Source organism: Quercus robur, chromosome 5 (assembly GCF_932294415.1).
Source record: "Quercus robur chromosome 5, dhQueRobu3.1, whole genome shotgun sequence".
Taxonomy (NCBI): Eukaryota; Viridiplantae; Streptophyta; class Magnoliopsida; order Fagales; family Fagaceae; genus Quercus; species Quercus robur.
This window is the reverse complement of record NC_065538.1, coordinates 47,860,243-47,932,331: the sequence shown is the minus strand read 5'-3', so window position 1 is coordinate 47,932,331 and position 72,089 is coordinate 47,860,243. Positions and strand designations below refer to the sequence as shown.

Here is a 72,089-nt window from a genome sequence, read left to right as displayed (position 1 = left end):
AACTTTATTTTAGTTCATAGCCTTTATGAATGTGCCTAAAAAAAAAAATCAACACGTGTGTGATGAGACTAGTCATCTAATATTAGTATACATAAATAGTAATAAATATGATCATAACTTTTCTTACAAAATACATTGCTTAAGCAATTGATATGGATCTTCAAGTAGGTGTTTTTGAAGAAGACTTTTCATTGCTTGATAAACTGGCTATCTAGTTAGTAATTAATATGGATCTTCAAGTTGGTGTTTTTGAAGAGACACCACTGCTTGATAAACAAACTGTCTAGTTAGGTGTAATTGATATGGATCATCAAGTAGTTATTTATGAAGAAGACTCCAATGCTTGATAAACGGGTTAGCAATTGATTTGAAATTATCGTTCTAGCAATATTTGAATTCTTTTCTTCATCTCACTTTGAAATAACTAGAAAAGAAAAAGTTTATCAATTCAAAAATACATGGTGTATATGCAATTTGTAATTATTAAAAAAAAAAAAATCATGGTTGATATGTAAAAACTATTGACTAAGATGGGAATTATCTGTAGTGGATGAACTCTATTTTAGTTCATAGCCTCTAAGAATGTGCCTAAAAAAAAAAAAATTCAATATGTGTGTGATGAGACTAGTCATCTAATATTTGTATTCATAAATAGTAAGAAATATGCTCATAACTTTTCTTACAAAATACATTGCTTAAGCAATTGATATGGATCTTCAAATAGGTGTTTTTGAAGAAGACTCCATTGCTTGATAAACTGGTTGTCTAGTTAGTAATTAATATGGATCTTCAAGTAGGTGTTTTTGAAGAAGACACCACTGCTTGATAGACGAACTGTCTAGATGGGTGTAATTGATCTGGAGCATAAAGTAGTTATTTATGAAGAAGACTCCAATGCTTGATAAACGGGTTAGCAATTGATTTGAAATTATAGTTCTAGCAATATTTGAATTCTATTATTCATCTCAGATTGAAATAACTAGAAAAGAAAAAGTTTATTAATTCAAAAATACATGGTGTATATGCTATTTGTATTTTTTTTTTTTTTTTAAATCATGTTTGATTTGTAAAAACTATTGACTAAAATGGGAATTATCTATAAAGGATGAAATTTATTTTATTTCATTGCCTATAAGAATGTGCCTAAAAAAAATAGAAAAATCAACATGTGTGTGATGAGGCTAGTCATCTAATATTAGTATTCATAAATAGTAATAAATATGATCATAACTTTTCTTACAAAAATACATTGCTTAAGCAATTGATGTGGATCTTCAAGTTGGTGTTTTTGAAGAAGAAATTATTGCTTGATAAACTGAGTGTCTTGTTAGTAATCAATATGGATCTTCGAATTGGTGTTTTTGAAGAAGACACCACTACTTGATAAACGGACTGTCTAGTTAGGTGTAGTTGATATGGATCATCATGTAGTTGTTTATGAAGAAGACTCCAATGCTTGATAAACAGGTTAGCAATTGATTTGAAGTTATCGTTCAAGCAATATTTGAATTCTATTCTAGCAATATCGTTCTAGCAATATTTGTAATTCCAGAGAATTGTACCACAGAAACATCAATACAAAATTCGCATTTGTGAAACTATTTTATTTGTTTGATTAATTTCAAACTAGAAATTTAGTCGCTTACAATGCCATTTGTAATAAATTAAAAAAAAAAAATCATGTTTGATATGTAAAAGCTATTGATTAAGATGGGAATTATCTGTAGAGGATGAACTTTATTTTAGTTCATAGCCTTTAAGAATGTGCCTAAAAAAAAAAAATCAACACGTGTGTGATGAGACTAGTCATCTAATATTAGTATACATAAATAGTAATAAATATGATCATAACTTTTCTTACAAAATACATTGCTTAAGCAATTGATATGGATCTTCAAGTAGGTGTTTTTGAAGAAGACTTTTCATTGCTTGATAAACTGGCTATCTAGTTAGTAATTAATATGGATCTTCAAGTTGGTGTTTTTGAAGAGACACCACTGCTTGATAAACAAACTGTCTAGTTAGGTTTAATTGATATGGATCATCAAGTAGTTATTTATGAAGAAGACTCCAATGCTTGATAAACGGGTTAGCAATTGATTTGAAATTATCGTTCTAGCAATATTTGAATTCTATTATTCATCTCAGATTGAAATAACTAGAAAAGAAAAAGTTTATTAATTCAAAAATACATGGTGTATATGCTATTTGTATTTTTTTTTTTTTTAAATCATGTTTGATTTGTAAAAACTATTGACTAAAATGGGAATTATCTATAAAGGATGAAATTTATTTTATTTCATTGCCTATAAGAATGTGCCTAAAAAAAATAGAAAAATCAACATGTGTGTGATGAGGCTAGTCATCTAATATTAGTATTCATAAATAGTAATAAATATGATCATAACTTTTCTTACAAAAATACATTGCTTAAGCAATTGATGTGGATCTTCAAGTTGGTGTTTTTGAAGAAGAAATTATTGCTTGATAAACTGACTGTCTTGTTAGTAATCAATATGGATCTTCGAATTGGTGTTTTTGAAGAAGACACCACTGCTTGATAAACGGACTGTCTAGTTAGGTGTACTTGATATGGATCATCATGTAGTTGTTTATGAAGAAGACTCCAATGCTTGATAAACAGGTTAGCAATTGATTTGAAGTTATCGTTCTAGCAATATTTGAATTCTATTCTAGCAATATCGTTCTAGCAATATTTGAATTCTATTCTAGCAATATCGTTCTAGCAATATTTGTAATTCCAGAGAATTGTACCACACAAACATCAATACAAAATTCGCATTTGTGAAACTATTTTATTTGTTTGATTAATTTCAAACTAGAAATTTAGTCGCTTACAATGCCATTTGTAATAAATTAAAAAAAAAAAAATCATGTTTGATATGTAAAAACTATTGATTAAGATGGGAATTATCTGTAGAGGATGAACTTTATTTTAGTTCATAGCCTTTAAGAATGTGCCTAAAAAAAAAAAAATCAACACGTGTGTGATGAGACTAGTCATCTAATATTAGTATACATAAATAGTAATAAATATGATCATAACTTTTCTTACAAAATACATTGCTTAAGCAATTGATATGGATCTTCAAGTAGGTGTTTTTGAAGAAGACTTTTCATTGCTTGATAAACTGGCTATCTAGTTAGTAATTAATATGGATCTTCAAGTTGGTGTTTTTGAAGAGACACCACTGCTTGATAAACAAACTGTCTAGTTAGGTGTAATTGATATGGATCATCAAGTAGTTATTTATGAAGAAGACTCCAATGCTTGATAAACGGGTTAGCAATTGATTTGAAATTATCGTTCTAGCAATATTTGAATTCTTTTCTTCATCTCACTTTGAAATAACTAGAACAGAAAAAGTTTATCAATTCAAAAATACATGGTGTATATGCAATTTGTAATTATTAAAAAAAAAAATCATGTTTGATATGTAAAAACTATTGACTAAGATGGGAATTATTTGTAGTGGATGAACTGTATTTTAGTTCATAGCCTCTAAGAATGTGCCTAAAAAAAAAAAAATTCAATATGTGTGTGATGAGACTAGTCATCTAATATTAGTATACATAAATAGTAAGAAATATGATCATAACTTTTCTTACAAAATACATTGCTTAAGCAATTGATATGGATCTTCAAATAGGTGTTTTTGAAGAAGACTCCATTGCTTGATAAACTGGTTGTCTAGTTAGTAATTAATATGGATCTTCAAGTAGGTGTTTTTGAAGAAGACACCACTGCTTGATAGACGAACTGTCTAGATAGGTGTAATTGATCTGGAGCATAAAGTAGTTATTTATGAAGAAGACTCCAATGCTTGATAAACGGGTTAGCAATTGATTTGAAATTATCGTTCTAGCAATATTTGAATTCTATTATTCATCTCAGATTGAAATAACTAGAAAAGAAAAAGTTTATTAATTCAAAAATACATGGTGTATATGCTATTTGTATTTTTTTTTTTTTTAAATCATGTTTGATTTGTAAAAACTATTGACTAAAATGGGAATTATCTATAAAGGATGAAATTTATTTTATTTCATTGCCTATAAGAATGTGCTTAAAAAAAATAGAAAAATCAACATGTGTGTGATGAGGCTAGTCATCTAATATTAGTATTCATAAATAGTAATAAATATGATCATAACTTTTCTTACAAAAATACATTGCTTAAGCAATTGATGTGGATCTTCAAGTTGGTGTTTTTGAAGAAGAAATTATTGCTTGATAAACTGACTGTCTTGTTAGTAATCAATATGGATCTTCGAATTGGTGTTTTTGAAGAAGACACCACTGCTTGATAAACGGACTGTCTAGTTAGGTGTAGTTGATATGGATCATCATGTAGTTGTTTATGAAGAAGACTCCAATGCTTGATAAACAGGTTAGCAATTGATTTGAAGTTATCGTTCTAGCAATATTTGAATTCTATTCTAGCAATATCGTTCTAGCAATATTTGAATTCTATTCTAGCAATATCGTTCTAGCAATATTTGTAATTCCAGAGAATTGTACCACACAAACATCAATACAAAATTCGCATTTGTGAAACTATTTTATTTGTTTGATTAATTTCAAACTAGAAATTTAGTCGCTTACAATGCCATTTGTAATAAATTAAAAAAAAAAAAAAATCATGTTTGATATGTAAAAACTATTGATTAAGATGGGAATTATCTGTAGAGGATGAACTTTATTTTAGTTCATAGCCTTTAAGAATGTGCCTAAAAAAAAAAAAATCAACACGTGTGTGATGAGACTAGTCATCTAATATTAGTATACATAAATAGTAATAAATATGATCATAACTTTTCTTACAAAATACATTGCTTAAGCAATTGATATGGATCTTCAAGTAGGTGTTTTTGAAGAAGACTTTTCATTGCTTGATAAACTGGCTATCTAGTTAGTAATTAATATGGATCTTCAAGTTGGTGTTTTTGAAGAGACACCACTGCTTGATAAACAAACTGTCTAGTTAGGTGTAATTGATATGGATCATCAAGTAGTTATTTATGAAGAAGACTCCAATGCTTGATAAACGGGTTAGCAATTGATTTGAAATTATCGTTCTAGCAATATTTGAATTCTTTTCTTCATCTCACTTTGAAATAACTAGAAAAGAAAAAGTTTATCAATTCAAAAATACATGGTGTATATGCAATTTGTAATTATTAAAAAAAAAAAAATCATGTTTGATATGTAAAAACTATTGACTAAGATGGGAATTATTTGTAGTGGATGAACTGTATTTTAGTTCATAGCCTCTAAGAATGTGCCTAAAAAAAAAAAAATTCAATATGTGTGTGATGAGACTAGTCATCTAATATTAGTATACATAAATAGTAAGAAATATGATCATAACTTTTCTTACAAAATACATTGCTTAAGCAATTGATATGGATCTTCAAATAGGTGTTTTTGAAGAAGACTCCATTGCTTGATAAACTGGTTGTCTAGTTAGTAATTAATATGGATCTTCAAGTAGGTGTTTTTGAAGAAGACACCACTGCTTGATAGACGAACTGTCTAGATAGGTGTAATTGATCTGGAGCATAAAGTAGTTATTTATGAAGAAGACTCCAATGCTTGATAAACGGGTTAGCAATTGATTTGAAATTATCGTTCTAGCAATATTTGAATTCTATTATTCATCTCAGATTGAAATAACTAGAAAAGAAAAAGTTTATTAATTCAAAAATACATGGTGTATATGCTATTTGTATTTTATTTTTATTTTTTTAAATCATGTTTGATTTGTAAAAACTATTGACTAAAATGGAAATTATCTATAAAGGTTGAAATTTATTTTATTTCATTGCCTATAAGAATGTGCCTAAAAAAAATAGAAAAATCAACATGTGTGTGATGAGGCTAGTCATCTAATATTAGTATTCATAAATAGTAATAAATATGATCATAACTTTTCTTACAAAAATACATTGCTTAAGCAATTGATGTGGATCTTCAAGTTGGTGTTTTTGAAGAAGAAATTATTGCTTGATAAACTGACTGTCTTGTTAGTAATCAATATGGATCTTCGAATTGGTGTTTTTGAAGAAGACACCACTGCTTGATAAACGGACTGTCTAGTTAGGTGTAGTTGATATGGATCATCATGTAGTTGTTTATGAAGAAGACTCCAATGCTTGATAAACAGGTTAGCAATTGATTTGAAGTTATCGTTCAAGCAATATTTGAATTCTATTCTAGCAATATCGTTCTAGCAATATTTGAATTCTATTCTAGCAATATCGTTCTAGCAATATTTGTAATTCCAGAGAATTGTACCACACAAACATCAATACAAAATTCGCATTTGTGAAACTATTTTATTTGTTTGATTAATTTCAAACTAGAAATTTAGTCGCTTACAATGCCATTTGTAATAAATTAAAAAAAAAATCATGTTTGATATGTAAAAACTATTGATTAAGATGGGAATTATCTGTAGAGGATGAACTTTATTTTAGTTCATAGCCTTTAAGAATGTGCCTAAAAAAAAAAAATCAACACGTGTGTGATGAGACTAGTCATCTAATATTAGTATACATAAATAGTAATAAATATGATCATAACTTTTCTTACAAAATACATTGCTTAAGCAATTGATATGGATCTTCAAGTAGGTGTTTTTGAAGAAGATTTTTCATTGCTTGATAAACTGGCTATCTAGTTAGTAATTAATATGGATCTTCAAGTTGGTGTTTTTGAAGAGACACCACTGCTTGATAAACAAACTGTCTAGTTAGGTGTAATTGATATGGATCATCAAGTAGTTATTTATGAAGAAGACTCCAATGCTTGATAAACGGGTTAGCAATTGATTTGAAATTATCGTTCTAGCAATATTTGAATTCTTTTCTTCATCTCACTTTGAAATAACTAGAAAAGAAAAAGTTTATCAATTCAAAAATACATGGTGTATATGCAATTTGTAATTATTAAAAAAAAAAAAATCATGTTTGATATGTAAAAACTATTGACTAAGATGGGAATTATCTGTAGTGGATGAACTCTATTTTAGTTCATAGCCTCTAAGAATGTGCCTAAAAAAAAAAAAATTCAATATGTGTGTGATGAGACTAGTCATCTAATATTAGTATACATAAATAGTAAGAAATATGATCATAACTTTTCTTACAAAATACATTGCTTAAGCAATTGATATGGATCTTCAAATAGGTGTTTTTGAAGAAGACTCCATTGCTTGATAAACTGGTTGTCTAGTTAGTAATTAATATGGATCTTCAAGTAGGTGTTTTTGAAGAAGACACCACTGCTTGATAGACGAACTGTCTAGATAGGTGTAATTGATCTGGAGCATAAAGTAGTTATTTATGAAGAAGACTCCAATGCTTGATAAACGGGTTAGCAATTGATTTGAAATTATCGTTCTAGCAATATTTGAATTCTATTATTCATCTCAGATTGAAATAACTAGAAAAGAAAAAGTTTATTAATTCAAAAATACATGGTGTATATGCTATTTGTATTTTTTTTTTTTTTAAATCATGTTTGATTTGTAAAAACTATTGACTAAAATGGGAATTATCTATAAAGGATGAAATTTATTTTATTTCATTGCCTATAAGAATGTGCCTAAAAAAAATAGAAAAATCAACATGTGTGTGATGAGGCTAGTCATCTAATATTAGTATTCATAAATAGTAATAAATATGATCATAACTTTTCTTACAAAAATACATTGCTTAAGCAATTGATGTGGATCTTCAAGTTGGTGTTTTTGAAGAAGAAATTATTGCTTGATAAACTGACTGTCTTGTTAGTAATCAATATGGATCTTCGAATTGGTGTTTTTGAAGAAGACACCACTGCTTGATAAACGGACTGTCTAGTTAGGTGTAGTTGATATGGATCATCATGTAGTTGTTTATGAAGAAGACTCCGATGCTTGATAAACAGGTTAGCAATTGATTTGAAGTTATCGTTCTAGCAATATGTGAATTCTATTCTAGCAATATCGTTCTAGCAATATTTGTTTTCTATTCTAGCAATATCGTTCTAGCAATATTTGTAATTCCAGAGAATTGTACCACACAAACATCAATACAAAATTCGCATTTGTGAAACTATTTTACTTGTTTGATTAATTTCAAAATAGAAATTTAGTCGCTTACAATGCCATTTGTAATAAATTAAAAAAAAAAAAAATCATGTTTGATATGTAAAAACTATTGATTAAGATGGGAATTATCTGTAGAGGATGAACTTTATTTTAGTTCATAGCCTTTAAGAATGTGCCTAAAAAAAAAAAAAATCAACACGTGTGTGATGAGACTAGTCATCTAATATTAGTATACATAAATAGTAATAAATATGATCATAACTTTTCTTACAAAATACATTGCTTAAGCAATTGATATGGATCTTCAAGTAGGTGTTTTTGAAGAAGACTTTTCATTGCTTGATAAACTGGCTATCTAGTTAGTAATTAATATGGATCTTCAAGTTGGTGTTTTTGAAGAGACACCACTGCTTGATAAACAAACTGTCTAGTTAGGTGTAATTGATATGGATCATCAAGTAGTTATTTATGAAGAAGACTCCAATGCTTGATAAACGGGTTAGCAATTGATTTGAAATTATCGTTCTAGCAATATTTGAATTCTTTTCTTCATCTCACTTTGAAATAACTAGAAAAGAAAAAGTTTATCAATTCAAAAATACATGGTGTATATGCAATTTGTAATTATTAAAAAAAAAAAAAATCATGTTTGATATGTAAAAACTATTGACTAAGATGGGAATTATCTGTAGTGGATGAACTCTATTTTAGTTCATAGCCTCTAAGAATGTGCCTAAAAAAAAAAAATTCAATATGTGTGTGATGAGACTAGTCATCTAATATTAGTATTCATAAATAGTAAGAAATATGATCATAACTTTTCTTACAAAATACATTGCTTAAGCAATTGATATGGATCTTCAAATAGGTGTTTTTGAAGAAGACTCCATTGCTTGATAAAATGGTTGTCTAGTTAGTAATTAATATGGATCTTCAAGTAGGTGTTTTTGAAGAAGACACCACTGCTTGATAGACGAACTGTCTAGATGGGTGTAATTGATCTGGAGCATAAAGTAGTTATTTATGAAGAAGACTCCAATGCTTGATAAACGGGTTAGCAATTGATTTGAAATTATCGTTCTAGCAATATTTGAATTCTATTATTCATCTCAGATTGAAATAACTAGAAAAGAAAAAGTTTATTAATTCAAAAATACATGGTGTATATGCTATTTGTATTTTTTTTTTTTTTAAATCATGTTTGATTTGTAAAAACTATTGACTAAAATGGGAATTATCTATAAAGGATGAAATTTATTTTATTTCATTGCCTATAAGAATGTGCCTAAAAAAAATAGAAAAATCAACATGTGTGTGATGAGGCTAGTCATCTAATATTAGTATGCATAAATAGTAATAAATATGATCATAACTTTTCTTACAAAAATACATTGCTTAAGCAATTGATGTGGATCTTCAAGTTGGTGTTTTTGAAGAAGAAATTATTGCTTGATAAACTGAGTGTCTTGTTAGTAATCAATATGGATCTTCGAATTGGTGTTTTTGAAGAAGACACCACTACTTGATAAACGGACTGTCTAGTTAGGTGTAGTTGATATGGATCATCATGTAGTTGTTTATGAAGAAGACTCCAATGCTTGATAAACAGGTTAGCAATTGATTTGAAGTTATCGTTCAAGCAATATTTGAATTCTATTCTAGCAATATCGTTCTAGCAATATTTGTAATTCCAGAGAATTGTACCACAGAAACATCAATACAAAATTCGCATTTGTGAAACTATTTTATTTGTTTGATTAATTTCAAACTAGAAATTTAGTCGCTTACAATGCCATTTGTAATAAATTAAAAAAAAAAATCATGTTTGATATGTAAAAACTATTGATTAAGATGGGAATTATCTGTAGAGGATGAACTTTATTTTAGTTCATAGCCTTTAAGAATGTGCCTAAAAAAAAAAAATCAACACGTGTGTGATGAGACTAGTCATCTAATATTAGTATACATAAATAGTAATAAATATGATCATAACTTTTCTTACAAAATACATTGCTTAAGCAATTGATATGGATCTTCAAGTAGGTGTTTTTGAAGAAGACTTTTCATTGCTTGATAAACTGGCTATCTAGTTAGTAATTAATATGGATCTTCAAGTTGGTGTTTTTGAAGAGACACCACTGCTTGATAAACAAACTGTCTAGTTAGGTTTAATTGATATGGATCATCAAGTAGTTATTTGTGAAGAAGACTCCAATGCTTGATAAACGGGTTAGCAATTGATTTGAAATTATCGTTCTAGCAATATTTGAATTCTTTTCTTCATCTCACTTTGAAATAACTAGAAAAGAAAAAGTTTATCAATTCAAAAATACATGGTGTATATGCAATTTGTAATTATTAAAAAAAAAAAATCATGTTTGATATGTAAAAACTATTGACTAGGATGGGAATTATCTGTAGTGGATGAACTCTATTTTAGTTCATAGCCTCTAAGAATGTGCCTAAAAAAAAAAAAAATTCAATATGTGTGTGATGAGACTAGTAATCTAATATTAGTATACATAAATAGTAAGAAATATGATCATAACTTTTCTTACAAAATACATTGCTTAAGCAATTGATATGGATCTTCAAATAGGTGTTTTTGAAGAAGACTCCATTGCTTGATAAACTGGTTGTCTAGTTAGTAATTAATATGGATCTTCAAGTAGGTGTTTTTGAAGAAGACACCACTGCTTGATAGACGAACTGTCTAGATAGGTGTAATTGATCTGGAGCATAAAGTAGTTATTTATGAAGAAGACTCCAATGCTTGATAAACGGGTTAGCAATTGATTTGAAATTATCGTTCTAGCAATATTTGAATTCTATTATTCATCTCAGATTGAAATAACTAGAAAAGAAAAAGTTTATTAATTCAAAAATACATGGTGTATATGCTATTTGTATTTTTTTTTTTTTTTTTTTAAATCATGTTTGATTTGTAAAAGCTATTGACTAAAATGGGAATTATCTATAAAGGATGAAATTTATTTTATTTCATTGCCTATAAGAATGTGCCTAAAAAAAATAGAAAAATCAACATGTGTGTGATGAGGCTAGTCATCTAATATTAGTATTCATAAATAGTAATAAATATGATCATAACTTTCCTTACAAAAATACATTGCTTAAGCAATTGATGTGGATCTTCAAGTTGGTGTTTTTGAAGAAGAAATTATTGCTTGATAAACTGACTGTCTTGTTAGTAATCAATATGGATCTTCGAATTGGTGTTTTTGAAGAAGACACCACTGCTTGATAAACAAACTGTCTAGTTAGTTTTAATTGATATGGATCATCAAGTAGTTATTTATGAAGAAGACTCCAATGCTTGATAAACGGGTTAGCAATTGATTTGAAATTATCGTTCTAGCAATATTTGAATTCTTTTCTTCATCTCACTTTGAAATAACTAGAAAAGAAAAAGTTTATCAATTCAAAAATACATGGTGTATATGCAATTTGTAATTATTAAAAAAAAAAAATCATGTTTGATATGTAAAAACTATTGACTAGGATGGGAATTATCTGTAGTGGATGAACTCTATTTTAGTTCATAGCCTCTAAGAATGTGCCTAAAAAAAAAAAAATTCAATATGTGTGTGATGAGACTAGTAATCTAATATTAGTATACATAAATAGTAAGAAATATGATCATAACTTTTCTTACAAAATACATTGCTTAAGCAATTGATATGGATCTTCAAATAGGTGTTTTTGAAGAAGACTCCATTGCTTGATAAACCGGTTGTCTAGTTAGTAATTAATATGGATCTTCAAGTAGGTGTTTTTGAAGAAGACACCACTGCTTGATAGACGAACTGTCTAGATAGGTGTAATTGATCTGGAGCATAAAGTAGTTATTTATGAAGAAGACTCCAATGCTTGATAAACGGGTTAGCAATTGATTTGAAATTATCGTTCTAGCAATATTTGAATTCTATTATTCATCTCAGATTGAAATAACTAGAAAAGAAAAAGTTTATTAATTCAAAAATACATGGTGTATATGCTATTTGTATTTTTTTTTTTTTTTTTTAAATCATGTTTGATTTGTAAAAACTATTGACTAAAATGGGAATTATCTATAAAGGATGAAATTTATTTTATTTCATTGCCTATAAGAATGTGCCTAAAAAAAATAGAAAAATCAACATGTGTGTGATGAGGCTAGTCATCTAATATTAGTATTCATAAATAGTAATAAATATGATCATAACTTTTCTTACAAAAATACATTGCTTAAGCAATTGATGTGGATCTTCAAGTTGGTGTTTTTGAAGAAGAAATTATTGCTTGATAAACTGAGTGTCTTGTTAGTAATCAATATGGATCTTCGAATTGGTGTTTTTGAAGAAGACACCACTGCTTGATAAACGGACTGTCTAGTTAGGTGTAGTTGATATGGATCATCATGTAGTTGTTTATGAAGAAGACTCCAATGCTTGGTAAACAGGTTAGCAATTGATTTGAAGTTATCGTTCTAGCAATATTTGAATTCTATTCTAGCAATATCGTTCTAGCAATATTTGTAATTCCAGAGAATTGTACCACACAAACATCAATACAAAATTCGCATTTGTGAAACTATTTTATTTGTTTGATTAATTTCAAACTAGAAATTTAGTCGCTTACAATGCCATTTGTAATAAATGAAAAAAAAAAAAATCATGTTTGATATGTAAAAACTATTGATTAAGATGGGAATTATCTGTAGAGGATGAACTTTATTTTAGTTCATAGCCTTTAAGAATGTGCCTAAAAAAAAAAAAATCAACACGTGTGTGATGAGACTAGTCATCTAATATTAGTATACATAAATAGTAATAAATATGATCATAACTTTTCTTACAAAATACATTGCTTAAGCAATTGATATGGATCTTCAAGTAGGTGTTTTTGAAGAAGACTTTTCATTGCTTGATAAACTGGCTATCTAGTTAGTAATTAATATGGATCTTCAAGTTGGTGTTTTTGAAGAGACACCACTGCTTGATAAACAAACTGTCTAGTTAGGTGTAATTAATATGGATCATCAAGTAGTTATTTATGAAGAAGACTCCAATGCCTGATAAACGGGTTAGCAATTGATTTGAAATTATCGTACTAGCAATAATTGAATTCTTTTCTTCATCTCACTTTGAAATAACTAGAAAAGAAAAAGTTTATCAATTCAAAAATACATGGTGTATATGCAATTTGTAATTATTAAAAAAAAAAAAAAATCATGTTTGATATGTAAAAACTATTGACTAAGATGGGAATTATCTGTAGTGGATGAACTCTGTTTTAGTTCATAGCCTCTAAGAATGTGCCTAAAAAAAAAAAAAATTCAATATGTGTGTGATGAGACTAGTAATCTAATATTAGTATACATAAATAGTAAGAAATATGATCATAACTTTTCTTACAAAATACATTGCTTAAGCAATTGATATGGATCTTCAAATAGGTGTTTTTGAAGAAGACTCCATTGCTTGATAAACTGGTTGTCTAGTTAGTAATTAATATGGATCTTCAAGTAGGTGTTTTTGAAGAAGACACCACTGCTTGATAGACGAACTGTCTAGATAGGTGTAATTGATCTGGAGCATAAAGTAGTTATTTATGAAGAAGACTCCAATGCTTGATAAACGGGTTAGCAATTGATTTGAAATTATCGTTCTAGCAATATTTGAATTCTATTATTCATCTCAGATTGAAATAACTAGAAAAGAAAAAGTTTATTAATTCAAAAATACATGGTGTATATGCTATTTGTATTTTTTTTTTTTTTTTTTAAATCATGTTTGATTTGTAAAAACTATTGACTAAAATGGGAATTATCTATAAAGGATGAAATTTATTTTATTTCATTGCCTATAAGAATGTGCCTAAAAAAAATAGAAAAATCAACATGTGTGTGATGAGGCTAGTCATCTAATATTAGTATTCATAAATAGTAATAAATATGATCATAACTTTTCTTACAAAAATACATTGCTTAAGCAATTGATGTGGATCTTCAAGTTGGTGTTTTTGAAGAAGAAATTATTGCTTGATAAACTGAGTGTCTTGTTAGTAATCAATATGGATCTTCGAATTGGTGTTTTTGAAGAAGACACCACTGCTTGATAAACGGACTGTCTAGTTAGGTGTAGTTGATATGGATCATCATGCAGTTGTTTATGAAGAAGACTCCAATGCTTGATAAACAGGTTAGCAATTGATTTGAAGTTATCGTTCTAGCAATATTTGAATTCTATTCTAGCAATATCGTTCTAGCAATATTTGAATTCTATTCTAGCAATATCGTTCTAGCAATATTTGTAATTCCAGAGAATTGTACCACACAAACATCAATACAAAATTCGCATTTGTGAAACTATTTTATTTGTTTGATTAATTTCAAACTAGAAATTTAGTCGCTTACAATGCCATTTGTAATAAATTAAAAAAAAAAAAAAATATCATGTTTGATATGTAAAAACTATTGATTAAGATGGGAATTATCTGTAGAGGATGAACTTTATTTTAGTTCATAGCCTTTAAGAATGTGCCTAAAAAAAAAAAAATCAACACGTGTGTGATGAGACTAGTCATCTAATATTAGTATACATAAATAGTAATAAATATGATCATAACTTTTCTTACAAAATACATTGCTTAAGCAATTGATATGGATCTTCAAGTAGGTGTTTTTGAAGAAGACTTTTCATTGCTTGATAAACTGGCTATCTAGTTAGTAATTAATATGGATCTTCAAGTTGGTGTTTTTGAAGAGACACCACTGCTTGATAAACAAACTGTCTAGTTAGGTGTAATTGATATGGATCATCAAGTAGTTATTTATGAAGAAGACTCCAATGCTTGATAAACGGGTTAGCAATTGATTTGAAATTATCGTACTAGCAATATTTGAATTCTTTTCTTCATCTCACTTTGAAATAACTAGAAAAGAAAAAGTTTATCAATTCAAAAATACATGGTGTATATGCAATTTGTAATTATTAAAAAAAAAAAAAAATCATGTTTGATATGTAAAAACTATTGACTAAGATGGGAATTATCTGTAGTGGATGAACTCTATTTTAGTTCATAGCCTCTAAGAATGTGCCTAAAAAAAAAAAAATTCAATATGTGTGTGATGAGACTAGTCATTTAATATTAGTATACATAAATAGTAAGAAATATGATCATAACTTTTCTTACAAAATACATTGCTTAAGCAATTGATATGGATCTTCAAATAGGTGTTTTTGAAGAAGACTCCATTGCTTGATAAACTGGTTGTCTAGTTAGTAATTAATATGGATCTTCAAGTAGGTGTTTTTGAAGAAGACACCACTGCTTGATAGACGAACTGTCTAGATGGGTGTAATTGATCTGGAGCATAAAGTAGTTATTTATGAAGAAGACTCCAATCAGGGACGGATCTACGTTGGGGCAGAGGGGGGCCACTGCCCCCCCCCCCCCTCCCCCCCACCCACATTAAAAAAAAAAAAAAAACTAGTATAAAAAGATTAAGATTTGTCCTTTTTATATATATATATATATATATATTTGTCTCTCCTCTTCTAAAATATTTAGATATTGACCTACAAGAAAATAAATAAATAAATAAAATTCATGCCCCTTTAACTACAAAAACAAAATAAAAAAATAAATATGGACTAAACAAAAATCGCGCACAAAATAAGAAACACTCATTTTGTATGTTATATTTTGTTGATGTGTTTTATAATATGAAATGTTTAAGAAATACTTATTTTGTATGTAGTATTTTGTTGAATATGAAATGGATGCTAGTTTTTATTTTCATAAAATTTTTTTTTGGTTTTAAGCTTTGCCCCCCTCAGGTATGAATCCTGGTTCCGTCCCTGACTCCAATGCTTGATAAACGGGTTAGCAATTGATTTGAAATTATCGTTCTAGCAATATTTGAATTCTATTATTCATCTCAGATTGAAATAACTAGAAAAGAAAAAGTTTATTAATTCAAAAATACATGGTGTATATGCTATTTGTATTTTTTTTTTTTTTTAAATCATGTTTGATTTGTAAAAACTATTGACTAAAATGGGAATTATCTATAAAGGATGAAATTTATTTTATTTCATTGCCTATAAGAATGTGCCTAAAAAAAATAGAAAAATCAACATGTGTGTGATGAGGCTAGTCATCTAATATTAGTATTCATAAATAGTAATAAATATGATCATAACTTTTCTTACAAAAATACATTTCTTAAGCAATTGATGTGGATCTTCAAGTTGGTGTTTTTGAAGAAGAAATTATTGCTTGATAAACTGAGTGTCTTGTTAGTAATCAATATGGATCTTCGAATTGGTGTTTTTGAAGAAGACACCACTACTTGATAAACGGACTGTCTAGTTAGGTGTAGTTGATATGGATCATCATGTAGTTGTTTATGAAGAAGACTCTAATGCTTGATAAACAGGTTAGCAATTGATTTGAAGTTATCGTTCAAGCAATATTTGAATTCTATTCTAGCAATATCGTTCTAGCAATATTTGTAATTCCAGAGAATTGTACCACAGAAACATCAATTCAAAATTCGCATTTGTGAAACTATTTTATTTGTTTGATTAATTTCAAACTAGAAATTTAGTCGCTTACAATGCCATTTGTAATAAATTTAAAAAAAAAAATCATGTTTGATATGAAAAAACTATTGATTAAGATGGGAATTATCTGTAGAGGATGAACTTTATTTTAGTTCATAGCCTTTAAGAATGTGCCTAAAAAAAAAAAATCAACACGTGTGTGATGAGACTAGTCATCTAATATTAGTATACATAAATAGTAATAAATATGATCATAACTTTTCTTACAAAATACATTGCTTAAGCAATTGATATGGATCTTCAAGTAGGTGTTTTTGAAGAAGACTTTTCATTGCTTGATAAACTGGCTATCTAGTTAGTAATTAATATGGATCTTCAAGTTGGTGTTTTTGAAGAGACACCACTGCTTGATAAACAAACTGTCTAGTTAGGTGTAATTGATATGGATCATCAAGTAGTTATTTATGAAGAAGACTCCAATGCTTGATAAACGGGTTAGCAATTGATTTGAAATTATCGTTCTAGCAATATTTGAATTCTTTTCTTCATCTCACTTTGAAATAACTAGAAAAGAAAAAGTTTATCAATTCAAAAATACATGGTGTATATGCAATTTGTAATTATTAAAAAAAAAAAAATCATGTTTGATATGTAAAAACTATTGACTAAGATGGGAATTATCTGTAGTGGATGAACTCTATTTTAGTTCATAGCCTCTAAGAATGTGCCTAAAAAAAAAAAAATTCAATATGTGTGTGATGAGACTAGTCATCTAATATTAGTATACATAAATAGTAAGAAATATGATCATAACTTTTCTTACAAAATACATTGCTTAAGCAATTGATATGGATCTTCAAATAGGTGTTTTTGAAGAAGACTCCATTGCTTGATAAACTGGTTGTCTAGTTAGTAATTAATATGGATCTTCAAGTAGGTGTTTTTGAAGAAGACACCACTGCTTGATAGACGAACTGTCTAGATGGGTGTAATTGATCTGGAGCATAAAGTAGTTATTTATGAAGAAGACTCCAATGCTTGATAAACGGGTTAGCAATTGATTTGAAATTATCGTTCTAGCAATATTTGAATTCTATTATTCATCTCAGATTGAAATAACTAGAAAAGAAAAAGTTTATTAATTCAAAAATACATGGTGTATATGCTATTTGTATTTTTTTTTTTTTAAATCATGTTTGATTTGTAAAAACTATTGACTAAAATGGGAATTATCTATAAAGGATGAAATATATTTTATTTCATTGCCTATAAGAATGTGCCTAAAAAAAATAGAAAAATCAACATGTGTGTGATGAGGCTAGTCATCTAATATTAGTATTCATAAATAGTAATAAATATGATCATAACTTTTCTTACAAAAATACATTGCTAAAGCAATTGATGTGGATCTTCAAGTTGGTGTTTTTGAAGAAGAAATTATTGCTTGATAAACTGAGTGTCTTGTTAGTAATCAATATGGATCTTCGAATTGGTGTTTTTGAAGAAGACACCACTGCTTGATAAACGGACTGTCTAGTTAGGTGTAGTTGATATGGATCATCATGTAGTTGTTTATGAAGAAGACTCCAATGCTTGATAAACAGGTTAGCAATTGATTTGAAGTTATCGTTCTAGCAATATGTGAATTCTATTCTAGCAATATCGTTCTAGCAATATTTGAATTCTATTCTAGCAATATCGTTCTAGCAATATTTGTAATTCCAGAGAATTGTACCACACAAACATCAATACAAAATTCGCATTTGTGAAACTATTTTATTTGTTTGATTAATTTCAAACTAGAAATTTAGTCGCTTACAATGCCATTTGTAATAAATTAAAAAAAAAAATCATGTTTGATATGTAAAAACTATTGATTAAGATGGGAATTATCTGTAGAGGATGAACTTTATTTTAGTTCATAGCCTTTAAGAATGTGCCTAAAAAAAAAAAAATCAACACGTGTGTGATGAGACTAGTCATCTAATATTAGTATACATAAATAGTAATAAATATGATCATAACTTTTCTTACAAAATACATTGCTTAAGCAATTGATATGGATCTTCAAGTAGGTGTTTTTGAAGAAGACTTTTCATTGCTTGATAAACTGGCTATCTAGTTAGTAATTAATATGGATCTTCAAGTTGGTGTTTTTGAAGGGACACCACTGCTTGATAAACAAACTGTCTAGTTAGGTGTAATTGATATGGATCATCAAGTAGTTATTTATGAAGAAGACTCCAATGCTTGATAAACGGGTTAGCAATTGATTTGAAATTATTGTTCTAGCAATATTTGAATTCTTTTCTTCATCTCACTTTGAAATAACTAGAAAAGAAAAAGTTTATCAATTCAAAAATACATGGTGTATATGCAATTTGTAATTATTAAAAAAAAAAAAATCATGTTTGATATGTAAAAACTATTGACTAAGATGGGAATTATCTGTAGTGGATGAACTCTATTTTAGTTCATAGCCTCTAAGAATGTTCCTAAAAAAAAAAAAAATTCAATATGTGTGTGATGAGACTAGTCATCTAATATTAGTATACATAAATAGTAAGAAATATGATCATAACTTTTCTTACAAAATACATTGCTTAAGCAATTGATATGGATCTTCAAATAGGTGTTTTTGAAGAAGACTCCATTGCTTGATAAACTGGTTGTCTAGTTAGTAATTAATATGGATCTTCAAGTAGGTGTTTTTGAAGAAGACACCACTGCTTGATAGACGAACTGTCTAGATAGGTGTAATTGATCTGGAGCATAAAGTAGTTATTTATGAAGAAGACTCCAATGCTTGATAAACGGGTTAGCAATTGATTTGAAATTATCGTTCTAGCAATATTTGAATTCTATTATTCATCTCAGATTGAAATAACTAGAAAAGAAAAAGTTTATTAATTCAAAAATACATGGTGTATATGCTATTTGTATTTTTTTTTTTTTTTTTAAATCATGTTTGATTTGTAAAAACTATTGACTAAAATGGGAATTATCTATAAAGGATGAAATTTATTTTATTTCATTGCCTATAAGAATGTGCCTAAAAAAAATAGAAAAATCAACATGTGTGTGATGAGGCTAGTCATCTAATATTAGTATTCATAAATAGTAATAAATATGATCATAACTTTTCTTACAAAAATACATTGCTTAAGCAATTGATGTGGATCTTCAAGTTGGTGTTTTTGAAGAAGAAATTATTGCTTGATAAACTGAGTGTCTTGTTAGTAATCAATATGGATCTTCGAATTGGTGTTTTTGAAGAAGACACCACTGCTTGATAAACGGACTGTCTAGTTAGGTGTAGTTGATATGGATCATCATGTAGTTGTTTATGAAGAAGACTCCAATGCTTGATAAACAGGTTAGCAATTGATTTGAAGTTATCGTTCTAGCAATATTTGAATTCTATTCTTTATCTCAAATTGAAATAACTAGAAATGAAAAATTTTATCAATTCAAAAATACACGGTGTATATGCTATTTGTAATTATTAAAAATAAATAAAATCATGTTTGAAATGTAAAAACCATTGACTAAGATGGGAATTATCTGTAGATGATGAACTTTATTTTAGTTCATAGCCTCTAAGAATGTGCCTAAAAAAAAAAAAAAAATCAATGTGTGTGATGAGACTAGTCATCTAATATTGGTATACATAAATAGTAATAAATATGATAATAACTTTTCTTACAAAATACGTTGCTTAAGCAATTGATATGGATCTTCAAGTAGGTGTTTTTGAAGAAGACTCCATTGCTTGATAAACTAGCTGTCTAGTTAGTAATTAATATGGATCTTAAAGTAGGTGTTTTTGAAGAAGGCACCATTGCTTGATAAACGAATTGTCTAGTTAGGTGTACTTGATATGGATCATCCAGTAGTTATTTATGAAGAATACTCCAATACTTGATAAATGGCTTAGCAATTGATTTGAAATCATCGTTCTAGCAATATTTGAAATCTATTCTTCATCTCAGATTGAAATAACTAGAAAAGAAAAAGTCTATCTTTTCAAAAATACATGGTGTATGTGGTATTTGTAATTAAAAAAAGAAAAAGGAAAAAGAAATCATGTTTGATATGTAAAAACTATTGACTAAAATGGGAATTATCTATGGAGGATGAACTTTATTTTATTTCATAGCCTCTAAGACTATGCCTAAAGAAAAAATAGAAAAATCAACATGTGTGTGATGAGCCTAGTCATCTAATATTAGTATACATAAATAGTAATAAATATGGTCATAACTTTTCTTACAAAATACATTGCTTAAGCAATTGATATGGATCTTTAAGTAGGTGATTTTGAAGAAGACTCCATTGCTTGATAAACTAGCTTTCTAGTTAGTAATTAATATGGATCTTCAAGTAGGTGTTTTTGAAGAAGACACCACTACTTGATAAACTAACTGTCTAATTAGGTGTAATTGATATGGATCATCAAGTAATTGTTTATGAAGAAGACTCCAATGCTTGATAAACGGGTTAGCCATTGATTTGAAATTATCATTCTAGCAATATTTGAATTCTATTCTTCATCTCAAATTGAAATAACTAGAAAAGAAAAAGTTTATCAATTCAAAAATACATGGTGTATATGCTATTTGTAAATAAAAATTCATATTTGATAGGTAAAAACTATTGACTAAGATGGGAATTATTTGTTGAGGATATGAACTTTATTTTATTTCTTAGCCTCTAAGAATGTGCCTAAATAAAAATAGAAAAATCAATATGTGTGTGTGATGAAGCTAGTCATCTAATATTAGTGTACATAAATAGTAATAAGTATGATCATAACTTTTCTTGCAAAATATATTGCTTATCTTGAGACGTTCATCAATCTCTACCAAATTAAGATATACCTGTAAGAAGATGTTTTGCGAACTCCACCTCCCTTTACATCTGCACTCCTTGGTCCATCCCTCCTTAGTCCCACGAAGATCTCTACGTACTTGTCCAGTCCAAGACAACTGAGATCTTCCGGTCAGTGTGTGGAAGTAGCTCAAACAGAGAAGAGTCTGATCTGGTCTGAATTTCAGGCCCTGCCCTTTTCCTTTGCTACTGGGATAGTTGGCAACTTCTATTAGTGCTGGACCTTGTGTCGAATTGATCCGTGAATTAAATAAAATATTGATATATCTTGGCCAGAGCCATCATCTTGAACCAATAGTCCTCCAAGCGAACCCTCTGTTGCAGATATATGAAGTTTACTTAATCATATTTTTCCTCTAAAAGCTCAAGGCAGTTTAGAATTTTTATTTTGATCCATTTGATGTCTTTTCGAAGATGGTCCTTCTGACCAAATTTATTACTCTAACAAACTCAACATTTTCAGCATTATTTATTATTTAACCCATCTCAGCATTCTTTCTTTTATTTTAAATAAAAAATATATATATAGGAAACAAAGAAAACTTCTAATAAAATAAAATTAACTCTTTTTATTTTTGGTTAATTCGTGGTATTTTACTATTTTTAATTCTTAGGCAAGAGTGAACAACTCATCAAAATTTCACTTCGGATTTTTTCCCCGGAAGTCTGAGATTGGTCCCTTCACTTCTTTTGCCTTCTTTATCTATATAATTATTCACCAACCCCACGCCAACTCCACCCAAAAAAAAAAAAAAATCATAGGAAATAATATTATGTGAAATTTCATTATATATTGTGGAAGTTATTGATTTTCTTTCATAAAACATGAAAGAAGATGTTACGTCTTTTCTGATTTTGTTGAATTTGTAATGTTTTGAGTTTTCCACCCAATTCCGTGATCTGTGACAGCAAATAATTTCAAACACTAAGACATATCTGTGGGAGCTTTCTAGGAAACGCAATAAGCCACTATGAGATAGAAGAAACAAGAGGCTATATCATTATTAACTCGTTGAGTCAAAAAAATCTATCATGCATCCCATACATGTATCAATACGTAAATACCACATTGGTTGTGTCCCATTTTACTTTCACCATTTGCACCCAATTAATGATAACGGCCTTTGCTTTTGATGTGTTAAGTGTTAACCACTAACCAGTCAGCTGATTGAACAAAACAAAAGCAAACAAAAAATCTATATTCCAATCATATATATATAGCTATCCCTATCCCCAAAAGGAAAAGGAAAAAAAATCAAATCAAATATAGTTACAGCCACATTGCTAAACGCTCCCTGCTCTTGTTCCCGTTTGTCTTTAATCACGTCCCATGCTGCCATGCTGGGGAAAAAAATGGCTGGGCATGTGAAGGTGAGGTATAAAATAAAAGGGTTAAATTTAGATATAAGTTTTCTTACTTTTGTATGTTTATAATATTAGATTTTTCAATTATATTTAAATAAATATCTACATTAAATTTAAGTACTAGCGAAACGATTTTTTTTTTTTTTTTTGGTGGTTTATTGTTCAATGCAGTCTTCATGGGCCTCAAATATGTATATTGGACAGAAATTTAAAGGCTTTCGGCTAAAAGTTTATAAACTTTAATATTTTGACTTCTGGGCCATTGGCCCATGCAATATTAAATTTCTTTATTGGGAAAAGCTAACCATAGTGGCATGTCACATGTCTTTTTTTTTTTTTTGATAAGAGGCATGTCACATGTCATCTAATGGAAAGATGATATTTTGTATTTGGTATCTAAGTATCTAACCCTCTCACATCACATGAGTCACACATATTAAGCAAAATAGAACGCCATGGAACGCTCTTGCACACACTCTCTTGAAGAAGAAAATGAACTAGTCCGAAGCACTAAGAAGGTCAAAGATTCACACAATGGCATCACTAGGCAGCCCTGGTCGGTGTGAAGGATCATTCCACGCTAATAAGCTCTCATTTAAGGAGAAACTTGTGGGAGAAATTCCAGGGGTGTACTCTCAATCACTTGCTTTTTCTGAGCAAATGGAGGCAGAATCTGAGTCAGATGAAGAGACTGAGGATATTAGGGAAGGGTTTGCTGCAATTAGTCTCTCAAAAGAGACCAAGCAACGTATCCGAGCTCCATGGACGAAAGCACTTATCGTGAAAGTATTCGGAAAGACAGTGGGATATAATTTTCTCCATGCAAAGCTTTTGAGTCTTTGGAAGCCATCGGGGAGGCTTGACATGGTGGACCTTGGTAGAAATTTTTATTTGCTAAGGTTTACGGTCATGGATGATCTCGAGATGGTGCTTATGAAAGGTCCGTGGTTTATCGGTGAGCATTTCCCATCCATACGTAGGTGGGAAGCTAAATTCAAACCATCAGAGGCTCAAGTATTCTCAGTGGCAATTTGGGTCAGGCTCAATGAATTGCCCATCAAGTACTATGATGGGGAGATTCTTCGGCAGATTGGAAAAGCTTTAGGACCAATGCTCAAGGTGGATACGCACATGACGACTGAAGCTAGGGCTTGGTATGCATGCTTGTGTGTTCAAGTGGATGTGAGTAAATCGTTGACCACTACGGTCAGAATTTGGCAGCGCAGTCAGGCCGTTGTCTATGAAGGAGTTAACAAGCTTTGTTTTTCTTGCGGATGACTAGGCCACTGAAGAGAGATATGTTTGTACACCATCAAATCTTCGACATCTCCACCGAAGGAATCTTCTGTGCATAACAACAAAGAAAAGGTTGAACAGGGGTCTATAGATTCTGAGGTAATAGCTGGAGCTCAGCCCCTGGCTCGAGAAACTCTAGAGGGTGGTCAGTTTGAGGAAGCCTATGGACCCTAGATGGTGGTTACACGAAAAAAGAAAGACAACAAAGGAGCGAAGAAAAGCAATGTTAGCGTTTCACCTGGATTGGAAGTTGACCAATAAAGGATTTTAGAGCCGTTGGCAAAAGCTGGATTTGATAAGGAAAAAGGTGGGTCGAATATTGCCAAAGGCCCAAAGGGAAAGAGAAAGGCCCAAGCCGAGATTAGCTTAAGCCCTTCTTCAAGCCCAACTCGCTTAGATAGTCACCCTTCCTCTGTTTCGGATGGGTTTGATAGCTCAGGCCCAATTCAGACCTTTAATGAAGGTTTTAACCTAGAGAGCAAAGGAATAATCAAATCAAAACCAAACTCAAGCTCAATAAAGGGCGTGGGTTCCAGTTAGCTCAACTGGTAAAGTCTCTGATGGTTGTATAAGAGATCTGGGGTTTAATCCCCGCCTACACCAAAAACTAATTGGTGTCTTGGTCTGATGATAAAGAGCTATCATCAGGAGCGGACGCCATAGGTTTAAACTCTCTCAAAAAAAAAAAAAAAAAAAGCTCAATAAAGGGCAAGAAAGAAGCTGCTCGTGCTAGGGCTCTCCAACATGCTCCAAAATCTGCCGCCAAACTGAAAGATAACGTGCTTGCTCCAACTGATTGGTTTGCAAGTATTTCAACACTCAAAGCCAAGCAAACTAGAGAATTCAGATTTGGGGCCAACTCCAACACTCAAGTGGGTGATCAAGCTGGAAAGGATGATTGTAGAAACTCTGAGAGTGATAATGGAAGAAATCCGAGCTCACCCAACACACACCTTGGGTTGGTTCAAAATCAAGCTACAGATACCATGGATATTGTTATTCCTCCCTCTGACAGAGGTTGCTTGGGGATTGATGAGAGAGCTGATGGGAGTGCTGGGGCTTTACTTGACTTTGATGCTTGGTAGAGGACAGACAAAGGTAGAAGTACGAATGGCTGGATTGATTTTGACAGAGGAGGCAAATTTCCTTCCTCCTTTTGATGTTTGCCCTCCCCCAATCACTGCCGAATCATGAATATTATCGCGTGGAATTGTAGGGGAGCTTTAAAGCCCTCTTTTCGGAATCATGTAAGGGACCTAGTGAATAATCACAATCCAGCTATGATGATCATTACGAAGACTCAGATTGGGGGTGATCAAGCCAGAGGCATCATTGACAAGCTTCAGTTTGACGGGGCAATTCATATAGAGACTATTGGATTCGCAGGGGGACTTTGGCTTCTTTGGAATTCAGATGGAGTTCAGGTGACTTAGTTGGCCAAGTCAGAGCAAGAAATTCATGTTTTGGTGAAGGTACTCCCTTCTAATTTTGAATTCATTTGTCCTGTTGTTTATGCTAGCCCTAGATTTCATGAAAGATGCATTTTATGGAATAATTTAAAAAATGCTGCTAACCTCCATGATAAGCCTTGGATTATTGCTGGGGATTTTAATGAGGTTCTTTCTAATGGGGACAAATTTGGGGGTAGAAGTGTTAGCTCAAATAGGTCTCTACTTTTCAAAGAAGTGCTTGATTGCTGTAATATGATTGATATGGGGTTTGTCAGACCTCGGTTTACTTGGACAAATAAACAGAGTATAAATGCTCTTGTCCAAGAAAGAATTGACCGTTTCTTTGCCAACCTAAGTTGGTATGCTGCTCACCCAGAGGCTAGAGTTACTCACCTTACTATATGTGTGTTTGATTACTGTCCGGTTCATCTTGAGTCCAAACCTAGCACTAGGATGTTTCTTCCCAGACCATTCAAGTTTCATAGTGTTTGGCTTTCAAATTTATCCTTTCCGGGTATTGTCATGGATGCTTGGGGTCATGCTCGTCCGCTTCGGGAATCTATTGAAATTTTTTCCAAGAAAGCCACGGATTGGAATAAAAATCATTTTGGAAATATTTTTGGTAAGAAGAAGAGAGTTATGGCTCGCCTTAATGGCATACAAAAAGCCATAGCCATGTACCCCTCACATTCTTTGCTTCAGCTAGAAAAGAACTTACTCAAAGAGTTTAATGTCTTGTTAAACCAAGAGGAGGAGTTTTGGGTGCAAAAATCTAGAATTAACAGGCTGGTTGAGGGTGATAGGAACACTGTCTTTCACCATATGACTACCATTGTGAGGAGGCGGCGCAATAAAATTTCCTGCATTAAGAATGATTTGGGGGAGTGGATTCAAAGTGAAGTTGGAACCATGAATTTTATTAGAGGGGGTTTTGAGAAGTTATTTAAAACTAGTTTGGAGTTTTCTCTTCTTCATTCCTCTCGCCCCTCCAAGTGGCAAGCTGCTTTGTCTGAGGAAGAGAGGTCCAATTTGGGTGTTTTGGTTACAGATGCTGAGATTAAGGATGAGCTTTGGGCTTTGAAGGCTTTCAAAGCTCCCGGCCCTGATGGATTACATGCAGGTTTTTTCCAAAGATTCTGGCTTATTGTGGGAAATTCGGTCAAGGCAGAAAGGAAAAAAGCCTTCATGGAGTGTAAAATTCCGAATTACCTCAACCGAACCAATTTTGCTTTGATTCCTAAGATAGTTGGTCCTGAGAGTTTGGGAAATTACCACCCAATCAATTTATGCAACACAGTGTACAAGATGGTCACCAAGATTCTTGTTGCTAGAATTCGGCCTTATCTTGATAAACTTGTCTCTCCTCTTCTATTGACTTTTGTCCCGGGTAGGAGAAGTGTGGACAATGCCATTGTGGTCCAAGAACTCATCCATACTATTAGTAGCAAGAAAGGTAAGGTGGAAGTGGACTTGGAGAAGGCTTACGATAAGATTGAATGGAGTTTCATTCAGGAAGTGCTCATAAATGCCAACCTCCCCCAAAATTTAGTAAGCCTTATTATGAGTTGTATGTCGTCTGTCTCTACTTCCATTCTTTTTAATGGCGGAAACATGGAGCCTATTCTTCCCTCACAAGGAATTAGGCAAGGCGACCCGCTCTCTCCTTATTTATTCATCCTTTGTATGGAAGCCCTTGGCCATCTTATTGAGGAGAAATGCGAAGAAAATTTTTGGACCCCTATCAAAAGTTCCATCAGTGGGGTTACTTTTTTGCATATTTTCTTTGCGAATGATCTGGTGCTTTTTGCTAAAACGGATCATGTCAATTGTTCAACAATTAGGGATGTTTTGGATGCTTTTTGTGCAAAATTTGGGCAATCCATTAGTGCTAGCAAATCAAGGGTTTTCTTTTCCCCTGATGTTGATGTTGATACAAGAGAATCCTTATGTGATATATTAGGATTTCACTCCACCCCCACTCTTGGTAAGTACCTTGGTTTTCCCATAAAGCATCGTGGAACCAACAATGAAGATTTGAGCTTTGTTTTGGATAGGGTAAAGAATAAATTGGCTGGTTGGAAAGCCAATCTTCTTTCCTTGGCAGGTAGGGCTGTTTCCATCCAAGTCTCCACTTCTACTATCCCAGCTTATGTTATGCAGTGCACGGCTCTTCCAAAGAAGTTGCTTGACAATATTGATAGGGTCAATCGTAATTTCTTGTGGGGGTCAACGGAAGATGCAAGAAAAACCCATTGGGTGGGATGGCATAAAGTGACTAAATCTAAGGAGGAAGGGGGTTTAGGAATCCAATCAGCTAAGGGAAGGAACCAAGCTTTGTTGGCCAAGCTAAACTGGAGATTCCATGTGGAAAAGGATGCTTTGTGGGTTAAATTTCTTAACAAAAAATATTACTCTACCCTTAGAATTAGGGCCATCAATGGTGATAGACTACCTTGTTCAAGGACTTGGAAGGCTATGAAAATAGGGGGTGAAGTCTTTAGGAAGTGGGTTAGGTGGATTCCGGGGAGAAATAGTAATTTGAGTGTTTGGCATGACAATTGGGTCCCCAATAGTTCTTTTAGATTCAACGCCCCTTCACTGTTGAAGATGTAGCTATTCGGGTTAAGGATGTTTTTGGTCCTCAAGGATGGGATTGGTCTAGAATATCCTTTAAGCTGCCAAGCCAGGTCCTTATGGATATTAACTCCATTCCTTGTTCTATTAGAGCTGATCGTGTAGGAGATAGATTGTTTTGGGCAGGAGCTAAGAAAGGGAATTACGACTTGAAACATGCTTACTCTATAGCCACAGGTAGTCTTGTGGATGGGAGTTCTTTTTCTGGTGATTGGGTGTGGAAGCTAGACACTTTGCCTAGAATAAAGACATTTATATGGCAGTGCTTACATAATAGTATTGGAGTGGGAGAGTGTCTTGTTAGGAAGTGTTTGAGGGACTCAGCTACCTACCCTTTGTGTCAAAGGGAGTCTGAATTCATACTGCATAGATTGAGGGACTGTAAGGTAGCTAGACTCACTTGGTGGCAAATGGGAATCCATGAATCCAGCAATTTCTATGACGGCAATTTGAACACTTGGCTTGAGAAAAATTGTAAGTATAATGGGAGTAGAATGAGCAGCCAACCCCCTTGGAGTATTGTTTTTCCTTTCGCTATTTGGCTCATGTGGAAGCATAGGAACGACGTGGTTTTGAAGAACCAACATGTTTAGTCCTCTGTCCATAAGGATATATTGTTTCAAGCCTTAGAGTTTCAGCACTATGGGCTGTCTCCGAAGGTGGCAAGTAGTAAAAAGGTGGTGCGTGTCAGGTGGGAGAAGCCTCAAGCCGGTTGGTGTTGCCTTAGCACTAATGGTTCTACTTCGGGTAGCTCTGGTAGAACTGGGTGTGGCGATCTGATCAGGGACGAGCAAGGAGAGTGGGTTGGAGGATTTTCCAGGAGGCTTAGGTGCTTGGATAGTTTTATAGCGGATTTGTGGGACCTTAGAGATGGTCTTATGCTCTGCAAAAACATGAACCTGAATGCTGTGAACGTTCAACTTGATGCAATGGCTGTTGTGCAGCTCCTGACCAGCCCAACTATTACTAATCTCTCTGTTTTGCCTCTTATTGATGACTGCAGGCAGTTGATATCCCAAATAGCTCAAGTCTGGATCGTGCATTGTTTTTGTGAAGCAAACTCGTGTGTGGATTGTTTGGCTAGAATAGGTTCTGTTCAAGAGAGACCTTTTATTTTGTATCAAGATCTGCCTGTGGACCTTTTGGAGCTGTTATGCTCGGACAGATCTGGCTTGCATGTTAATAGGACCGTTGCTAATCCTCCCTTTCCCCCTTAGTTTGGTTGTTTAATGAATTTTCCTTTCTACCAAAAAAAAAAATAAAAATAAAATAAAAATAGCCTCACGTATTGGTGGGATGCACATACTGCAAGAAACCCAACATTCTTTGGGGTATGGGCCTAGTGCTACTATTCTTACTTAAGTATGATCAGTTTTTTATATACAATCCAGTGTAATTAATAGAATAAAATAAATCTCTTCGCAATTATAAAAAATAAAAAAATAAATCTCTTTGCAAAAAAATAAAATAAATGATTTAATAAAAGATAAACTACGTATTTGGTCTCTATCCTTTACATCATATTTCAATTATATTAATTTGGTTTCTAACTTTTTAGTATTGTGTCAATTTATTAGAATATTAAAAGAATAAAAAAAAAATCTCTTCGCAAAAAAATAAAATAAATGATTTAATGAAGGGTAAACTATGTATTTGGTCTTTATCTTTTACATCGTATTTTAATTTAGTCTCTAACCTTTCAATTATATTAATTTCATCCATAACCTTTCAGTGCCATGTCAATTTAGTCCATATTGTTATCTCTTTGATAGAAATTGCTGATGTGGAAAATGGTCAAAATAAAAAATTATTTGATTGTCACATTAATAGAAACTAATTTTTTATTTTGGTCGTTTGTCATTTCAACAACTTTCATCTAATAGATAACGGCAATGACTAAATTGAAATGACACTAAAAAGTTAGGGACCAAATTAACACAATTGAAATGTTAGAGATCAAATTGAAATATAATGTAAAAGATAGAGATTAAATACGTAGTTTACCCTTTAATGAAAATAGTACATGTGAAGTTTACTATAAGCAAGAATGTAGTTTTTTTTTTTTTTTTTTTTTGATATACAGATAGTTGAGGGTGGGGCATTTGAACTTTAAATGTCTCAATTGAAAACACTAAAATGTACCAACTAGTTAAGTTATGAAACTCACTACAACGAGAATGTATCTCTATATTTTCCATATTTGTTTGTCTGATTTCTATAGCATGGCCCATTTGTTATTGTAATTTTAATATAGCCCCATTTTTGAATATTTCCCTAAGCCTTGAGGTAACTGATAGTTTTTAGACCCCTTAAAACAATTGATTTAACCTAGGTAATTAATCAAGTTGTTACTTAGTCCAATTTAACAAATCTAGGTTATCACAATAACAAAAATCATATCATGCAAAGTAGTGGAAAGATAAATAACACTAGATATGATCACCCAGGAAACCAAACCGGTAAAAAACTGGGGAGGAATTGACCTAGCTATCCTTAAAGTAAACTTGAATCCACTATCTTGAAAGAATCGAAATTCATACAATTAGACTTACAAGCCCCCATGCTCGACTTCTTATTGCTATCAACCAGTAGAACTTACTGACACGACCACGTACAAGCTCCGAATCCACAGACTCCTTCTTTCTTGGATTCACCACCAGATACAAGCACACTTGTTTGTGTTTTCTTTAAGCTTCAATGGCAGCAACCGAGTTAATCATCAAAGTGTAGATAAATCTTTTCCCTGAAAACCCTAAGCTTGTGTAAAGGAAAGCTCCTCTAGATCTCACAAAAGATTTACACTCGCAATATGAGCAACACTAAAACGTGGCTAGGGTTTGCCTTTTATACTTAGGACAAATTAGAAAACCCTAAAACGTTTTAAAACAACTAGGGCTGAGTTGGAAAATCTGCAAAAAAAACATTCTGCCCGAGCTTCGATCAATCGAGCTAGGCTGAAATGCATAAAACTTTTCTGCATTAGTTCGATTCCAACTTTACATAAATGCACAACTTTGAGCAAGACTAAAACACTTCTAAACACATTGTTTTGATCATGGTTTGCCAACAATACATATTAGAGTTCTAAATACATAAATACCTTAGTCTTTAGAACCTAACAAACTCCCCCTTTGGCAATCCGTGACAAAACACAACTAGAAACTCAAAGTTTACAAAATAAAAGCCCTTTACACAAATAATGCTCATAAAATAAATTTAATCCTAACTACTATCCATCAGTTGTAAGTGTAAACAGTAGCTCGATTGAATCAACCTGTATATTTCCTGAAACACTAAACAAAATGCATAACCGCATGTGTGGAAAAAATACAAGTAAACAAATTAAATTCTTGATTTCAAACAACACACAATAAAGACATATATCAATGAATAACTCATAAATATAAATCAATAAAATTTTGAAACAAGAAACATATAAGGAATAAAAAAAAAAAAAAAAAAAAAAAACAAAACAAAACAATACTCCCCCTAACATGAATATCCCATCAAAAACATGGCAAGAGCTAAAAAGGTAAAATACAATATGAAGCACCTAGATACAATCTAAACTCCATAAGCTCCAACCAAAGAATTACTCTCCCCCTGAAAACAAAAATTCTACAAATACTCCCCCTTTTTGTGACGGAATGCCAAAGGGCAAACAAACTCCATCATCAAAAGGGAAGTGGTCTAAATTGTGCCAACTCCGCACGCAAGGCACGGATCTCATCGAGCATGTCTACCAAAATCTGTCCATGAGCCGCCTGAACGGTCAAGACATGATCCAACGTACGTCGAATGTCTGAATCATCCGAAGTAGTCGGTGGAGGAACATCAGTACTAGCAGCAGCAGCACCAGACGTCTCAGCATCATCAGCACTTGTAGAAGAGGGAGGAGGGGGAACAGCCCTAGATGATGCACCCCTAGGACGCGAAGAAACAGCTCTCATGTGAGCAGCCCTCTGTCTAAGAAAGGTGGCACCTATGGGAGTAACGACATGAACAGGCTCACCAGACAGGAAACCATCTAGACCTAAAAAGAGCAAAATCCGATGAATGAAAATAGGATGAATAAGCGCATGCCCTATGGCAGAACTCCTATGAACCTCATTCAAAGAATGAAGGAACAGATGAGGGAAACTGATCGACGCACCAAAAACAAAAGCATACAAAAACACACATCGCTCTAGAGGGATGGTGTGGAAATGAGAAATAGGCCACAATAAATGATACGCTATCCTAAAGAAAAGGTAGGCAGTCTCGATAAGCTCAGCGGACGTGATCCGAGGATCAGAATCCCACTAGATAGATGACCCAGTGATGTATGACATGACAACATCTAAGGAGGGCGACTCATTATAGGGATAGTCAGGCTTCCAAACAACCGGAACCCCAAGAGCCTCAACCACTACCCGAGGGGTAATGCTGAACTCAACACTTCGTATCCAACTCCTAACAAGGGTGTTGGAATCATAGACGTGGCAAGAGAGGTTCGAGAAGAACTCTCTAATCAGGGCGGTCGGGGGTGGATGATCTATCTCTAAGAGAGGCAACCAACCTCTAGACTCAAAGTTAGCCCTAATGGCCAGATCAATCTCATCTAAAACCACAGCACGCTCAACCCAAATCTTACGCTTACGGTTCAAAGTCTCAAAGGCCTCTCTGCTCTTATCATTCCTAAACACCTCACTCCTAAAGGGAGACTCAGAGGAAGTGGAAGGAGTCCTATGGGCTCTAGTTTTCCTAAGCACGGTGCTAGGATAAGGGCCAAAACACAAAGCAAAGGAACAACAAAAAAACAAAAAAATACCAAGGACAGACTGCAAGTTAGCACATAAAAAATATAGAACAAAATCTATATGATGCATGAACAATTTAAATGGCATGATGCATGTCCTAATGCAATGCAATTAAGTCCAAATAAGTTCGAATTCACAAAATTAGCTTGAACATAGAGGTATTAACACAAAAACCCCAAAATTTGAAAAACCACTTGATCAATTTGAAAGATATTGACTAATTGATTATCTTACAAGATAGATTTCAGAAAATAATGACCAATTACATCAATTGAACAAGCCAATTTCATCAATTTAGCCCAATTTGAACAAAATCCCCAATTCGAATCAATTACAAACCCTAGAATTTTCAATTTTTCACAAATCCCCAAATTTATCAAATTAATCAACATATATCATGAATATAACAATATAGAAGCAAAACCCAATGATAAATTTCAGAAAAAGATGATTGATTCAACAAAAATCCCAAAAATGAATAGTTCCGAAAATTCCCTTCAAATGCATGAATTTATGCATGAAAACAAGAAAATAAATGCAAAAAGGAAGGGTATAAGGGTCTTACCGGCCTTGGGAGACAAAAACCTTGCAAAAATTTAGGAGGAAAACGACAAAAAATCCTTAGTGAAGCCTAGCCAAGTTGGAGAGAGAGATGAAAGTTTGAAAAAGTAATTTTGAAACAGTCCAATCTGACTTTTAAAAAAACTTGATTCACGAGTTTCGATTGATCGAAAAATAGCCTCGATCGATCGAAACAAACAGAGACTTTAACAAAACAATTTTAAAAAAAGTTCGATCGATTGAAAATCAGTTTCAATTGATCAAAACAGTCAGAGGCTCTCTCAAACATATTTAAACAATTTCGATTGATCGAAAAATAGAATGGATCGATTGAAATGGACAGAGGTTTACTAAATTTGAGGAAAAACACAGTTTTTTGAAAAAAAAAAATCAGAATCAACTCAAAGCATTGAAATTTAAGAACAAAATGCATGAGTATGTGATGATGTGATTTTCAAAAACATGAATTTTAAGCCCAAATTTCCCAAAAATAAAATTTCTTGCATTCTCCATAAATTTTCAAGCAACAAATTAATTTTGCACAAAATTCAAAGTATTTGCAAAACTTAGTTGGTCAGACCATAAACACACACAAGAACATGTACAAAGTTTAGCAAAGAGTAACTCGTGTAGTGTGTGCAACTAGCAAAAACTTGAGATACATGTGAGGTGATATGTGAATAGCAATTAATCACAAAGTTTACAAAATTCATCACAAAGAATCTAAAAGAGACTATCACCTAAAGAGTTACATCATATAACTCCCACATCTCCTAGATCATAAGCTTGCAATCATGTAAGTTTCTTGAATTTATCCCTCATAATATACACACCAATTTTAAGTCATGTGATTTTGGCATCAAGCTTAATAGTACACACCAATTTTAAGTATTAAGCAATTTAAACCGAGACTACACCTTATGTTCTTTTCGTGCATGTGCTACACTTTCTCGAGCACAAAATCTTATGATATGCACTAAGGTGTTCATGATTGGCTAGTGAACAGTGGTAAGATGGTTATTTATGACTTTCTCTAAAAGTTCAAGTCTGACAGTAAAAAACATGTGACTTCAAGATTAAGACAGTGTAATAAAAAAACCATAAACATCTTTCCCACACAACATGCACTACAAAGTTTCAACTAGTAAAGTGCAAAAAGTAAACTCATCAAAGCTAAACAACGTACAAACGACATGTTATGTGAAAATAAATTGACCAACCTTGTTTTCAAAAACCAAGAAGAATAGTACAAAGCACAATTTGCTTCTTTTTTCTTTCCTTTTTCCCTTCTTTTATTTTATTTTATATAAAAAAAAAAAAAAAAAAAAAAAAAAAAAAAAAAAACAAAACAAAACCAAAGAACAATGGTCACAAAGGGTAGAGTAATGAAGTACAAGGACCATGTTAGAAAGACTCAGTTAGTTCGAGTCTTTTGCATCAAAAACCTTTTAGATGCACCATGAGTATTGGAGTTCTTATTCATATGAGAATGATTACCAACTCCAGGATTGGAATAAAGGTTTAAAGTCTTTACCAATTCACCAATAAGTACCATAAGATCTTGTGCTTGAGGCATAGGTACTTTTGGTTTGTTTGCTCTCTTTGCAGCTTGCAGCTTGTAACAGTTAGGACGTATGTGTCCAGACTTTCCACAAAAGTGACAAACCTATGCAGGCTTATCATGTGTCTTGTCCTTAGATAGGGTAAGCTTCTTAAACTTAGACTCTTTCAGATCAACCCTAATCTTCCTAGATGATGAAACTTCTATGGGTTTGACAACCTCACTCACAGGGGGTTTGACAGTTTCACTCACTACCTCACTCACAGAAGGTTCAAAAGAAGATGAAGGGACAAAGTTTGTGGAATGGGGAGCAAACACAGAGATGCTTTCAACATAACCTAAACCGGATTTGTCAGAAGGAGACTTTTGAACACTCAACATTTTATCAAGTTTAGAACTAGCAGATCTAGCAACCGATTAATCAAGTTCCAAAGATCTAACTTTATCAAGCAAAAGCATCTTCTTAGTTTTCACATTGTTCAAAAGTTCAGTAGCATCAAACAGTTTTACAAGCAAATTCTTCTTATCAAGCTCAAGAGATTCAATTTTCTTCAGGTCAAGTTCAACATTCATAGCATCCTTTGCAGCAACTTTGCAAAGTTTATTATAGGCCTCTTGAAGATCTGCATCTTCAGAGAGTTCCCCATTAGAAAGGTTCTCTTCAACAAATATGCTCTCATTGACTACAGCAGTAGCAGTGAAAGTAATGAAGTTTCCATCCTCATCACAATCAGACTCATTATCTGAAACTTCACCATCACTAAGGATTACAGCCATATCCTTACCCTTAGACTTCAAATAGGTAGGACATTCAGATTTCATGTGACCATACCCTTGACATCCAAAACACTGAGAACCCAAAGAATTATTAGAAGATTGACCTACTTTTTCTCTAGGTTTATCATTATTGTTAACCTTAGTGGGATCATGCTTCCTAAAATTTCTAGGTTCAGTAGTGTTCGTGCCTCTTGCCTTTCTGTTACTATTCCTGAGAAAGTTTCTAAAAGGACAAAGTTTAGCAACAAAATTGGTTGTAACTTAAGGCTACAAACTCACTCAATAAAATAAATACTACAACATATTTTGAAAATCTAACCGTTGAATTGCATGTTCTTTATGCCCTTAATACACATGTTAAATTTTGTGTCAATCGGATATCATTTACTATATGATCTATAAGCTTATATTTTGTGCATAATTTTAAATTACAAAAACTTGCAATTTAAAAAATTTATTGATGACATAGCTATTGATCTTTAATTTTCTTGAAATTTTGCAAGCATGGAGGATATAAGAAGAAGATGTAATCCAATGGTGGATTTGTCAAAATTCACATCCAATAAAAAGATATTAAGTAAGTTTGTAGCCTAAAGCTACAACTAATTTTGTAGCTAAATTTTGTCCTAATTCTTGGCAAGGTAAGCAATCTCTATAGCAGATAGCTCATCATCAAATCCACCACCTTCAACATCATCAACTGACTTAAGAGCCATTGATTTGGATTTGGTAGTTTTGGATAGATCCAACTCATAAGATTGAAGAGATCCTACAAGTTCATCAACAAGGATGGAGTCCATATCCTTACTTTCAGTAATGGCAGTCACCTTGGGTTTAAAGTCTTCAGTTAAAGATCTAAATATCTTCCGAACAATTTTAGGTTGATCATAGATTTCACCCAAGTTAAAAGCAAAATTAACAATATCATTCAATTTAGCACAAAATTCATCAAAAGATTTATCATCAGACATCCTAATGCTTTCAAATTTAGAAGTCAATTGCTGCAATTTATTTATTTTGATAGCCTTTGTGCCTTCATGCACAGTCTGGAGGATATTCCAAGTAGTATAAGCAACTTCAATATAAGAGATTCTCTTAAATTCTTCCATAGAAACAGCATTAAAGATAGCATTCATAGCCTCGCTATTAAACGCAACTGCTTCTTTTTGAGAAGCTTCTCACTCACTAACAGGAGTAATGAGCTTCTCCCTTCCGTATTCAACGGAGTTCCATACTCTCTCATCAATAGATTTCAGGAATGCTTTCATTCTTACTTTCCAATAAGCATAATTATTCCCATCAAAGTGAGGAGGAATAACTAGAGAGTGTCCGTGTTCCATGACAACAGGAGCCAAGGATCAGCTCAGTGATCAAAAGATCAACAACAAAAGAGCAACCCGCTCTGATACCACTTGATGGTTTTTAGACCCCTTAAAACAATTGATTTAACCTAGGTAATTAACCAAGTTGTTACTTAGTCCAATTTAACAAATCTAGGTTATCACAATAACAAAGATCATATCATGCAAAATAGCAGAAAGATAAATAACACAAGATATGATCACCCAAGAAACCAAACCGATAAAAACCTATGGAGGATTTGACCTAGCTATCCTCATGGTAAACTTAAATCCACTATCTTGAAAGAATCGAAGTTCATACAATTAGACTTACAAATCCCCACGCTTGACTTCTTATTACTACCAACCAGTAGAACTTACTGACATGACCACGTAAAAGCTCCGAATTCACGAACTTCTTTCTTGGATTCACCACTAGATACAAGCACACCCGCTTGTGTTTTCTTTAAGCTTCAATGGCAGCAACCAAGTTGATCATCAAGGTGTAGATAAATCTTCTCCTTGAAAACCCTAAGTTTGTGTAAAGGAAAGCTCATCTAGATCTCACAAGAGATTTACACAAATCGCAATATGAGCAACACTAAAACGTGGCTAGGGTTTGCCTTTTATACTTAGGACAAATTAGAAAACCCTAAAACATTTTAAAACAACTAGGGCTAAGTTGGAAAATCTGCAGAAAAAACATTCTACCTGAGCTTCGATCGATCGAGCTAGGCCAAAATGCATAAAACTTTTCTGCATTAGCTCAATTCCAACTTTACATAAATGCACAACTTTGAGCAAGACTAAAACACTTCTAAACACATTGTTTTGATCATGGTTTGCCAACAATACATATTAGAGTTTTAAATACATAAATACCTAAGTCTTTAGAACCTAACAGTAACTGTTAGGTTCTAAAAGTTTAAGACAATTAGTAAATCATGAACACAAACTTGTCTAGATATATATCTAAGAGTCTATAGTATTATTAGATAATGCTCAAGGAGATACAAGTTAAGATCCAAGAACAAGCAAGCTGCAAAAAAAAAAGAATTCGAAATTTGCCTGGTTTGATCGATCGAAGAACAGGCTCGACTGATTGAAATATGGGTCCGCAAATTTTTAATTAAGTCCAAACAGCAGTTCAAGCCCAAAAAGAATTAGGGTTTTAGATCTACTTCTCATAGTATATAAAGGAAACCCTAAGCATGTTTTTATAAGGCTTTTCAAAGAGAAAAGAGTGTGCCTCTTTTGTATTTAGGGTTTTGTACCCAAAAAACTCTCTCATGTCTTCTACCGGTGTTATTCCTTGAAGAATCTCAAGATCCGGTGTTGTAGAAGTAGCTGCCTTCACTAGTCATCAAAGGTGCTGATGATCTAAATCTTCAAGGGTGGTCTTGAAGCCACAAATAGGAGAGTTTGTGTTTTTTATCACAAGTGTGGGTACTTGTGTTGTAAATGCTTAATAGAGAAGGAGTCCATAGATTCAGAACTTACATGTGATTGTGTTAGTAAGTTCGACATGTGGTAGCAATAGGATGTTAGTGGTCTAAGTCTTATTGTAAACTTCGATTCTTTATAGTGGATTTGCTTTTTACCTTGAGGATAATTAAATTAAATCATTCCCAGGTTTTTTACCGGTTTGGTTTTTATGGGTCATCATATCATTGTGTTATTTACTTTTTTGTTGCTTTACATGATATGATTGTTTTGTTTTAACTTAGATCTGAATAATAAATCTAAGTATTCACTTGGTTAATTAATTAGGTTAAACAATCTAGTTTACAGAAATCTAAAACTTAACAGTAATAAACCTAGTGGCAAAGTTAATTTGGATGCAAATTAAGTTAACTCTAAAGTCCTGAAGTCACAAAAGAATTTTTTGAAAATCTTGGTTCTGGGAGTGTGTGTGTGTTTTCTGCTCTATCATTGACAATAATCGGGTGCATATTGTCAACCTTCCATGCATCTCTCTCTCTCTCTCTCTCTCTCTCTCTCTCTCTCTCTCTCTCTCTCTCTCTCTCTCTCTCTCTCTCTCTCTCTCTCTCTCTCAAGATTCCTAACCTTCGTTTATAATTTTTTTTTTTTTTGAATAATGACTATTGCACACAAAGTACACATACCAATTTATTCTTATTTTTACACCCTCTTTATTATACATTATCGATATACATCATCTATTTCATATTTCAAATATGAATGTTAATATAAAAAAAATATAGACATTGTTTATAAAAATAAAATCATAGACATTATTTTTACGTGGCGTACATCAACGAGAGTGACTACATATTTTTCTAAAATACAATTTGATATCTATACATGTTTGCCCGGCCCCGGGATACTTGCACGTAGCTTACTAATGGTCATGTTCACTACAAGGCCGGCTCAACAAGTTTTGGGGCCTTAGGCGAAAATTTTAAATGGGACCTTTTTATAATTAAATATTAATAAAATAAAATATATTTATATATTGAATTTTTTTATTTAAAATCTATTTTTCTTGCTTTTTGAGATGCAAAATTACTAATTAAGTTTTTGTATTTAAGTTCCTCTAACATTTCTTTTTCAATTGATAATATAGCTAATCCACTTAATCTTTCTTGTGACATAGTAGACCTTAAATAAGATTTTATTAATTTTAATTTTGAAAAACTTCTTTCTGCAGATGCAACCGTAACAGGTATTGTTAGTAATATTCTATAAGCAATATATGCATTTGGAAAAGAATCTAGTCTTTCTATTGTGTTTTTTTTAATACTAGTAACAAATTTATCCATAGATCCTTTTTGAGATTCAATTTGTTTTTCAATTTTTCTCTTTTTAAGAAGTTTTTCATATCCGGATAAATATTTTCTAGTAGACATTTATAATGAGAAAATATTTATAAATAAATAAAACACAATTTATAATTAAAAATGATAATTTAACTAAAAATAAAATTTAAAGTATAGAACAATAGAACCTGGTTATTGCAATTTTTCTAAAGCCGTGACCACTTGAAAGTTTAAACCTGCACAAATAAAAATTAATTTAATACATGGTTTAATAAATTAGTGTCACTATAATACAAATGAGTTGATATGATATACATCAAATTATTCATTGGCATAATAATTTATAATAATAGATAAAGTGTCAGGTTATAAATTATAAAAAAAATAAATAAATAAATAAAAAAGGTTGAGAAACCGTTGGACCAAAGTGAATAACTGTGGTCTTTAACCAAAAAAAAAAAAACTGTGCTGTGGTCAATGGTTTGTCACGTGACGTGATAGACCACTAACCACAGTACTCCTATTAAAAAAAAATTGAGAACCATCCAGCCGGATCAGCTTTTTTTCTCCAATTTCTATGACTAAGTTTTAAAGTAGAAAAAGGTCCACAGAGGGGCAGAACAAAAAACATGTCCCATCCCATCAAACAGTTGTGCAGTGCAGTGAATGGGTGAAACAAACTAAAAATATATATAATATAAGTTAAAGAAATAGATGACTCTTGAGTCTCTATTTTCAGAAAGACAAAGAGAAAGAGGGGAAGAAAGAACTGAAGCAGAAAAATACCTTCTGTGACTGCCGGCTGGTGCCTGGTAAAGTGGTATGCAGGAATCAACAAAGAAAAATTTTAAGCTAGAGGGGCTGACTGAGTTGATGAAAAAAGATCAAAAATCAAGATGAAGATGAAGAAAAGAAAGGTAAAATCGTAAGAATATAGATGAAGAGGCAGAGAGATGAGAGGTTTTTCTTTTGTTTTTGACATTTATAATCTCTATTTTAGCATATTTCAAGGCAATTATGTTATATTATTAATGAATTTGTCTGCTATTAATTTTAATTTTAGCATATTTCAAGAATGAGTTAATACATTTGTCTCCTAAAATATAATTGTGTTAATTTTAACATATTTCAAGAATGAGTTAATACATTTGTCTCCTAAAATATAATTGTGTTAGCTGAACTTTGACTTTTTTTTTCCTTTTTAATTTTTTTGCATTTTAGGATACAATGGGGCCTTTTTATGCATTTTATTGACCAATAAAAATGCTTAAAATTTTTTTTAACTAAAATATATAAATAAATATATTATATATAAAAAAAAATTTTACAAGTGGGGCCTTCTTTTATTTGGGGGCCTTAGGCAATTGCATCTCTTGCATCTACTGTTGAGCCGGCCCTGGTTCACTACCACCACAGTTCTATGACTTTTAATATGATGAGAATGATAAATATAGATTCAATGGGATACTTGCACGTAGCTTACTAATGGTCATGTTCACTACCACCACAATTCAATGACTTTTAATATGATGAGAATGATAAATATAGATTCAATGGTTTATTTACATCATATTAAAAGTCATTGAATTGTGGTGGTAGTGAACATGACCATTAGTAAGCTACGTGCAAGTATCCCGGGATATATTAATATATATATATTGTTTCATTTGTGCATTTAATAATCCCTAACTCTGCGGTTGCACCGTTGCACGCTCAAAATATACATGCAATGCATATGTCATTTGAGATTGTAAATAAACCATTGAATCTATATTTATCATTCTCATCATATTAAAAGTCATAGAATTGTGGTGGTAGTGAACATGACCATTAGTAAGCTACGTGCAAGTATCTTGGGATATATATATATATATATATATATATAAATCAAGTACGACTAGACGAGTTCTATGCTTAAAGCAATCCCATCAAAGCTTTTAAAATTTTTAACATTTATCATCTTAAAAAGTCACTTTATCCATTTTAACAACTCATTTTACAGTACATCTAACATCAAAAGTTCTAGAAAATATATTTAAAAGATGCACTTCGAAAATTATTGGCTTTACAAAATCCTCCCAAATAAGAAGTAGCTTCCGTTAGATTTCTCTAGCTCAATTATTAATGGGCGCCGACTTGCTGAGGAAACTAAATCCGTGTTGACTTGGCAACCTAGATTCTAGGGTCAAGAGTCAAGACCATGAAAACATTTAGATGAAGCTTTTAACGGATTTTATCCTGAAGGTAAAAAAAGAGTTATTTTAGAACATCTTTTCGTCACATACTTTGTTACAATTTATTTGGGTGTCAATTGATGATTAGATTATATCATTTCCATACGGGTATATTACTTTAAATACTCTAATTATTAGTTGACATTTAAGTAAGTTGTAACAAAGTATATATCTTTAGATTTTTTGATAAGAAAGACCAATAGAAAACTGGCATCTTCGACAAAGAACACAGAAGAGTAACAATTTGGATGATACTTTATGCATTCATAAGTCAGCCAAAAAATACTTTACGCATTTAAGAATACCCTCTACAATGGGGTTTCAATAAGGTTTATACTTTACATGCTTGCAAAATTTTAAGATAATTAAATATTAATAGTTATGTTATCGATGAAATATTTTAATTTTGAGATTTTGTATTTTAAAATTATGAATAAAAGATGAGTTTTTAAATCAAATAACAAATAGCATCCGATTGATAGAAAACTTAGCATGCATGTTTAAGGATATAGAAATCAGGTAATCCAATACATGGAGGGATTTTCTAAATTTTAATTTAATAAAAAGTTGTTAGGTGACTTAACATTACTTAGTATTATACCAAATGTAACTTGATATGACCTTACGTATATATAACCAAATTTTCTCAATATAAAAACATCTTACAAGTCTATATTGTAAAATGGACAAATTTAAGCACAGTATTTTAAGTATTGTTTTTTAGATTCTTCTCTTAAAATTTAATTATATGATTTTTTTTCTTATAGGATAGAAATGTATTTTTAGTTAAGTAACTATATGGTTGACTTTAAAAAAAATAAAATAAAATAACCTAAGAAATAACATTACTGTACTTTTAAGTTTTGCCCATCTAAAATATAATTTTCAAAATGATAAATAGCATTCAATCATTTATTATGCTTAATACGTGCTCAAGAATAAAATCTCCAAATGGGAAATTTGACATGCCCTTTAACCGATAAATTGACCGAAATCGCCCGATCACAAAGACCGAAACCAACCGATTACACACAAAAGGATTTCCATAACCAACCCCTTGAAGAATGGGTTAAAACTTAAAAGCAGGGAAGACAATTCCATACCGTACCAGCCGGTACGGCCAAAACTTACCGTTCCGGCAAGTCAAACGGTACAGAAGCACTACTGATTCGTACTGCCGAAAATATCGGAGTATTTCGGCTTAATTCGGCAGTTCCGGGCCGGTACAAAGTGTGGCTACAGTTTTTTCACTCTCTCAAGAACAACAACAACAACAACAACAACAACATCACCCTAATCACCAAAAACGATTTTTACATCCTGTGCTCCAGCTTGGGCTTGTCGGCCCAAGCCTTTGCTCCATGGACTAAGTCTTAGTTAATCTCCCATTAAAAACCACGCAACATTATTCGAGTCGGGTTGTCCACCGAATCAAACACAACTAGGCTCCACAAATCTTAGAAACAGGTTGACTTAGAAAAGTTGGATGCCATAAAAGAAGAATGATAATCACACCACTCAAAGGAAGTAATTGTATTTTTAGGGTGTTAATAGGAACAAGTGACTGGAAACAACCAGGTCAAAGTTGGTCTTGGTTTGAAAATTTTCATATTCTTAAACTTTGTTCTTCATGAACAATGGCACAAACGTGTTTGCATTGTGACATGAAAACTCACACTAAGATGTTAGGACTTTTACATAAGATTTTCCCTTCAAAAGCCTAGTGTTAGCTTTGTTTTTAATGTGTGCAGCGAGTTCATCTAACACCTTTACCAAAACCTTTTCTGGGATTGATGGAGCTGGAAAGCGATTAGCAGATGAAGTCAGCCTTCAAATCTTTGCAAAAACTTCTTTAAAAATTCTAGATCCATTTGTGTTTAATATTGCCTATGGCTTTGTTTGGAAATGACTTAATTTAGTTGTTATAAATAAGTTATGCAAGCTGTGCAAAAGAGTGAAAAGACAGAGCCAGAAAAGGATCTCATTTTTGGCCCATCTCTTGGTGGTTTGTTTGCAAGATATGCTATTTCTGTTCTTTATACACCACATGGCTCAAGTAGTGGCAAACCTGATGATCCCAGCAGTTCTAATGTGGAAATTTCACAAGCAGAATGCTCTTCAAGACGAGGTATGATTGCTGGATTGGAGCCAATCAATTTTATTACCTTGGCAACTCCACATCTTGGGGTGAGAGGAAGAAAGCAGGTTTGTCTTTGAGGGTATAGCTTATTGCGTTTATTTTATCATAATCACCCTCTATTGATGCCAATCTGAGCTTTTCTATTCCACCTTCTATTTTTCATGTTGTGTTCAAATTTTACATTATTCTTACATGTATATGCTCATTTTATTGCACTACTGGGTTTTGTGTGTAAGTGTGTGAATGGAGAAGAAAAAGTTAAGTTTCATTTCTGTTAGCTGAATTGTTAAAATTTTAGTAATTTTTTAAATTTATATCTCAGTTGTCTAGTTAATACTAGAAAAGTATAGGAGTATAAACTTGTATAAGGATAAAAATGTTTATGTGGGCTACTTTTTTGTTGTCCCAGGGAAACTATTTTGTTTGTATTCCCTGGGAAACTTTTGCAATCCCACATCGAAAGTTACTCCCCCCACTTGCTGCCTTATAACTGATGGTACACTACTCCTTCAGCTTTAGGCTTATAAGGCAGCAAGTGGGGGGAGTAACTTTCAATGTGGGATTGCAAAAGTTGGGGGAATAACTGATGGTATTCCTTTTTCTTCAGCTCATGCTTATAAGGCAAAGGGGGGAAGGAGATTCCTTCGATGTGGGATGCACGTAAAAAAGTGGAGTGGGAGTACAAGAGTTTCCCACTCCACAACAAAAACGGCCCCCACTTTTTATTGTGGGCTACTTTTTTGTTGTCCCAAGAAAACTATTTTGTTTGTACTCCCTCGAAAACTTTTGCAATCCCACATCGAAAGTCACTCCCCCCACTTGCTACCTTATAAGCCTGAAGCTGAAGGAGTAATGTACCATCAGTTATCTACTCCTTCAGCTTCAGGCTTATAAGGCAGCAAGTTGGGGGAGCAACTTTCGATGTGGGATTGCAAAAGTTTCCCAGGGAGTACAAACAAAATAGTTTCCCTGGGACAACAAAAAAATAGCCCACAGTTTCAATTATAGAAGCTTAAGATTTTTTTCCTTGACATTCAAGAGTTCCATAAAGTCAAAATGCTTGAGTTGTTTATATGCTTGTTTGCTTGACACCTTTCTTTTCATTATTAATTTTAATCCCAATGTAGTATCTTTTTCTGAGGACTTGGTGAGTTCCACACGCACTCCAAGTCTTGAATCCATGACCTTATGGTCCACTCCTTTCTCATGGGGGAAGGAGTTTTCATTTGAGTTATGACTTATTGGCAAATGGTATGATCAATAACACTTATAATTCTCCTAAAAAAAATAACACTTATAATGCTCTTAGTTTAAAGCTAAAATTGAAATACATACACATATATATAATAAAATACATAAGTCTATTGATAAGAATAAGGAGGAAACATATCATTATGAATCTATGATGAGGTAACATGATGTGAGTTTAATATGAAAATGATAATGATAATAATAATTTTAAACTGTTAAAGAATTCATATTGAAAACTTGAATTTGTGTAAAAATACAAGAGCTGTTTAGACCTCCAAATTAAAATTACAGTTCGGTTGATTTTACTCTAACTTTAATTAAGTGTGGAATAGAGTAAATGCGAGCGGATAGACAAGATAACTACTCTAAGCCATATTCATCAAATCACAACAGTAAAATGAAAACTAAAAAAGTAGGGAAGAAGAATGCAAACATGAGATAACACACCGATGTGTTATCGAAGAGGAACTCGAAGAACTCGACGAAAAACTTCTCTGCCACCCTCCAAGCGGTAAATCGATCACTAGAAAATAAGTTGGATTGCATCCACCAAATATATGGCTTCTTCCAATGCTTCCCAGCAACACCAAAACCTCACTTTACACTCAGGATGAGTGTGGTAAGTGTTTGGGCTATCAACCTCTCAAGGATTTGGAAATGGAGAGGTAGGAGTTGAGGAAAACCACAATGGGTTGTGTAGAGAATTATGGGTATGACAATCTCTCATTTTCAAGGGTAATGGCTAGGGTTTTCTCTTTGAAAAGCACTCCTCAACATATGTGGATAATGTAGGTATATATAGTGTGGATAGAGACCTGGTGTATCAGATATGACAAATTGGCAAAACAGAATGTTTGGTGGGTATCTCGCGGGAAGGCCTTACCAACGAGACACACGCGAAAAACCAACTGTCATCATCTGTCATGACTTTTCGCATTCCAGTCATATGCACATGCTTCACTTTGCGAGAAGGCTTCTCGTGAGCTATCTGTGAAAACTTCTTTGATCTTCAATTTGCCTTGAGCCTTCACACTCCCTCGCAGACAACCTTTACAATAAAATCCCACAAATAATATAGGTACATAAGACTGAACAAAATTACAATCAAATTTAGCACAAAATTAAAGCCAACACAAAATAGTTGTAAATTACAACTTTACACATATATTACTAATAAAGTCTCCCTTCGGACCGGTAGTCTACTAGATTCATTAGCAAGAAACCAAAAGTTAGAGACGGCAGTTCCTTCTTTTTAAAATTTAAGTGCTTAATGGTCATATGAGATCCTGTTATCCCTTATGTTGATGATCCTGTTATCGGGACTTGTGTCTCCTGAAACCACACAGTTCATTGCCCTTTTCTTGTTTTGTTTTTTTAAGTAATCTTTTTCTGTTCTTTTTCAGCTCCCATTCCTCTTTGGGCTTCCAATATCAGAGAAACTGGCTCTACCACTAGCTCCTATAATTATTGGCCAAACCGGTAGTCAGCTGTTCCTCACTGATGGTAAACCCGAGAAACCGCCTCTTCTATTAAGAATGGCCTCTGATTGTGAAGATGGAAAATTTATGTAAGTTGTAAAAGGAATTTATAGATGCTAAAGATATTTACTTCTCTTCCAGTAATCTAATGGTTCTAATCTGTTTCGATTTACAGATCAGCCCTTGGCACTTTTAGGAGTCGCATCCTATATGCTAATGTATCTTATGATCTTATCCCACTGCATTATTATTCTTTTCTTAGCTAAATGAGCTGGCTGTGTAAACTTTCTTCTTATTTCTTCTATCATCATTATATCAATATCTTTAACATCACATAGATATGGTTGGTTGGCGCACATCTTCTATAAGGAGGGAGTCAGAACTTTCTAAGGTGAGTTTGTAATTTTTCTTCTTGAACTACATCATGTGCTGATGTTTTAAGTGTTGATTGATCTATTATTCAAGACTGAGCATTCTATTAAGGACTGAGATAGAGAAATTAAAAAGGATATATATGTGTGTGTGTCCTTTTTATTAGTTTCATAGTGTTTTATATATTATTTTCTCATCAATTATTGGCTCATTATGATCTCTCTTTCTTTCCCCTAAATAATTTTATTCCTTGAGCAATTGTCAATCAGTTTGATATTAGAGGAACACCTGAATTATAAAAATGTTTTGGCTGATTCTAATAGGATTTCGACAGATGGAAACACAGTATGAGAAATTAAAAACCATTTGAACAATGCTATTATGTTAAGAAATGCGTATGAACAACCAGATATATAATTAATGGAGTTGATGTCTTGATATATAGTAAGAAGTAGAATGCAAATTTAAAGAGACTGTATCATATTAGAAACTTCACTTTAGCAACCCATTCAAGCAATTTTTGTTGTAGCAGCGTTATAGTAGCAATTTCCTGATTTTGAAATATATAAGCTAGTTTGAACTACATTAATGGAGTTTGCAAAACTTGGCTCGGCTTAAGATATGCAGCTCGTAATCGCTTGAACCAAATCCAGCTGTTAGACATACAGAACAGAAATATGTCTCAGGCAACAGTGGCAAAGCACTTGTCCATAGGCAAATAATTCGTTGTTCTTTGGAATCTTGTTTGATTGTTGTGAGTTGCATTTTGAGATTTGTGGTGCAAATATATGCAAAGATCTTTCTTTTTTTTAATAAAAAAATAGCATCTTTTCCAGATGCTAATATTTAGTGGCAGAGTCAGGAATCTTGAATTGAAGAGGTCGAACTATATATTCTGTCAAGATAAACTCAAATAAAAAATAGACTCCCTTAAAAAATCCACTTAATATATATGTGTGTGTGTAAATATAAAATATATAAATTGTTTGCAAAACTTCATCTATGTTTGACAAATTATTATCATAATGTTATAATTGAATTATCATATGAGCTTTTTTATTTCTTGATAAAATCTTGAGAATAGGAAATTTCAACCAAATTGCATATATTATCAATGTTGAATGATTTGAACGTATTAATTGGAATTGAAATTGAGCTAAAAATTAGGCGTTCCACACTTCCACTATTTACTCACAAAACTTACTATCTAACTATTTCATTTTATTGTAATTGTATATCAACTTTAAACTCTCTTTTTTTAGGAAAAATTACTAAATTATTTGATCAATGATTTCTTTTGGGGGGCCAACTTCTATTTTTTTTTTTTCATATAACCTTTATATATTTATAAAATATACTTAAATTGTAAAAAAAATTAAAAATTTTGGAGGGGCCAAGTCCCCCCAAGGATACATGTAGCTCCGCCACTGCTAATATTCTTTTGATCCTATAATTCTTGATCTTTTTATAGGGCTAATAATTTCATATCAATTTTTTTCTTGCTAATATAGTAAGGTTTTGTACTATTTAAGCCCTTTATAGTTTAGATCTTATAGTATTTGTTGGTAAAAAGCAACTTAAAAATATTAATTGCAAGAATGTTCTCAAGCTAATTTTTGAATTATTTGGGGATGGAAATTGTCGAAATATGAACTTTAAGTCGAGAGTCTGACCTTACATTCATGCATCATCTTGATGTTTTTTCTACTTAATTAGAATCCCCCTCGAAGATGTTTGGATGGTTACAAGCATGTTGAAGATGTTGAGCATTGTCCCCCAGTTCCCTCCGATGGCCCCCAATTTCCTCCAAAAGCAGCACAAAACGCACCCAACATGCAAAACACAGTCGAATATCATGAAATTGTGGAAGGTAACATCAATTGGGCATAGAAACTGATAATGTGACAATTATTTAAAGAGATTCTTATTGTGTTACATGACAATGAATAATGATAGTTTTAGTTTGTTAAATAGAGGAAATGATACGCGGATTACAGCAATTAGGATGTGTTGGGTGTACACATGTGAGTAAAGTCTCACATTGAATAAAGATTAGAAGAATGAGTAATTAATATAACATAATTGAGGACATACCCATTGGGGTTTAGGCATTTTGAGTTAAAGTGTGTTTTTATATGTTATATTAATTATTTAAGAAAACTCCTCAAGGTATTTATCTCCCCAACAAGTGGTATCAGAGCCCATAGTGGTGTGGGGCAAAGGTGGCAAGGTTATCGAGGTTTCTTTCACAGTTGGAGCGGGAATGAGGTGTGTGTACTTGAAGCCCTTTCTCAAATAGAGTAGGGCGGGTCCCTTTCACAGTTAGAGCGAGGACGGTATATTACACCAAGCAAGCTTATAAAGTCTACACAAACGATCTTGGAAAAGGCCCAACAAAGGAGTATTATTGCCAATGGTGTTAGACAACGATGAGGTGCGAAGTTCCCATGTAGGATAAAAGATGTGTGGGGTTGACACATGAAGGCTCATGGATGACACACTAGTGAGAGAAAAAGCCCATTAGGTAAGAGGGGGCGAGTAGAGCTTATTCATGGCCCACAGAGAGGTCTTGAAACCCACAGAGAGACAGAGACTCACATGTGTGGGGGAGATTGTTGGGTGTACATGTGTGAGTAAAGTCTCACATTGAATAAAGATTAGAAGAATAAGTAATTAATATAATATAATTAAGCATAACTCATTGAGGCTTAAGCCTTGGCCTTTTGAGTTAAAATGTGTCTCTAATATTATACTAATTATTCAAGGAAGTTCCCCAAAATATTTATCTCTCCCAACAGGATGGAAAAAGGCCGATGTCAGCTTTCATTATGCATTGTAGCCCTTCTTCGTCCATAACAACATTCATGTACTGACTCCACCCCATCCAACTTTTTCATTTTGGCAATGATTGCTCCTCAGTTTTTAGTTTTTTTTAATCTGATAGTTGCCCTGGATTTACGTGAAAAATGAGTGGCTACACAACGCTAGTGCTGGAGTGGTTGCTCATGTTGCAGACAGCCTAAAACAACAAGAATCTTCCTCAGTCATTGTTTGCCAGCCTGTAGCAATTAAAGTGTACATAGCAATATAAGTGCATCATAACCCCTCTCCCTTCTCTCTCTCTCTCTCTCTCTCTCTCCTGATTGCATTATAGTTGATATTTGTGGACCAGTCACATGATTCAAGCCATAGTACTTCCATTGGTCATTGATACATGTTTCTCACAGTGAAACCACATTGGTTCCTCGCATATATTTCAAACTAGTTTCTTGCATACATGAAATGGGGTGCGCAAGCACACTGCTGCTGACTTACCAAAGCACTTAACAAAGAAAACAACTTGATGACAGAAGCGTAATCAAGAGAGTCATGGGAGTAAAATTTTACAGGTTTCCAAGCTTTTTTTTAAGGTTTAGCCCTATTGCTGACAACATTGGTTTTGGGCAATGACACGGGAATTTTTTTTTTTTTTTTTCCTAAGACGGGTTTATTTAAAATAAAATATGTGTGCAAATTCATTTAACTGAAATATCGGAAGGTCTGACTTTGCGAATTTGCTTTAATCATGATATCATATGAAGAAGCATGCGGCTTAAACTTTGCCAACAGTGCCATTCAACTTGAACCTTTTTAACTTTTTCGCACTTGTATTTCCTTTTTCTAAATTCTCTTTAAAGCATTCGCATCCTGAATGCTAAATGTCATATGTTGTTTTTATTTAGCATTTGTCTCTCAAAAACCTCCCACATCCGAAATTGTAAAAGTAAAGAATTGTAAATTTTTTTACAATCTTGTGTTGGGTTCTAAGATTTTAGGTTTAAATGTATTAGAACTTCAATTTGTAATGTTGGCAAACCATGATCAAAACGTTTTAGTCTTGCTCAAAGTATGTGGTTGTATGTAAAGTTGGAATCAAGTAGCTGTAGGATTTATTATGTAAATCTATCTGGCTCGATCGATCGACAATTAGACTCGATCGATCGAAAGTCGTGTAGATTGTTTTTTTTGCAGAATTTCCAACTCAGCCCAAGCCCATTTGACATGTAGGGTTTTATGCTTTGTCTTAAGTATAAAAAGGAAAACCTTAGCCACGTTTTAGGGATGCTTTTTATGCTATGTGTGTGAATCTTTTGTGAGATCAAGAAGTGTTTGTCTCCACACATACTTAGGGTTTCCAAGATTCAAGATTATGTCAAGAACTTGGTAATCGATTCAGTTGCTGCATTAAGAGCTTAAAGATACACAAACGGGGGTGCTTGTACTTACTGTGAATCCAAGAAAGAAGTAGTCCATGGACTCAGAGCTGTCACGTAGTCGTGGTAGTAAGTTTCCTACTCGAGGTAGTAATAGGATGTTAGTGGTCTAAGTCGCTATTGTGTAAACTTCAATTCTTTCATAGTGGATTCAGTTTTACCTGGAGAATAGCTAAGTTGAATCCTTCCCAGATTTTTACCGATTTGGTTTTTCTGGATTATCATATTGTTGTGTTGTTTATTTTTCGCACTTTACAATAATATGATATTTGTGTTAACCTATATTACATAATTTACCTAAGATAACTACTTGGCTAAATAACTAGGTTAATTTGATTGTGTTTTAAGGGGTCTAAAAACAAACAAGTGGTATCAGAGTGGGTAGTTCTCTTGTTATTGATCTTTTGATCTCTGAGCTGATCCTTGACCCTGGTTGTCATGGAACACAGGCACTCTCTTGTTATTCCACATCACTTTGATGGAAATAACTATGCTTATTGGAAAGTAAGGATGAAAGCATTCCTGAAATCTATTGATGAGAGTCTGGAACTCCGTTGAATACGGATGGGAGAAGAATCTCTAATATTGAGGTTTCTCATACTGCTTGGAATATCTTCCAGACTGTGCATGAAGACACAGAGACTGTTAAAATTAATAAGTTGCAGCAATTAACAACTAGATTTGAAAGCATTAGGATGTCTGATGATGAATCTTTTGATAAATTCTATACTAAGCTTAATGATATTGTTAATTCTACATATAATTTGGGTGAAATCTATGATCAACTTAAAATTGTTAGGAAGATTCTTAGATCATTGACTGAGGATTTTAGACCCAAAGTGACAGTCATAATTGAAAGTAAGGATGTGGACTCCATCCCTGTTGATGAACTTGTAAGATCTTTTCAGTCCTATGAGTTGGACCTACCTAAGACTAGCAAATCCAAATCAATGGCTCTCAAGTCTGTTGATGATGTTAATGTGAGTGGATTTGATGATGAACTCTCTGCTACAGAGATTAATTACCTTGCCAAAAACTTTAGAAATTTTCTTAGGAACAATAATAGAAAGGCAAGATGTAAGAACACTGCTGAACCTAGAAATTTTAGGAGGAATGATCCTTCTAAGGTTAATAACACTAAAAAACCTAAAGAGAAAGTAGGTCAACCTTCTAATAATACTATGGGTCAACAATGTTTTGGGTGTCAAGAGTATGGTCATGTGAAATCTGAATGTCCAACATTCTTGAGGTCTAAGGGTAAGGCTATGGCTGTAACACTTAGTGATGATGAAATTTTTGACAATGAGTCTGGTAGTGATGAGGAAGAAAAATTCATTGCTTTTATTGCTACTGTTGTAGTTGATGAAAGTGTTACTGTTGAGGAGAACCCTTCTGATTTGGAACTCTCTAAGAATGCAGATTTACAAGAAACCTACAATAAACTTTGCAAAATTGCTACAAAGGATGCTATGAGTGTTAATTTAGGCTTAAAGAAAATTGCATCTCTTGAACTTGAAAAGAAAAATTTGCTTGTGAAACTGTTTGATTCTAATGAATTGTTGAATAATGTGAAGACTGAGAACCTGTTTTTGCTTGATAAAGTTAAGAATTTGGAACTTGAATTATCTGTTGCTAAACAACAAACTAATAGGTCTATAAGCTCCAAACTTGATCACATGTTGAGTGTTCAAAAGTCTCCATTTGATAAAACTGGTTTAGGTTTTGTAGAAAGCATCTTTGTGCCTAAATCCCATTCCACAAACTTTGTTCCTTCTTCTGAACCTCCTGTGAGTGAGGTTGTCAAACCCTTTGTGAGTGAGTCTGCTAAATCTGTAGAAGTTACACATCCTAGGAAGATTAGGGTTGATCTTCAAAAGTCTAAACCTAAGGCTCCTAACCCTCCTAAGGGCAAGTTACATGATAAGCCTGCATAGGTTTGTCATTTTTGTGGAAAGTCTGGGCATATACATCCAAACTATTTCAAGCTGCCAAGCGAGCAAACAAACCTAAAGTACCTGTGCCTTAAGCACAAGATCCTATGGTACTTATTGGTGAATTGGTAAAGACTTTTAACCTTTATTCCAATCCTAGAGTTGGAAATCATTCTAATGTGAATAAGAACTTCAATGCTCGAGGTGCATCTAAAAAGTTTTGGATGAAAAAGGCTCAATCTAATTGAGTCTTTTTAACGTGGTCCTTGAACTTCATTGCTCTATTCTTTGTGACCATTATTCTTTGTTGGTTTTTGTTTTCTTTGTTCCTAGGATTTGCATTGCATAACATTGTTTTGTTATTTTTTAATATAAAAAAATAAAAAATAAAAAAAAAACAAAAAACAAAAAAAGAGGAAGCAAAATGTGTTTTGCATTATTTTTCTTGAATTTGAAATCAAGGTTGGCCAATTTATTTTTACATAACATGTTTATGTACTTTATTTAGCTTGGATAAGTTTATTTATTGCACTTTACTAGTTTGAGCCTTGTAATGCATGTTGTGTGTGAAAATGTTTATAGTTTTTGATCACATGATCTTAATCTTGAAGTCACATGCTTTTGATTGTCGGACTTGAACTTATTGAGAAAGGCATAAATAATCATCTCACCACTGTTTACTAGCTAATCATGAACACCTTAGTGCATATCATATGATTTTTGTATTCGAGAAAGTGTAGCACATGCATAAAAATAACAAAAGGTGTAGCCTCGGTTTAAATACTAAAATTGGTGTGTACATTATTGGACTTTAAATAAATCAATCAAATAAAATTGGTGTGTACATTATTCCGGCTATTTTAATAAGTTTCTGATCAAATAAAACTGGTGTGTACATTATGAGACAAATCAAGAAACTTACATGATTGCAAGCTTATTTTCTAGGAGATGTGGGAGTTATATAATGTAACTCTTTAGGTGATAATCTCTTTCAATTTTATGTGATGAATTTTGTAGAAATTGTGATTGATTTCTATTTACATATCACCTCACATGTATCTCAAGCTTTTATTAGTTGCACACACTACACAAGTTACCCTTTGCTAAACTTTGCATATGTTATTGTGTGTGATTTTGGTTTGGCCAACCAAGTTTGAAAATTCCTTGAATTTTATGCAAAACGTGTATGAAACTTGAGAATTTAAGGAGAATTGTTTGAAAATTTTAATTTTGAGAAAACTGGGTTCAAAACTACTGGTTTTGAAAAGCATTTCATCTCATACTCATGCATTTTATTCATAAAATACTATGTTTTGAGTTTCTGCATAAAATTGTTTTGTTTTTCAAAAAAATTGGTTTTTCCAGAATTTTGATCGATTGAAACTGTTTCTCGATTGATCAAAATTGTGATTAAAATTTTGGTTTGGCTCTGTGTATTTCGATCGATGCTTGATTGGTTCTGAATCAATTGAAGACATTTTCGATCGATCGAATTTAATTTTCGATCAATCGAAAGTCGTATTGAGAGTTTTTTCAATCCTTTGTTTCTCACATGTTTTGTCATTTTCAAACTATTTCAAAAACTCTTCTCTCTCTTTATTTGATCGGTCCAAGATCCCTAGCAAGATTTTTATCGTTTTCTCAAAATTTCTTCAAGGGTTTTTATCTTCATACACCGGTAAGACCTTTTTACCCTTCTTTTTCAATTTATTTTCATTATTCATGCATTTTTTCATGCATTTAAGGGATATTTTTGGACCTTGAAAAATCTAGGGATTTTGATGATTTAAGCTTTTTCTTTCACAATTGATCAATGGGTTTTTGTTGTGGGATGTTATAAAACTGTTCTATGTGAATTAATTTGATCAATTTGTTGAATTGGGAAAATTTGAAATTTCTAGGGCTTGAAAGTACCTGAATTGGGGTTTTTGTTCAATTTGGTTTAAATTGATGAAATTGGCTTGTTAGATTGATTCATTTTATCATTATAATGTGTTATTTATCTTGTGTAATGATCAATTGGTCAATTTCTTGAAAATTGTACAAGTGGTTTTTCAAAATTTTGGGGTTTTTGATATAAACTCTATGCTCAAGCCAATTTTGTGATTTTAAAGTTAAATTGAACTTATTCTCACTGCATTAGGGCATGCATCATTTGATTATACTGTTCATGCATCATATAGATTGTTATTTTCTATATTGTCTTGTGCTAACTTGCAGTCTGCCCTTGGTTTTTCTTGTTTCCTTTTTGGTTCTTTTCTATTTGTCTTGTCCTTTCCTCAGCATCATGCCTAGGAAGACTAGAGCTAATGGGACCTCCACTTATTCTCCTTCCCCTACATTTGATAGTGAGAGGTTCCTGAGTGAGAAAAACCAGGAAGTGTATGAGAAGCTTAACCTTAAGAGAAACATTTGGGCTGAGAGAAAGGTTCTGTTGGATGAGTTAGATGGTGAGATTAGGAGAAATTTTGAGCGTAGGGGTTGGCTTCCTTTGCTAGACATTTCTCATCCTCCTCCGGCTACCTTGATCAGAGAGTTCTATTCGAATCTCTCTGTCTACTCCTATGATGCCAACACTCTAGTGAGAAGTTGGTTGCGGGGTGTAGGATACACCATTATCCCTTTGGTAGTGGTTGATGCTCTTGGGGTGCCATTGGTTCAACATCCTATTTATCCTTACGATGAGTCTCCATCCCTTGATGACATTATGCCATTTATTACTGGTACTTCTATCCAGCAAAGTTTCGATCCTCGAATCACCTTTCACGAGTTGACTGAGATTCACTATCTTTTTTTTCTTCAGATTTCTTGTCATTTGATATGGCCTATCTCTCATCTGCACACCATTCCTTTGAAGAGATGTGCATTTTTGTATGCTCTTGTTTCTGATGCTTCTATGAGCTTTCTTCATCTTTTCATTCGCTCTTTGATTGAGGTTCATAAGAGTAGTTCTACTACTCATGTTTTCTTCTTCTCCGTTTTTATTCACCAGATTCTTTTGCATCTTGGTTTAGTTGAGTTTCCAGCATGTGAGCTTGTCCATATCATAGCTCTCATAGATGCCACCTTTCTTAGGCAGATGGCTGCTCAGATGAAAGCGAGCTCTAAACGTCCTAGGGTAAAGCCTTTCGGTGTTGCACCTCCTCCTCCCTCTTCTACAGGTGATACTACAGCTAAGTAGTCCATTGATCCTGTTGCTGCTGTTCCTCCACCTTTTACCTCGAATGGTTCAAACATTCGACGTATGTTAGAGACTGTCATGACCGTTCAAGCGGCTCATGGTCAGCTTTTGGTGGACATGCTTGATAAGCTGCGTGTCTTGCGAGTAGATTTGGGGTATTTGAGACGGTCGCCTCTACATCCTCCTTTTGATGATATGTGATTGCCCTTTGGCATTCCGTCACAAAAAGGGGGAGTACATTTGTAGAGGGTTTTTGTAGTTAGGGGGAGATTTTTGTTTTTGTGGAGCTTTTAGATTGTATCTAGATGCTTCATTATGTATTTACATTTTTGGCTCATGATGCATTCTTTGTTTTGATTGGATTATTCATGATAGGGGGAGATACATTGATTTGTATATGTTTCTTGTTTCACATTTTTTATAGATTTATATTTATGAGTTATTCATAATATATGTCTTTATTTTGTGTTATGTGAAATCAAGAGGTTATTTTTGTTTTACTTGTATTTTCCACACATGCGTTTATGTGTTTGTTGAATGTTTCAGGAAATATACAGGTTGATTCAGTTATGTTGCTGTCTACACTTGCAACTGATAAATAGTAGTTAGGTTGGATTTTTTGTGTTGGGCTATATTTTTGCAAAGGGCTGTTTTTACGTAAACTTTGAGCATTTTTGTTTAGTTTGTATTTTGTCATAGATTGCCAAAGGGGGAGTTTGTTGGGTTCTAAGACTTTAGGTTTAAATGTATTAGAACTTCAATTTTTAATGTTGGCAAACCATGATCAAAACGTTTTAGTTTTGTTTAGACTTTCTCAAAGTATGTGGTTGTATGTAAAGTTGGAATCGAGTAGTTGTAGGATTTATTATGTAAATCTGCCTGACTCGATCGATCGAAAGTCGTGCAGATTGTTTTTTCTACATAATTTCCAACTCAGCCCAAGCTTGTTTGACGTGTAGGGTTTTATGCTTTGTCTTATGTATAAAAGAGAAAACCCTAGCCATGTTTTGGGGATGCTCTTTATGCTGTGTGTGTGAATCTTTTTGTGAGATCAAGAGGTGTTTGCCTTCACACATACTTAGGGTTTCCAAGATTCAAGATTATGTCAAGAACTTGGTGATCGATTTAGTTGCTACATTAAGAGCTTAAAGATATACAAGCTGGGGTGCTTGTACTTGCTGTGAATCCAAGAAAGAAGTAGTCTGTGGACTCAAACCTGTCACGTGGTCGTGGTAATAAGTTTGCTACTCGAGGTAGCAATAGGATGATAGTGGGCTAAGTCACTATTGTGTAAACTTCAATTCTTTCAAAGTGGATTAAGATTTACCTTGATGATAGGGTAAATCCTCCCCAAGTTTTTACCGATTTGGTTTTCCTGGGTTATCATATTATTGTGTTCTTTATTTTCCGCACTTTACAATAATATGATATTTGTGTTAACCTAGACTGCGTAATTTACCTAAGATAATCATTTGGCTAAATAACTAGGTTAATCTGGTTGTGTTTTAAGGGGTCTAAAAATAAACATCTTGCTACAGATAGGATTACATTGTATCAGGATTCTATAATTTTAAATTATATTTTATTCTCTCTCATATATATTACTTTTATCTTTCTCTTTCATTTTTCTTTACATTCCTTCTTTTCTCTCTCTTGTTCTGTTCTCTCCTCTCCTCAAACCTAAAACCCTCGTGTGGTGGTGGTAGCGGCAAAGGTAGGTGTGGTCTAGGTCGGTGATTGATGGTGGCAGCATGGGTTGGTCACGATGGTGGCAGTGTGGATTTGGGTCGGTGTTCAATGGCAACAGTATGGGTCTGGGTTGGTGGTTTTGGGGTGGTCTGTAATGATGGGTTTGTGTGGGTTTGCTTGGTCTGTGATAATTTTTATTTTATTGGGTAGTATATATATATTATTTTAATGAGTTGAATAGAAAAATAAAAGTTGTGATGTTGGGTGTATTGTAAAATGGTATTGTATAATTGATAAAGTAGGTTTTTGAAATGGTAAAATAGAATATGATAGGATTTGTGGATGTGAATGCTCTTACTATTTAGAATCAAAATATAGTTGAAAATGAGTCACGCCCTCAACCCTGCAAAAATTATCATTAGGCTTGAGGCCGGGTCAAGTTAGTCTGGGGCTCAAACTGAAACTCAACCCAACCACGTCAAGTGAGGAACATTAGGAATCACCATCAGTCGTGAACGGTCACAATCTTGATAGTTGGCTCTTTCATATGTGGCAGTCAGATTCCATCGAAGCCAAAAATGACGGATGACGAAGGGTGACGAAGCACAGATCTATATAGTGAATTGAATTATTTCAATTTGAATGCAAGTTAAGCATGTCAACATAAGACTGACCCATTACACTAAATATTAACTTGAAAAAATTCATGTCATATTCATGGGACTTGGCAAACATTGTTACCCTTAATATAGTTGATGTTGATTTATTAGGTTGAAATTGGGTTAATATCATGAATTATTTTGACACATATTGTTTTGGTATATAATTAAAAATTTGATAATGTGATAAAATTTAATTCAATCATTTTATAATGGATAAATACGATTATAAGAACTTTGTGTGAAATTATCTTAAAAAACTCAGAGGTCCCTAATTCCATTATTTGTATAACACTAATTACTTACTTATTATTTATGACCTATGTTATGAGTATGAAAAATTATGTTGGGGTACTTTAATTAAAAACAACAATATACGTAATTTATTTATTCCCCATAAATTATATAGTCAAATTTTAACCACAACATTTGTACTCGTTGATTTTTTTTATTTGCAATTAGAACCCTATTAAACTCAAATTTTACACCCATTATTTCTTATTTACTTAACCTATTTATTCATCTTTTAATTCACTTCACTAAGAGAGTAAGTTAGGTCCGGAGCTAGCGTAAAAGACACCTTTTAAGCTAGCCACGAATCTAACTTATTCTCATTCAGTAATCCATTAAGTCCTCTTTTTCCACCTACTAGATGGAGTATACTTTTTTATATTAATTTTTTAATAATAGAACATACTATTAATGTAATCTCTATATTTAAAAAACAAAATAGAGTATATGATAGTTTTGGCCAAACCATTCATCTCCTCAATTTTAATATTTTACTATTAAATCCATGGATTTTAAAAATTGGACCGAATTGGACGGCTAGTCTGACCAATTGAACTGGAAATCTGAAAAACCCCAAAAACTAGCCAAAATTGGTCAAAAACCAGATTAAACTGGAAACTAGAGGTAAATCCAATTTTGCCCCCTATCTGGTTTTTAAAACCATGATTAAATCAAGATATTAATATATATATATATATATATATATATATATATATATATATATATATATATTAATGCTTATAAGCAGGATTCGAGTGTATGTTTGATACGCATTATATCACCACAATTTTTTCAAAATAAAGTTTTTAAAAATTTCACTTTTTTTAGATACAATTATTCAAATCACCTATTTTTTAAAGACTTAGAATGCAAAAAGACCCTTTGGAGTGAGGTTAGTTGTTTTTGATTCTTCCTTATAGCTCCCTTAGATTTTTATATCTGCCAAATTAAACCCTAGGACTAACCTCCATTAGCTTTTATGAATAGAAAAATCACATGACAATTAAGTGATGCCTTGTAGCGAGAATTAGTTGGTGAATCTTTTTAATATGATCACATGATGGTTGTGTGATTTTTTTGTCCATAAAAGTTAACGAAAGTTAGTTTTATAGTCAATTTGGTGAACGTGAAAACCTCAAAGAATTATAAATTATAAAGAAGAATTAAAATCGCGGAGGGTATTTTTGTAAATGATCAAAACTTAGGGGTATTCTTGCATTTTGACAATTCATCTCAAATTCTATTTTTGGATACAAAAGGCTTCATTCTATTGCAACTTTGTTTAGTAAGAAACAGTTGACCACTTGAGCTTGGTTGGGCTTGGTTATTATTATTATTATTTTAATCTTCTTTGTGGGCCAGAGTATAAATTGTTTGGATGGAAAAGAGAAAACATAATTTTAGAAGACAAAAAAAAAGTCATGATTTTAATAGCATTTTTTAAAAGCCATGAAACAAAAAAATAAAAAAAATTTAAGTATGCACTTTATGTAATAGATAGTTGAGATTGAGAGTTGAAAAAATGAACTTTCAATTTCAATTATTAAATTAAAAAAATTAAAATTGTAAAAATCATAAAATCTATATAATCTATATCTATATAATACTAAAAGCTGAAACATAACATTTAATGTTGCTACGCTCATGTTGAGCCACGTCAGTAGCCATGTCATTTCCATAATATTTTTTTGTATTTGTCCAACAATTTAAAAATAATTTCTATCAATTTTAAAATACTAAAAAATATAAAATAAATCCCACCCCTATCTCCACCATAAAGCCCACTTCTTATCTATATATCTCTCTCAACTCATCATCTTCCTCTTCTCACCAAAAAAAAAAAATCACATCATCTTCCCACCAAACAAATTGCTAATGTTTCTCCTATTAATGAGTTTCCCATTAAATCTCAATTACCTTAAATTCAACAATCAATCATCTCTCTTTCTCTCTCTCTTTTTCACTTATCATCTCCTTATCTCCACCATAAAGCCCACTTCTTATCTATATCTCTCTCTCAACTCATTCTCTTCCTCTTCTCAAAAAAAAAAAAAAAAAATCATCTTCCCACCAAACAAATTGCTAATGTTTCTCCTATTAATGGCTTCACCATTAAATCTCAATTGCCTTAAATTCAACAATCAATCCTCTCTCTCTCTCTCTCTCTCTCTTTGACTTATCATCTCCTTATTTTATGGTTTGTGTTAGATTTTTTTTTTACGATATTGTAATACATTTTTTTTCCACTTTTCAATTTTTAGTCTTTTTCTTTATATTCATGTTTACAACTTTTCTATACAATTGCATTTTAACCATTAAAATTGTTTGTGTCTAAAAAATTGGAATGCATTTTATTGATTTAGTACATGTGAAACAATTATGCTCCTTTTTTTTTTTCTTTTTTGGTTTGGTAATGTTTTATTTTGTATTGTCTGTTACTATGTTTGGATTCCATAGATAGAAAATAAAGAGTATAGTTTAAATTTGTATAATATTAAAAGTTGAAGCGTAGCATTTCAAGTTACTACGCTCATGTTGAGCCACGTTAGCAACCATGTCATTTGCATCATATATATATATATATATATATATATATATATTTTTTTTTTTTTTTTTGTATTTTTCCAACAATTTAAAAATAATTTCTATCAATTTTTAAATACTAAAAAATATAAAATAAATCCCACTCCTATCTCCACCATAAAGCCCACTTCTTATCTATATCTCTCTCTCTTAACTCATCATCTTCCTTTTCTCAAAAAAAAAAAAAAAAAAAAAAAAAAAAAAAAAAAAAACACATCATCTTCCCACCAAACAAATTGCTAATGTTTCTCCTGTTAATGACTTCATCATTAAATCTCAATTGCCTTAAATTCAACAATCAATCCTCTCTCTTTCTCTCTCTCTCTTTTTGACTTATCATCTCCTTATCTCCAACATAAAGCCCACTTCTTATCTATATATCTCTCTCTCAACTCATCATCTTCCTCTTCTCAAAAAAAAAAACACATCATCTTCCCACCAAACAAATTGCTAATGTTTCTCCTATTAATGGCTTCACCATTAAATCTCAATTGCCTTAAATTCAACAATCAATCATCTTTCTCTCTCTCTCTCTCTCTTTGACTTATCATCTCCTTATTTTATGGTTTGTGCTAGATTTTCTTTTACGATGTTGTAATACATTGTTTTTCTTTTTCTTTTCTTTTTTTCCACTTTTTAATTTTTAGTCTTTTTCTTTATATTCATGTTTACAATTTTTCTATACATAATTGCATTTTAACCATTAAAATTTTTTGTCTAAAAAATTGAAATGCATTTTATTGATTTAGTACATGTGAAACAATTAAGCTCTTTTTTTTTTTTGGTAATGTTTTATTTTGTATTGTCTGTTACTATGTCTGGATTCCATAGATAGAAAATAAAGAGTATAGTTTTAATGGTTCCCTTTTATTTTAAATCTATGGCAAACTAACCTTTCTCCTAGCCTCCTCCACAATAAAAATCATTTAATGCATTGATGTTAATGTTATGGTATTTGTTCATCAATATTAGCCCAATTGAAGGAGCATTCTTAACGAACCAGCTAATAAAGAAGTTAATAATTAATTAAGGTAAGGGAGTCATCAATTAACACATGGCAGCCATTTTAAAATGACTTCTCTTCCCATCAAAACATTCATTTGCCTCCTTTTGTATTTAAAACCCACTAATTTAATTTTTTTTTATATAAATTTTGAATCGCACTCTTTCCACCCCATAAGTCACCAAATTACAAATAGAATTGGGAACTCCCTTTGAGTTCAGTTATTTCTTTTCTCCCCCTCAACTTCTTTACTTTTCAGCTATAAATTTTATGGTTTGTGCTATATATATATATATGTTTAGTACATGATCATTTTATGGTTAGTACATGATCATTTCCCTCCCATTTATTTATTTTATTTTCTGAATGGCTTTGTTATTTGTTCTATTTATGTTTACTATATAAATTCTTGCTAATTTTCTTTAGTCTCATTTAAATCTATGCTAACTTCTTAGGATACTTTGGAAGAAGAAACAAAATCTTCTACATATTATGATCGATAGGTATGGAGCATATGGTGTTCCTCTTTTTCTTTGTATTTGAGATTATAACTTAGCTTTGTATGGTTTTCTCATTAATTTTACGATGTAAATAACTTTACAGCAAGTCATACATACTATTTTTTTTTTTTTTTAATTTTAAAGATCTAATATCCAATTCTTACCATTTATTATCTCAAAAAAACAAATTCTTACCAATTATAATTTTTAAGGAACAACTCTGGGACACTCACAATGTTTAACTATTTCTTTATATATTTCATGATAATACTAATATCCATTACTCTTACTTGAAGCATATACCACGATGTGATCTCATTCTCACATAAAAAATTTTGGGAAAAAAAATAATGAATATGGAAAGTCTCTAATTTTCCATAAACCAATATGGTAGTCCAAAAGTTCTCTATTTAGACTTGCTATTATGTTACCACATTTAATTCGATGAGTTTATATATATATATATATATATATATATATATATATAGATGCACACACACACAAACACCCATATATGCAACTTAGCAGTTACAAATACAATTTTTAATTACCAAAATATACAAGGTCTCTTCCTCTTCTCTAACCTTTCCCCTCCCACAACGCTTATGTATCATTTATACCTTTTTCCCTTCCCCTACATATTTTAAATATATATGTTCTCTTTTTATCTCTTTTAAAACCAATAAGCTTAGTATTTGTGATGGAAAAAATTCAATTATCAATACATGTTTGTTTTTTTTTATATCTACTACATATCAAAGGTACCTCTCTCCCTCCCTCTCTCTCTCTCTCATTTAGATTTCTCTATAATCTTGACATTCTATTTTGTTTTAATGCTTTATGATAGGCATTTTATAAGTTCTAGAAGTTCTTGGATTAATTAGAATGTAGAAAGTTAATACATAAAGATTGATAAGTATTGTCAAGATAATAACAATAGTTTTTTTATGTCAGTAAAGCAATTTGAATAACATAGCCTAAATGATAAATGGTTGTTAGGTTGTCTATATGCTGGTATTACTAATCAAATTCTCTTACATTATTTCACTTTTTGTATTACTAATTTTTTTTTTTTTTTTTTTAACTTTCACATAGGTCACACTTTTTAGCAAGTTTTCTTAACCATATATATATATAGTCATCTACATGGATGATTTCCTTAGCAATTCTACAATCATCAATGCATTACTCTTGCAGTATAATTATAGATTATTTCATTGTTAGTTGACACATGATAATTTATAATTCAAGAACTTTTCCTACTATTTTCTAGGCTAATTTGTCAAAATTTAGAAATTGTGTTTGGCTTCATCTTCCTAGGTTCTTTTTTCATGATCATTGGTTTATATGCTGTGAATTGGGCTAAAGTTAAAGACGTGGGAGAGATCAAATAAGATATAGTTGTACAACTACTACATAAATCTTTTAGAGAACATGAGAATCAAACAAGATAAAGTTGTACAACTACTACATGAGTATTCCATGGTATAAAAAAAACAAATATGGACATGTATAAACAATTATATCAAGAATACGTTTGCTTTTATCTACCCCTTTTATGTTTTTTATTGATTGACTAAAATCAACTACAAATTTAGCTTCTTCTCAAAAGAAAAAAAAAATACTACACATTTAGCTTCCTTAGTTTTTCAAAAAATTTAAATTGTGTGTAAAGGAAAAATATAAATCAATATATGTTTTGGGGAGAAATTTTTTTGTAATAGTTGATTCTCATATATGAGTTTAGTGATTATTGAAATATAAATTGTTATAACTTTGTTAAATAGTTCTTATGTGAAAAAATAAAAACAAAGTTTGGATAAATTGCTCATTAACATCTCCAAAAATGCAAAATAATGTTAGCTTTCATATGAAATCATCAAGATTCATTTTCATGTTCTAATAAAAATTATACATTTTTTTTTTTTTTTGGTGTTGCATTTTGGTGCATATCTCACTATATTATAACGTATTACAAAATATTTTGTCATATATAATAATTAAAAATAAAACGCAACCTGTTTACTTGGCAAAAAAATATATATATACAAAAAATCAAGATATAGACTTCTTTAGTTAAATAATATATATTATATATTATAGTGTAATCACATTATTGTGAGATAGGTTTGGGACTATTATTTATAAGTCGTAATCACTATTTTCATTTTTTACTTAACATAAAAGTATATGATGTCAAATTTTTCTGCATATCACGCGGGTCTGTGACTAGTATATAATAAAAGTTGGACTTAGACACACTAAATTGCATAAATTTTCTTAGATTTTTAGATTTTAGGAAAAAAAAAATTCAATTTTTCTTCAACTATAATTTCTAAATGGATATAATTTTTCTTCAACTACAATTTCTAAGTGGATAAAAATCTTAATTTGATTAAAGTTGAATACACTTGCTGTGCTTAATTTAATTCTAATATAGTTACTTCGTGTGGTGCTAAAAAGAAGGAAGGATTTTGATGAACACAAAACCCAGCAGTAGTTGCTTCATGTGGTGCTAAAAAGAAGGAAGGATAAAGTTCTATTCAATTTATATTAGCTTATTAATTTAAACCTAGTAGTAGTTGCTTCATGTGGAAGAAGGAAGTATAAAGTTCTATTCAATTAATATTAGCTTATTAATTCAAACCTAGTAGTATAGTTGCTTCATGTGGTGCTTAATTTGTTCTTTTTTTTAGTTTATTTGTCTAAGGTTGCAACGTAGTGTAATCCAAAAACTACGAATCAAACATAAAATTATATATATATATATATATATATATATATATATATATAAATTAGACTTTTTGTTCATATAAAATTCTTCAATGTGGAGTGTGTGTATATATATATATATCAAATAATTCATAATTAATACCTATCATACGGTTCTTTTGCGCTATTCTTCTCTTCTTCTACCTACAACCTCTATTATTCTCTTCTTCTACCTACAACTTTACAAGTATGTATTTGTTTACTCTACTTTTTTTTTTGCCATCAAATTGAATATATTTTGTGTATTTGTTTAAGTTGATTTCCTTAATTTTAATCCAATTTAGAGAATTGTTACGGATTGTCAATTGATTTTATTTTATTTTTAATGTTAATTTGATTGTTTAGTAAATATATAAGAAATTGGGCTTTCATGTCTAATGAACTAAGAAATTAATTTTTGAGTCCAAACATAATAAAACAACAAAATATATAGTCAATATTTTTTAGATTTTAAAAAAAAAATAGATATAATGTTTTTGGTCTTATCTTTTTCTCCTATAATTTCTGATGAAAATCTTATTGATTACCATCCAAATTCTAATCCTTTTATTATTAATTTATTTTTTACTATTTTTTTCCTCTTCACACAATTACTTTTTTTTTTTTTTTTTTTGGTAAACTGAATAGGAGTCATTTATTTATTAAAAAAATAATAAATTCATTACCCCATTTTTTTCCCCTGATAACTCAAGTCTTTTTCATATAGAGATTGATTGATTAGAGAGAAATATTCACCGCTAGGACCCTCTTAAATTATCAAGATAGGATTATGGATGCCATTTACGTGAATTGAAAAATTATTATGATTATTATTATTTTTTGAGATTATCTATTAGATGAAATTATTATGATTATTATTATTTCTTGAGATTATCTATTAGATGAAGAATTTTTAATCCTAATTAAGTTAGGATTTCTAATGTATATATTGAGATTTCTTTTAGTGTATTCTTATATATTCCTACTATAGCTGCTTTTTTATTTTACGGCCTCTCCTTTCTATTTATTATTATTTTTTTTTTTTTTTAATGATAGAAAGTATAAATGCTACCAATTAGTCTAATAAATTCTCTCCCCCATTATCAATAATTCTCCTTCTGATAATTTCTATGTTAATTAGAAATTTAACACTCTTTTTGTTTTTGTTTTTTTTTTTTTTTTTCTCTTTCTCTCTCTCTCTCTCTCTTATTACTTAGGCAAATTGATATTTGTGAAATCCATAGTAGAATGCTTTATCAAACCTACCATCCACACTATTGCAAGTATGTACTTCTCTTCTTCATTTTTGTGCTTTTTTTTTTTTTTTTGAAGGTTTTCTCATGAGTCATAAAGGCAATTTTAAATCCATGAAATCCATTATATAAACCCATATAAATATTTACACTTTATCTATTTATTATTTAAGAATTATCAAATTTTGTATTCTCTCCTACAAGGGTTTCATCTTTTTATTTTTGTTGGTTTGTATTTGTGTTATGTTTATATGTGCCTTTATACATTTTTATTTTTGTTCAAAGAGTTAAAATCTACTTTATAAGTTCAAATTTTTAATTTAATTTTTATAGATAAGTAATTTAATTATATTATTAAAATAAAATTTTTTAATTTACATATACTTTTCTATTAACCTGTGCATCACACGGGCATAACACTAGTTAAAATTAAACAGTAAGGGTAGTAAAAAAAATTATGAGATAAAATGGGGTAATTGCATTGCATTGGTCCAAATAAATTAAAAAAAAAAAAAAAAAAAAACAAAGAAAAACAAATTTGGAGCTTCAAATTCCAACATGATAGATGAATATTAAATGTGCGCTTGGATTGCGTTTAGAGTGTGCTTCTGCGTTTGAAGTGGGACCCACTTACATTGTGCGCATTCAGTCATTCACTTAGTTTTGTCCATCCTTGCTGGGACCTATGTATACTTTTTGTGGTATTATTACAACATTTAGCCACTGTGCATTGTGCACGTTTCAACATTTAGTTGCGTAACAGCTTGTCTATCTTTACTGGGATTCACGTGTGCACTGTTTAGTTTTATTTTAAAATTACTTGCTACAGTGTTTATAGTAAAATAAGCAGCTCCAAACAGACCTTGGCCCATCCCTCCACCATTTAAAACATTCCCATCTAACCTCACCCGCTGCTTCAACTCCCGTGAACAACACCTCCCAATCATAATTCAAGAAACTGGAAGTGATACTCCACCTCTAAGAAGCACGCGTGGGGGCAGTGAACAATGAGGTCCCTGTTGCTCTGTCCCCGCGCACCTGGTTTTCTTTCTCAAGTTTGAAAGCCCCATCTGCTTCAATCAGTCCACCACCACCACTTCCACCACCACTCTTCAATCTTCATTACTCTCAATTTCATTTACTTGTCAAAATACAGTGCTAGTGCGTAAGAGTGAGAGTGAGAGACTAAAGAGATTTCTTTCCCATGGCGTCCACCAAAGAAAGAGAGAACCACATCTACATGGCTAAGCTTGCCGAGCAAGCTAAGCGCTACGACGGTCTTTTTTTAACACACTCTCTCTCAAAGCTTAGCCATTATGATTATACTTTGTTTGGTTTCTGAGGAAAAAAAAAAGAAAAACCAGAGCTTTTAAACTCAAGGTTTTTTAAACTAATCATATTTCACTTTGAAAACGAATGCAGATATGGTGGAACAGATGAAGAAAAGGGTGACCAAGAGCACAGAAGCCGGCATGGAACTGAGCGTGGAAGAGAGGAACCTGTTCTCCGTTGCGTACAAGAACATGGTGGGAGCTCGTAGAGCCTCATGGAGGATCTTATCTTCGCTCGAGCAAAAGGAAGAATCGAAAGGGAACGATCAGACCCTAAAGCGGATCAAGGAGTATAGCACAAGGTTGAGTCCGAGCTCTCTGACATTTGCGCCAACATCATCTCCCTCATGGACGATCATCTCATCCCGGCTTGCTCCACCGAAGAGTCCACCATCTTTTTCAACAAAATGTCAGTGGATTAGGGTTTTTACTATTTATTAAGGGTTTATGGTTTTATTTTTTTAAATGTTTGTTTGGGGTGTGGTTGCAGGAAAGGGGATTATTATCGGTATTTGGCGGAGTTTAAGGCTAGTGATGAGAAGAAAGAGACTGCTGATCTGTCAATGAAAGCTTTTTTTTTTTTAGAATTTGCCCCAGGACGATGAGGGGGGAAGAAATTTTCATATAACTAGTTCAGAAGAGTACATAGAGAGGATGTCTGGAGGAACATCCTCCATCCAAACATTAAAAGGAGAAAAATTACAAGTTCGCCTAGCAATCGAATGAGCTACTTTGTTGCCTTGTCTGCGAGTGTGACAAAAACTAATCTCACTGAAAGCTGCAGAAACAATCTTGATATCTCGGACTATATGCCCAAAGCTGGTGGAGGAGATGTTTGAGCTGTTTAGAAACTTAATCACCACTTCCGAGTCGCCTTCAATAATTACCTTGTTAAACTGAAGCTCCCGAGCTAGGCAAATGGCATTACGAGTTGCCAGCACTTCCACCGTCTCTACCGAGGTAGGCAGCGGAATGGTTTGTGCCGAGGCAGCCATTACTAGACCAAGGTCATTTCTAATAATCACTCCCAACCCAGCAGAATCGATCGCCTTGAATAGAGCCCCGTCGAAGTTAATTTTCACCCAACTTTTAGGAGGCAGAGACCATTTGACAGGAATGGGGGAAGGGGAAGGGCCACAAGGGAGAGGATTTGCATCATGGAATTCCTGAAGAGTGTCACAAGCCAGGGAGTTGATTCTCTGCAGCAGGATAGAAATTTCCCCAACTCTCAATCTATTCTGTCGGGTCCAAATAATTGAGGTTATGGTTGCAAAAAACTCAAAGCACTCACTCCTAGAGCAGCAGACTTGAATAATATCCAGGAAATTGGAACATAGCCTGGTTTGCCTTATTAGCCAAGCGAAACGTAAAGTCCAAACCTCAGCTAAGGCCGGACAAGACCAGAGGGCATGAAGAGTTGTTTCTTGCTCAAGACCACAACTGGGACAGATCGGATCACATTGCACCATTCTTTTAACCAAATTCACCCGAGAAGGCAGAGCATCCAGACCCGCCCTCCACATTAATATTTTAGCTCTATTTGGAACATTCAAATTCCAGATCGCTTTCCAGATTTGCTTGGATTGAGAAATGTCCGAAGAGCTCGGGTTATCGCTGGCACCCAAATTCATAAGTAGTCTATATCCAGTTTTAATCGAGTATTCACCGTTTGCAGTTAAAGGCCAGAAAATTTTATCTTCGCAATCCACCAAGTTGATAGGAATAGATTTGATTATTTTTGCTTCGTGTGGTAAGAAGAGGTTATCAATTATCTCATGTAGCCAGCTTTTATTGACACCATCCATCAGCACTGAAACTCTTGCATCAATACCAAGAAAATCAGGAGGAGATAGAACTCTATTCAGGTGAGGGTCTGGGAGCCAATTGTCTTGGAAAATTCGGATCTCTAAGCCGTTTCCCACCCTCCAACGCAGCCCTTTGCTAATCACATCTCGCCCTTTGAGGATGCTTTTCCAGGCAAAAGAACCAATCCCAGCCTTTGCATCGAGAATACTCCCACTCAGGAAGAACTTAGCTTTGAAGAATCTATGGAAAAAAGAATCTTCGTTGCCCAAGAGATGCCAAACTTGCTTAGCCAACATAGAGTCATTAAATTTTTGGAGGTCTTTGAAGCCCAATCCACCCATACACTTGGGTTTACACAGAGAATACCAACTTGTCCAATGGATTTTCCTTTGATTACCACGCTGCCCCCACCAGAACTTTCTAATTAAAGCTTCAATGTCGTTGCACAGAGAGATGGGGAGCTTAAAGCAACTCATGGCATAAGCCGAAATGGCTTGGACAACGGCTTTAAGAAGGATTTCCCGGCCAGCTTGGGAGAGGAGCTGCTCTTTCCAGCCTTGGAGCTTTGCCCAAACACGCTCCTTAATAAAATCCAGACTGGCTCTCTTAGACTTGCCGACTAGAGCAGGGAGACCGAGATACTTTTCATAGAGCTTAATGTCCTGAACCCCCAGGGAGTCTTTTATTTGGATTTGGATCTTAGTAGGCGTGGATTTACTGAAGAACAGGCCAGTTTTGCACCTATTTAACATCTGCCCCGAAGCTCTTTCATAACATGACAGCAACTTTTGGATTATATGGCATTCGGCGAGGGAGGCCCTACAGAAGACTACGCTATCGTCTGCAAAGAATAGATGCGTCAGTCTAGGACCTTTTTTACAAATGGAAACACCCCTAATGAGGCCAGCATCGACAGCACTGGCTAGGAGGCCATGAAGGCCTTCCGTACAAAGAATGAATAAATATGGCGAAAACAGGTTGCCCTGTCTAATGCCCCTTGAGGGAAAGATTGTATTCGAGGGTCCCCATTAACCAAAATAGAGTAGCTAACTGTTGATATGCATTCCATAATTAACGCCACCCAAGAATCACAGAAACCCATCCTTTTCATCAGGGCTTCTACATAAGACCATTCTAACCGGTCGTAGGCTTTGCTCATATCCAATTTGAGCGCCATGAACCCGGATTTCCCAGTTTGGTGGTGTTTCATATAGTGCAGGGTCTCAAAAGCCATAAGGACAT

The 72,089-nt window shown here is 32.4% G+C and overlaps 1 protein-coding gene and 1 pseudogene across 1 annotated transcript; both read left to right on the top strand.

Annotated features, from left to right (window-relative positions):
- The first annotated feature begins 25,428 nt into the window (after window positions 1-25,428).
- Window positions 25,429-49,724, top strand: LOC126728279 (uncharacterized). Its single transcript, XM_050434131.1, has 11 exons — window positions 25,429-25,662; window positions 25,711-28,182; window positions 28,272-28,797; window positions 28,948-29,351; window positions 40,881-40,953; window positions 44,127-44,197; window positions 44,329-44,580; window positions 47,170-47,333; window positions 47,420-47,462; window positions 47,583-47,635; window positions 49,333-49,724. The coding sequence occupies exons 1-10, from the start codon at window positions 25,429-25,431 to the stop codon at window positions 47,610-47,612; spliced, it is 4,269 nt and encodes a 1,422-aa protein (XP_050290088.1). The 3' UTR covers window positions 47,613-47,635; window positions 49,333-49,724.
- Window positions 49,725-68,547: 18,823 nt separating this feature from the next.
- Window positions 68,548-69,646, top strand: LOC126728278 (14-3-3 protein 9-like; annotated as a pseudogene).
- Window positions 69,647-72,089: the final 2,443 nt, after the last annotated feature.

Bases quoted from the DNA above. Each gene is read 5' to 3' on its own strand.
- LOC126728279 (XM_050434131.1), top strand. From the start codon at position 25,429: ATGAATATTATCGCGTGGAATTGTAGGGGAGCTTTAAAGCCCTCTTTT. The intron at 28,798-28,947 runs GTAAGTATAATG...TATTGTTTCAAG, and splicing joins CACTTGGCTTGAGAAAAATT to CCTTAGAGTTTCAGCACTAT. The intron at 44,198-44,328 runs GTCAGCCTTCAA...GCTGTGCAAAAG, and splicing joins GAAAGCGATTAGCAGATGAA to AGTGAAAAGACAGAGCCAGA.